Below are 56,849 nucleotides of genomic sequence, written 5' to 3'. Positions count from 1 at the left end.
TGTTATCGCATATGAAGTCAATGACTTCCTTTTCTCTGATTTTTTCAAAGGCCTGCGCTTCAACCCATTTGGAAAAATAATCAGTCATAAACAGAATAAAATGGCCTTTACCTGGCGCCCATGGTAATGGACCAACAATGTCCATTCCCCACTTCATAAAAGGCCAGGGTGACACCACCGAATGCAACAACTCCCCGGGCTGATGGATTATCGGAGCATGTCTCTAACACCCGTCACACTTTTGGACGAAATTCTTTGAGTCTTCCTCCATCCGGTTCCAATAATAACCGGCCCTGATAATCTTTCGGACCAGAGCATCAGCACCGGAGTGATTGCCGCAGGTTCCTTCGTGCACCTCCGTCATCACATACTTTGCTTCTCCGGGACCCAAACATTTGGCCAGGGGCCCGAAGAAAGACCGTCGGTACAATTGGCCGTCTACCAAGCAAAAACGCGCAGCTTTGGTTCTTAATGACTATGATTCCTTTGGGTCATTCGGGAGCTTCCCATCGCACAAGTAGTCGATATACTTATTGCGCCAATCCCAAGTAAACCCATTGTGTTTATTTCGGCATGCCCGTTTTCTATCGCCGTGTTCAACAAGTGCACCGTAGTCCCGGGGTTGATTTCTTCCCCTTCGACCGAGGAGCCCAAATTTGCCAATGCATCTGCTTCGCTGTTCTGCTCCCTCGGTATGTGCTACATAGTCCATTCTTTAAATCGATGTAGTATCACTTGGATTTTTTCAAGATACCTCTGCATCCGTTCGTCCTTGACCTCGAAGACGCCATTCACCTGGTTTACGACCAAGAGCGAATCGCACTTTGCCTCGATTATTTCGGCCTCCATACTTCGGGCCAATTCCAATCCTGTAATCATAGCCACATAATCGGCCTCATTTTTAGTCAATTTAGCAGTTCAATTGTCGAATGACGTTCCCGGTCGGGGTTCTAAGGACGATTCCTAGCCCGGAACCCTTAAGGTTTGAGGCCCCGTCCGTATGTAACAACCAAATGCCTGAGGCTTTCCCCGAGGTTAGCAGAAGTTCCTTCTCAACCTCGGGGACCATAGCCGGGGTAAAGTCTGCCACAAAATCGGCCAAGATCTGTGACTTGATGGCCGTTCGAGGTTTGTACTCGATATCATACCCGCTAATTTCTACAGCCCATTTAGTTAGTCTACCCGATAATTCTGGTTTATGCATGATGTTTTTTAGGGGTAAGTAGTTACTACACATATTGGATGGCATCGAAAATAGGGCTTGAGATTTCTAGAAGCACTTACCAGTGCCAATGCCAATTTTTCCAAGTGGGGATAACGGGTCTCCGCATCCCCCAAAGTTCTACTTACATAATAGATAGGGAATTGCGTACCTGATTCTTCTCGGACCAAAACGCCACTTACCGCTACCTCGGAGACAGCGAGGTAGAGAAGAAGCTGCTCGTCCGCTTTTGGTGTGTGTAACAACGGTTGGATGGACAAGTATCTTTTCAACTCTTGCAAAGCTCTTTGGCACTCCGGCGTCCAAACGAAGTCGTTCTTCTTCCTTAGTAAGGAGAAGAAACGATGACTTTTGTCTGAGGACCTCGATATGAAGCGACTCAACGCCGCTATCCTTCCGGTGAGCCTTTGTACTCCTTTGACGTTATTCACCACCTCGATATCCTCGATGGCCTTGATCTTGTCCGGGTTGATTTCTATCCCCCGGTTTGACACCATGAAACCCAAAAATTTGCCGGACCTTACCCCGAAGGCGCATTTTTCCAGGTTGAGCTTCAGGTTATACTTGCGGAGCACGTCAAAGGTTTCCTGCAAATGTTTTAAATGGTCCTCTGTTTCCAGGGACTTGACTACCATGTCATAAATATAAACTTCTATTGTTTTTCGTATTTGTTCTTCGAACATCTCATTAACTAGGCGTTGATAAGTTGCACCGGCATTTTTTAATCCAAAAGGCATGACATTGTAACAGTAAGTCCCATACCGGGTAATGAAGGATGTTTTCTCTTGATCCTCCGGGTGTATCCGAATTTGGTTATACCCGGATTAAGCATCGAGAAAACTTAACATCTCATGCCCGGCCATTGCATCGATCATTCTGTCGATGTGAGGCAACGGAAATGAATCCTTCGGGCATGCTTTATTTAAATCCTTGTAATCAACACACATTCAAAATTTATTACCTTTCTTGGGCACCACTACCACGTTAGCTAGCCAATCCGGGTACTTTACCTCCCGGATAGAACCTATTTTTAAAAGCTTTGTTACCTCGTCTTTTACGAAGGTGTGTTTTGCTTCCGCCATAGGCCTTCTCTTCTGCTTCACCGGGGGAAACTTCCCGTCCAAGCTAAGTTTGTGAGCTGCTACTTCTGGTGATATACCTGTCATATCTGTTACACCTCGAAAATTTTTCGTGAGCCAACAATGAATAGACCAACGAAGGGCATGAGTGTGCGATGTTTTACTAAGTAGGGGATGACTATTTATGAACTTTGGAAATAAGAAAGTTGCAGAATTTCATTTCAGCCCAGTGGTCGTAAAATGGAATACGGCCCGTAAAGTGATTTACGGACCGTAAAGTGCCATCGTCCTTCAACATTCCAAAATTTCAACTTTCTGTCAAATGCATCAAATGGTTAAACACGCCTTGGAATACGAACCGTAAATTGAAATACGGCCCGTAAATTGAGTCGTAAACTACCATGATCTTCAGCCTACCTTTCTGGTTTTGATACGCTTAAATACGGTCGTGGAGGACGGACCATAAACCAGTATACGGCCCGTAAAGTGGGGTTTACGACCACTGTTCACCCCGACTGTTGTTCATTAAAAATCAGATTTTGAGTTATTAAAAAGGGACCCTAAGCTCATTTTATTTTATTTCTCACCTACACTGTTCAAGAACTCTCTAGAGTAATCCAAAACACTTCATCCACAAGAATTTAAGAGAATCAAAGGGAGAACAAGATCAACCACATTAAATCCATGAAACAAAGTGTGTGAAACTCAAGTGAGGTTCATCCAAACCAAGAAATTCCAAAAGAGGTGAAGTAGGGTTTTAGTGATAAAGGAAGAACTCCACTCTAGGCTTGTTCCACCACCATCTAAGGTAAGTTTCATGACTTTATCATGTTGTTTAAGTTATTGAAAAGCTAAGATGCTTGAATTGTAGAAAGACATGGAAAATGGGTCTTAAATGGGAGAATAATGTCATAATTGAATGGTAGTCAAATGGAACCATAAACGTTGATGTGCCATGATTATGAATATGTTGTAAATGATGTTTCGACCAGGAAATAAGCATTATATATGAGAAAACGCGATAACGAACTATAACCATAAATGTGGAGAAAATGGAGAAAAATGGTGGATTTTGCTCAACGTATATGAATGACGATTGTTGATACGATATTGTGAAGTGTTGTTGTAAATGTTTAGGAGTTGAAATAGAACGTGGGAAAAGTAGTAAAAACAAAGGAAATGCTGCCCAATTTTTCCTAGAAATAACGATACGTTCTCATAATCGATTAACTAACGTTAATGCGAACTCTCTCGTGAAGGTAGTGACGTGATATTGGAGGAGAACACGTGAACGATAGCTTAGCTAAACGACAAAGGTATGTGAGGCTAGACCTTTTCTTTCTATGGCATGAACGAGTGGTGCTCGGTGGCTAGCCCCGGGTACCCTTCACGGCCCCTAGCTGGGTCGTGACAATATCTATATGGGACCATGCGAAGCAATCTGCGTTAGCTCGAAGAAATTCGATTAACTTGTTCCTGAGCTCCGGTGTTAACCCCGTGCCCAGGTATACCTTTTTGTCTGGTAGGTACTCGAACAAGATGATCTACTTTAGCTCCTCGACAGTCGACTTGGTTTCATCCGAATCATCCGGCATGAAAAATGATCTGGGTGCATCGAAATCACCCTCTTCATACCCCGGATCCGACTCGGTGTACTTTGATTGCTATTTGGTGTCCGTTTTTCTGGTTAGATCTTCTTCCTTGTGAACCGATTCTTTGGGCTGAGGCGTCGCTTCCTCGACCGCGAACATCTCTCTTGCAGCGGGTTGTTCACCTCGGATGGTTTCTATCCCTTCCGGGGTTGGGAATTTCAGCAGCTGATGCAATGTTGAGGGCACGACCCTCATGCTATGTATCCAAGGTCTACCCAGCAATGCATTATACTTCATGTCCCCTTCAATTACATAGAACACCGTTTGCTGGATAGTGCCATCGATGTTCACAGGCAATGAGATCTCTCCCTTTGTGGTTTCGCTCGCCATGTTGAACCCGCTGAGTACCCGGGCTACCGGTACGATCTGATCGAGCAGCCCTAGCTGTTCGACCACTCTCCACCGGATGATGTTGGGCGAGCTACCTGGGTCAATCAAAATACGTTTAACCTTAGTTTTAAAGATAAGGACAGAAATTACCAATGCATCATTGTGCGGTTGAATGATGCCCTCTGCATCCTCGTTGCTGAAAGAGATAGAACCCTCGGGTGAATGATCCCAGCTGCGCTTTTCGCGAACAACAGAAACCTTGGCCCGTTTCATCACCGGCCCCCGAGGGGCATCGATACCCCCAACTATCATGTTGATTATATGCTGGGGTTCTACTGGCTCGGCCCTTCGATGAGCTTCCCTTTCCTTGTAGTGACGTTTGGCTCGTTCACTCAGCAGTTCTCGGAGATGACCATTCTTCAGTAACTGGGCTACCTCCTCTCTCAACTGGCGACAATCCTCGGTTCTTTGACCATGGGTTCCATGGTATTCACACACCATGCTCGGGTCCCGTTGGCCCGGATCCGACCTTAGAGGTCTCGGCCATCTTACATCCGGGACACGACCGATGGCCGAGATGAGACCCGAGGTACTGACGTTGAAGTTGTACTCCGATATCTTTGGTGAGTCCTTGTTGCCGGCAGAGCTTCCGGCATCGGTCCTGAATGAGAGACCCCGGCTGTTCGATGGGCGCTCGACCCGTTTACTACCCCGACCGGAGAAACGGCTCGGGCTCACCCTTGATTTTTCTGACCTAAAACTTTGCTTCTCCGAATGGGAGTATGGCCGATACCTTTTCTTCGACAATTCGGCCTTTGTTTCGTAACCCTTCCTTGGTCTCTCAAAACCTGTATTCACATTTATTGGCCCCGGGGGGAGTTCGATTGATCATCCTCCACCCGAATCTTTGACTCGTATCAGTTATGGACATCAGCCCATGTCACAGCCTCGTATTCCAGCAAGCTTTCTTTTAATTTGAACGAAGCTGTTGAACTCTGAACATTGAGCCTCTTTGTGAAAGCTTGTGGAGCCCATTCTTCTGGAACTGGGGGAGTTACATCCGTTCCCTTTGGAATCGGTTGACGAATTCACGCAGTAACTCGTCGTCTCTTTGGGTTATACGAAAAATGTTGGTCTAACGGGCCTGCACCTTTTTGGCACCGGCGTGAACTTTGATGAAGGCATCGGCGAGCATTTCGAAAGAGGTGATCGAATGTTCGGGTAGATGGTCGTACCATGTCAATGCTCCTTTTGACAAAGTTTCCTCGAACCTTTTCAGCAATACCAATTCAATTTCGTCCTCCTTCATATCGTTGCCTTTTATGGCGCATGTGTATGAGGTCACGTGTTCGTGTGGGTCCGTTGTGCCGTCATATTTCTGGATATCCGGCATTTTAAACCTCTTCGAGATTAATTTCGGGGCTGCGCTCGGAGGAAAAGGCCTTTGGATTTACCTCTTCGAATCCGGCCCCTTCAGTAAAGGTGGAACCCCCGGGATTTGATCCACCCAAGAGTTGTATGTTTCGACCCTCTTTTCGGTCGAGTCTACATGCTTTGCCAAAGTTTCGAGCATTTTTAGAACCTCGGTGGAGGAGCCAGCTCCGGATCCATTGCTCTCAATAACCCGTGTTTCATCCCTTCTGGGTTCAGCAACACCGCTCGTCTTCTCCGGGGTCGTTGTATCCCCTCGGGTTTGCAACTGGGCAATTGCGATCCCTTGTTCGGCAATCGCTACTCTCTGTTCCTGCAACATTTCAAAGATTAAACGTAAGTCAATATTGTCATTAGGTGCACCCGATTCTTTCCGGCCCTGTGCCGGGACAAAGTAACAGAATTGTGGGTATTTAGAGGATCAGTGGCCGGTAAGGTGGCATTCTCCTGGTCCACGGTGTTTTGATGGTTGAGGCCCTCCCTCGAATTAACGGGGTTAGAGTCAGCAGGGTTTGGCAATCCTCGTGGCCCGCTGCCTTCGTTTTCGGCCACGATCTCGTTGTTGTTGACGTGACCAGATTGCCCACTGTCAGCCATTTAGTCTGTTTTTTCAGAGACGAACAGAAGGTGTTTTTTGATTTAGATGGGTAAGGTAGAGATCAAGATAAAAGACCACTATTATCCTAGCCCCACGGTGGGCGCCAAACTGTTTACCCCGGATTTAGATAATCAATTAAAATTGTAGGTGAGGTATAGGATATGTGGTTATATCTTGACCTTTTTCAATAGAGAAAATAAATATATGAATATGCTATAAAGGAGCAACTGATGATCAATGGTTTGCTATAGACTCGTGTATCTACTAATACATAAGCGTTATTTGATTCAGGAAACGTAAGAAATAAGCACAACAAATATGGATCGAATCTGATGTTTGAGAGGGAGATTTATATATATTTTGCTATTACAAGAGCTCTTCAAAATGTAGAAGCCAACCCCTTAAGAGGAGGACAATGCCCCTTATTTATAGTAGCGCCCCATGGGTTTCATACAACATGAACAATAAAATAATAATGAAAAAGCTCTGAGTTGGATTAGGTTGCACTACAAAAAATTTGATTATCAGTGACGAATTATTTTATCACTTAAAATTTATATTTCGTCACAAAAAATTTTTCGTGACGAAAAAAAAATCGTCAATCGTTCGTCCCTAAAAGCGGGTCACTAAATGTATACAAAGACAATTTAGTGTTTCGTCGCTAAATAAAGTTGCATTAACTACGAAATTCATTTTTGTCCCAAAATGCATAATATTTATGACGAACTCATTCGTCAAGAAAAGTATAAAAAATTTGTAGTTGATAGTATGTTTTCGTCACTAAAAAGGTTATTAATACCGACAAAACTTCCTCATCACTAATTTTTCAATTTAATTAGTGACAACGCCAATTGTCACTAAAGTTATATATATTTCGCAGTTAAAAAATAATAATTTCGTCAGCAAAGACAACCTTTTATATACGAAAAGGTATTCCGTCTCCAAATGTATAAATTAGTGACAACTTTGCTTTACAGAAAAGGCTTATAATTTTGTAGTTGAAACCAATCATGTCGTCACTAAAGATACTTTTTTTTACTGACACAACAAAATTGTCACTATAAATTATCGTGATTAGTGACAATAACAATTATGATAAAACACAAATTTAATTTGTAGTTAAAGAATGAATCATATTATTAATCATAAGGCAATTCTAGGACAAATACTATGTTTTATCACAAATATAATCAATTAATGACAAAATAATAAGTCTTGTGATAAAAATGTGATTATCTTGAAAAATACAATGTAATTTAATCATAACGTCTCTCCTATCTTGTGAGCTCCTTCCACTTGTTTCGAGCGAAAGAAAATTTTGAGCTGCCATTTTCAACCTATTGATGACACACTCAAGAGTATTGCTACACAACTCCTGCATAAAGAAAATGAAAGAGAAGTTACACAACTTCATTATTAAACTTCCAGGAAACTCATGTCTAGTTTACAGTACGTGGAACATTTAAACTTACTTGGGGACCGTGCAGTTTGGATAAAACAGGTTTAGAAATGAAAAAAATTCTAACCATTTATTGCTTGGATTTTCATCATATGAAACTCGCAATGTCGAAGTAAATGACAGAAAATCTTGGAGCAATCTAGCAAATACATTGTCTCAGCATGGTGCTCGTCATTATGAATGGAGTAGCCGACTTGAGACAGTGGTAACTAATTGAAGTAGATTTTCCAAAGGGATAAGCATTATATAGAAATAAAATATAAGAGCAAATTATTGATTATGTTTAGCTCCATGATATGAAGCCTCAGGATGCTTATCAATTAAAATGCTTACTTTGTCAAAATAAAAAAAAAGAGAAGAAGAGAGAAAAGAACTAACCTGAGTTATTGCATTAACCACATCAGCAAGGAAAAAAGATTTTTGTCCAAATTCGGAAGGGCTGCCACTTCCCAATTGAGGGGAGCAATCAAATCTTAGGATACCTGGGCTATAATTACCACCAAATGAATAAGGACCAATCAACTATCACAAGCCTAATCATTTTTTTGTAGGCAAAAGCCTTATGAAAAAGAACTTGAGATCATGGAAAAAGAAGAAACATTAACATGTTGAAATGTAAGAGAACACAACCAGAGAATGGGGCTTTTCTATTTGCCTTTTTAAACATGGTTGCATTTGCTTTTCATCAAAATGAAAAAATCTCATTAGTAACTAAGTAAGCAAAAGTTTATCACTGAATTAATTTTATTATTAATGACAGAGAATGGAACTTTTCTATTTGCCTTTCTATAACTGTAGCTACCAGTACCTTTTTTCTAGTTTCACCAAGAATGTGGTAGCTCTTAGAGCTATGATTATCTTTCCTCTAAGTATGGAGATGAAATAATGGTATTTAGTCAACTTCATAGATGAAGTGAGGAGATTTTTCCCAATTAAATGTCATGTCTTGCTCTATCTGAAGGTGATCAGCAGTAGTGGACGTTTCATCTGTTTCTGAATATGCTACTTATGCTCCAACAATGAAGCCACAAAAATAGATATTGATCAATAAGGACTTCGATTCATAGCAATGGTGATGGGATTAGTGAATGAAAGAAAATAAATAAGAAGGTGATGATGAAGGAGAAGAAATAAACAAAGAGAAATCAAATAGAAGCTCTGCTCCTTTGATTCATGAAGAAAAGAACCCATAAAAAGTCTATAACCACAAACTTGCAACTATCAACACCATCCTGAAATCCTCAATCTAGAACCTTGGTAAAAATATAGAAAATCCCAACCAATACAATCACAGAGTCCATCTATGGTAACAAAATAGAGGAATAAAACAAATTTTGGTGTCTATGTGAATACCTTAATGGATCCGTGATCCAGGTTAGAAGTTTGGTTATTGATGATTTGGCTCCTAAATTAGCCAAAGCTGAAGCATGCGAGTTCCAAGAATTTACAATAGTAATATCAATAGTTAAGGATATCGTCACCTATTAATCAAGCAAAATTTAGCATCAGCACATAAATAAAAGATATCAACTTTAAGCTTTTGAATAGCCCATTCTCACCACCTAATAGGTTCCAAAAGCTGAAAGAGTCCCATAAGCTATAACATTTTTGAATTCAAAGCAGCAAGAGCAGTCAATATAGCCCAATGGGCATGTAATATATATTTCATTAAATGCTAAAATCACCAGTATAACTGGAGAGTTGCAAAATCAGAGGAGATGAGGGTGAAAAACTGCGAAAGAATGAGCAAGAAGCATTAAAAGTATCCAGCTGATACGTGTCTATTTAGTTTCAGCGAAAAAAGCCAAGTTGCATTTAGGTATGTTAAAAGACTAAAATGCCCTCAAATTGAAATTAAACGACATTAACCTAAAATATCGATCCCAAATCATAACCCACTCTTCTAATATAGTAGAAACATACTGGAGAAAGAGAGAGATGACAGTGACACAAGTAAAATAAGCACCATAGAAACATAAGATATAAGATCCAAATCACCTTCACCATCTTGCTATGACTTTACCAGTACGACTTCCCTCAACTTTCAACCCTTGGATTAGTGATCATGTTGAGAATTCCATCAAGAATTTAATCTTGTTGAACATAATGCAACTTAGAAACTTAAAATATAACTAAGGAAATAACTATTTTATAACATTCAAAAAACTAATAAACTAAATACTAACTATTGAGCTTGTCTTCAAATAAGTTGTTGGAAAGTACCAGGTTACAAGGTAGCACAAGTTTATTTTAGCCGAATATTATTAAGCAAGATATATCAAGCAATAAAAAATCCAAAGTCTGGACTTGTTTGAAATTGAGATTCTAACACAAGAGGCTTACACTTGTTTTGAGCCTGACTTTGTACTGAATGAAAGGCTCATCGTAATATGGCAGAGACGACAGTCACAAGTGAAAGAGTAGCCATTGATCTCCAAAGGACCTAATGAGTGATGCAATTTGAATAAGAGTACACACTCCACGTAATCGATATGAAAATCTCCTCAACTTAAATATGCAAATTGTACCTGAGCAATTGATAATATACTCAATTTCTTCTATTGCGAAATATACACTACCAAAAGTGAAGCAAGCACACAACTAAATAAAGATCACTTACTCTTTGACAATTAAGACAACATCATCAATCATCTGACCATACCTCAACCACGTGATTAAATACCAAAACTCAGATTTAATTACGTAGTACAAGTGGGTAATACACTAGTTAGATGCACATAATACCATTTAAGGATTAATACTGACCAGCACTATTGTGCAAATCATCGTACAATACAAATTATTAGAATAATAAGCTTAACATAACCACCTTACATTTAGCCATGCATACACGTTCAGGTGATGAAATATCATCTTCTTTAGTGAGAGTCTTTGTTTTTGTTTTTTTTAATAAGCAAAAGAAATAAATGACATGCTATTTTCTCTTTTTTGTTTTTACACTACTGCAGCTACATGTTGCCAAAGGAGAAAGCTTTGAATGTTACATTTGATAAGACTGTAATATATCAATCCTTCCTAAATATTTAGTCATATGATTCAACTAAATATCATTTACTCTTAGATATCAAGAACAATGAAGGGATCCAAAGCACAATCACATAACATAACACACAACTAATTAAAGATCAAGTCACAATACCTTGGACAACTCATTTAACCTTGATTTAAAACAATTGCAGCTGACTGACCCTCACTAGGACTTAAAAAAGCTATCCATTTTTTTATAAAGCACTTAAAGAAACTACGTTTGCAGATCTACTAGAATAAAGAAAAAAAGAATAACATATTAGAACTACTAGAATAAAGAAAAAAGAATACCATTAAATACAGTTAAATATTGGTTTCATTTTTGATACCCCAAATTCCTAGTATAAGAAGTAAACATAATAGTATCTTTTTCTATTTTTTATGAGTTCCTAAGTAGTAATTTAAAATGTTTTTTCAGAGTTGCGTTAAGCCAAGACCTCTAACTGGGACTTTGACAATTCCAAATTGGACCTGCAATAAGCTAACATAATTGTCTCAGATTAGCATGATTCCATTATCCCTTATCTGTATATTGAACATACACTTCTTTAAGCAACAACAATAAATTTGGGGGATTGATTTGGGGGATTGATAATTATGCAGTCCACTTCAGCTAGATATATACTGGCAAGAAATGTATTTTTTTGTTGAAAAGGAGAAACCCCATCATAGAAAAATAACGAGCAGCATGAAGTTGCAGTGATCACTCATTCAAGCATTCAATCGAAAAGCTGGAGGGCAAGCTGCATTGGTGCCCAATATTAACATGGAGGGATTCTCTAAAAAGACAAGCATTTGGCAGTCCCATATGTGTTTATGCCAGATTAACAACTAGCAATCAAAGAAAATTCCTCCGATTCAAGCCAAAATCTCAACCAAAAGTTGTAAATTTAGAATTTCTTTCGGATAAGTCTAAATTCAGAAATTAACTAATCAGCTTCAGATGGGAAGAAAAAGGAAATAGGAAAAGGGGAATAGATTCAAAACATCAGAAGAATTGGCCTAAAACCCTTCTTTGACACGTAAAGAAGTAGTAAAAGACCCCTGTGGGTAATAGCTGGTTGATATAGTCCAACTTATACTGCTTGTAGATGTCGCCAAGATAATTCAGTTCCAATTTATCAAGCTCTAGTTTTAATATCAATTTTCAGTTAAAAAAAAAAAACGGGAAAAACAGAAGAACTAAGAAGAAATAAAAAGGTAAGGAAGAGAAAGAACCTAGTAATTGATTTGTATATCAATCTGTAACCGAAGCAGAAATAATTAGAGATAGGGAATCAAAATCATAAACTATAAACAATTAAAACTAGAGGGGAAGGAGCTTACAATTTGAAACCCTAATTCTGGTTTGGGATAAGGCCAATGCTCGTTCATACCTAATTCGAAGCTCCAACCACTGGACTGAAACGTTGATGGGATTGGGAAGGTGATTCTAAAAGATAAAACCTAAAGGTCGTGTGAAGATAAGAGGGAAGGATTTGGGGAAAACCCGTAAAAGGAGAAAATGAGGGAAAATTTTGCCGCGATAGCTTTTCCCTCAAATTTGAAAAAGATTAATGATTTTTAGAACACAAATTCCAGTTAAAAAAAATATATATTACTCCCGTCCGTCGCAATTTTAACGTCTTAATTTTCTTTTTGGTCTGTCCCAAAAAGAGTATCATTTTCTATATTTAGTAAATTGATAATTCAAACATCCGTCATGACAAGTTTAAAATCACAAGATTCAAAGGACATTTTCGTACATTATGCACATATTTAATTTCGGACCACAACATTTAAAAGTCTCCTTTTATTCCTTAAACTTTATGTTTAGTTAAACTAAGACACTTAAAATGGGACGGAGGGAGTACATATTTTAGCAACAACAGTGATACTTTTGGCGACAATAAAAGTCTATTAATGTTAATGTATTTATATTTAAATTTATTATATTAACCATTAATATATGGCAACAAGATTACAAGATCTGGTAACAAGAAAAAACTCATTATTTAAAAAAAAATTGAGTTGTTGCCATTTATCGAAATTAACCTACATTTTGTGGTTGTTCCTAAAAAGTCGTTACCAATTCTATGTTTTATTATAGCGACAATGTACAATGCCGCTATAACTTCTCTTTCATCTCTTGAATATTCATTTTAAAAGTTCAATATATTGTTAGTCATGTAAGAAAGCATATAATATATTATAGAAATTATGCAGTCTAATATTAAAAAATTTGCGATCGTGTATTTTGCAATTTGAAGTATCCAAGACATTCCAAGTTTATCAGAATATATAATTACCGTATGTTTCTTCAAAACTAGCCTGCATACGAAATAAAATTATTTTTATGTTGGTCAGTTGAATTAACACTTATATACAAAATATCAATCTAACAATCACACTTGAGACTAATTGTAATATCACAAAGATACTAGTCCCTATTTTCTGTAGTGTCATATGTCAAAAATTTTTTTTTTTTGCTTCAACCATACTTTCGACCTAATACAGTTAAAGACTTTACAATAAAAATATGGAATAGTAGCTTCTTCTATAGAAGTGTTCCATTCCTACTTCTAAATGTATTCATCTTTAAAATTCTAATTTCAAAAAGTATATCAACACAACAAAAAAAATGATTTTACCATTTAAGTTTATATCTTTTTAACTTCTACTAAATTTTCCCGATGACCTGGGTCTAAATTACATTAAATTCTAATTACATTCAATCAGGATTAGTCTAAATTACATTAAATTCTAATTACATTCAATCAGGATTAGTTTTTCTTCTTATCGTCTTTTTTCTTTTATTCAAATAATAAAATTATTTTAAAACTAATTAGACTCGAAGTAAAAGTCTACAAATCTTATCTCACCACGAAAGAGAATGGTGCAGAGATTTCAAACTCAAAGCCCGAGAAATAATTGTTGCTATTACTCAACAATAAATAGAATTAATCTTTGACAGACAATTCATGTGATGAAAGTAAGTTACATTACCCGTAGATACATATATTTTGTGTGTAATGCGGTGTACGGATTCGAATGACACTAGAACTTCAATTGAAAGATTGATTGATATCGGGTGAGTATATAATTATGTTAAATTAGTATGTATATCTTCAAATTTTATATTTTAACGAGCAAAATCTATAAACAATCGATAATGCTAAGATAATAAAAAAGGATATTGACCAACACAATCAAGAACGGAGAGAGATGATATAACTGGAAAAAGTTTTTAGAAACTTTTTTTATTTTAATGCTTGAATCACCCACCACAGATTCAAAAAGGAAAAATAAATTATTGATTTTACTTACCTCTAAAGTAAAACAAACATAATCAGAATTGGAAAAAAAAGGCAATAATTTATTTAACATAAAATAAATACCAAGCAAAATTTTACTTACCTCTAAAGTAAAACAAACATAATCAGAATTGGAAAAAACATGGAAATAATTTATTTAACATAAATAAATACCAAGCAAAATCAATTTATAGTGGCAAAAGTCAAGAAACAGTACGTGAGAAAAGAAGAAGACCTCTCTAGACGTTCTAACATGTGAGCTATTTTTATTGTGCTATAAAATTAAAATAAGGAAAGAATTTGTACAAAGTATAATTCTATTGATTGAAATCCTAAATTTTAGGATTTCTTATGTGGTTCAAATAAGGAAAACTTTAATAACTAAAATTTAAGTTGATTTCGATGTCCTAAATATTAGACAGTAACAATAAGTTACAATTTTGCTTAATATAAAACGGAAAATGGCTAAAATAAATCCTAAACTATGACCGAATTTGCTGCAACACACCTATATTTTACGGGGATCCCACTACCCCCTGGCTATTTTTTAAATGATATTATTACCCCCTGAAACGCTACCACCTAATTTGTGTTTAAGTGGTGAAATCCACGTGCCTGGCGTGTTTTTTCACTTAAATCTTTTGTTTTACTTTTTTTTTTTTTTACTTCTTTATTATTCTCTACGATTTCTTCAAAATTTTTGTTGAAGGTTCAAAGTTGTTGTTTATGGAAAAACTAGAAAATGATCGCCGACGAAAATGATGTACAGGGTAGTTGTTGTTGATTCTCCTTTTTTTCCTTTTTCGGCTCCTTTCTTGATCTGAAATTTGCCATGGCTGGAGTTTGGAGCTTTTCCGACTTCCCTTCATTTCACTACCAAAAAACACCATAGATAAACCATTAAACACCCACCATTCATGACTAAACACTGACAAAATTCTAACACTTCATTTCACTGCCAAAAAACCCCATAGATCAACCACTAAACACCCACCATTAACGATAGACCCACCTTCTTCTTCGTATTAAAAAAGAACAAATTGTTGTGATTCCTCTATATCTTTCATGTTCTTAAAAATGGAACCACATTTTAGTCGACATACCCACTGTCCCTCGCCGCCATCTCTGCCATACCACAACAGAGATAGCAATTAATAGGATATTAGTCCCTTCTGTAAAAGAATTGATTTTTTTTTTTGTTCTATCGACTACATCTGCAAATGGATTTTGTTCTTTAACCAAAAATCTTATTTGTTTTGATTTCATCAGTTGAACTTCTACTCATGGTGTAAACATAACTAGGTTTAAGCTTGGAAAATCTCAAGCAATCGGAGTTAATTATCTTAGTATTTCATTACATTTATGGAGGATGATCTTTCGTTATTAAGGTTTTACTATATTAATCAACCATCCATATCATTTGCCAATTCCTAAGTTCCATAGGAGTATTTAATTTAGGGAAAGCAGAAATATGCTTCTTTAATTCTGAATATGGAATAGTTTGACCCGATTTCCATTTGAATCTATGAAGGCGAAAATGGAAAGGAAAAGAAAAGAATTAGAAAAGAAAAAACAATTAATATTCAAAAATAAACTTTTAACATTATTTTGTACTATCTCACTCTCTCAAAGAGGGTGAAATGCACTCTCTTTGCCACCTCAACACGTAGGTAATAATTACAATTTAAAATTGTCAGGGGGTAATGGGACCCCCGCAAAGTATACGTGTGTTACTGATAATTGGAAACAAGTCTAGGGGTGTTTTTATGCATTTTCCCTAATATAAAATATGTTTTTCACGGGTAAAAAGGATGAACGACATTTCACTAAGGGCTTTCGTACTTTTAATACACACACACACACACACACATACATACATACATACATACAGATCATTTACGGGTGTATTATTATATTTAGTCTATTTTTTACGAATATGTGTTATTTTTTTCAAGTTCAAGAAGCTTAATGAATTAATTTAATAATTAATTTTTCTCTACTTTACTCAATTTGATTAAATTATAAATTGTATTTGAAATTGATTCTAGAATTGAATTTGATTTGCAGATTTGACTATAATTGCAATAAAGTAGCCACAATTTAAATATGATTATAACCATATTTTAAACATCTGAATTGGCTGATTTCCAAACTTGAAACATCATCTCATTCCTTATTTTTTCGCCCCGCTTTGCTTTTTTCATAAATATCATGGTTTTTCGAAAAATGTTGGCTACCAGGAGACACTCGAACATCGATAACTTGTCACCATAAACAATTGTAAACAAAGATCATTGATTTTAGCAACGAATATTTTTCGTCGCCAATAGTTAAATCATTCAACTAGAACTTTTTAATCGTCGCTATTTAAAACATTGCATATTTTGTGACAAAAATTTGTTGTCACTAAGTCGCATGTTGATTAGAGACAATAAATTGTTTGTCACTAATTGTTTATGTTATTAGTGACAAAAACTAAGGTCACAATTAAACATAAAATTTTGTAGCTAAAACTTACAGTGCTTAACTACAAATTTTAATTTGTCGCTAATGTATCAACACAGTTTTTGCAACAAAAGTTTTTCGTCTCCAAAATTTAACTAATTTTAGGACGAAAATCAGTTTGTCGCAAATTGGGTACATCATTAATGACAAAATAATGTGTCACTGATAATTTTAAATTCGTGGTTAATAGTACCCAATAAATGGCGCCAACTCATTTTTTGGAGGGAAACTTTAGGGGACAAAACTTTGCTACGAAATTTTGTGTTTCGTCACTAAAAATATGTGCCTCATGTATTTAAGAACGAAATGTAACTTTTGTCACGAAAAGTGAATAATTAGTGACAAATTTTGCACCGTAGCTAACATTTTTGTAGCTAAATATCATATTTGTTGTAGTGTTGGGTTAGGTTGGCCGTACGGTCTGACACCCGTACGATTGGCAGTTGAGCGTGGCAGGACGTTATCGACGCGTGACAATCGCCCAACGGATCACCTGGACCAACGACCACGAACAAACGGACTAACGGCAACGACCAACTCGGCCATGAAGGAAACCGGACCAAATGATGCCCCGACCTTGGCCTCGGTCCCGGCGTTCCTCCGGTTCAGAACGAAAATCATTATGCACATTCTTGTCCCCTTCTTCCCTCAGCTCCGGGTCTCACCAATTCAACGCATACCCAATTTTTACCGTATACAAAACGTAGTAACATAATTAAGGCGATCGCGATACACAAATGACGAATTTAAATAGAACTTGAATATTCTTTTGATTCGTAGGTGAAAGAAGGGCATACTTGGTGTTCTCATGCCATATTGGGGCACTGTAATAGGCAGCTCTTGAAACATAATCATTGCTGTAGCATAGGGTAGGGCGTAGGCAAGAGCAAAAACATGCAGAGAAAAGTGTAATTGTTTTTGAGAAAGGCCATTTTTTTTGCCTTTAGAAAAATGAGAAGAGTTGTGAATTAATGTATATCGTAGTGAGGAAAGCCTCCAAATTTATAGGTGAGCTCAACAGGGTTGGGGATAGACATATTCTTCCACATTTCTCTTATGGAAAGTAGAAATTAACCACATGTAAAAAAAATAAAAAATAAAAAATGAAAGGGCAGTCCGGTGCACAAAACATCTTGCATTAGCAGGTTTTAGGAAGGGTTGTTCTCAAAGGGTGTCATATAGACAGACTACCCCTAATGCAAGCAATTTGTGACCGCTTTCACGTCTCAAACCCGTGACCTATAGATCACACGGATATAGACCAAAGAAAATTAGTCCTAATATTAACTTGATGACACACAAATACATTATTTGCTAATCATTCATCTAACACCTTAATTAAACCTCGAAAGAACCATATGCTCTTTCCTTCCGGAAGTTTTATCAAGAGACAGAACTAAGCATTTAATTTTGACATAGCTATGTTGAATAAACTTTTCATTTTTCAAATCAGTACACGGGTGAATTTGATTGTAAAAATCTTTTTAGGTGAATTTGACATTAAAAAATGATCATTTTGGATAGTTATAGGCTTGTAGCAGGATAAGTAAATATAATTTATGATCTACAATTAGTGGGTTCAGAACAAGTGTGTTCTTATTATACTTGTATTTTAAATTTTGCAAGTATATGTACTGATAATTCAAACAAAAAATAGTGGATGCAGTTGAATTTGTCGAATTTGCCATATATCACAGATCACCTCGATCTATATTGTACATGTTGGTAATGCAAAGTTAAAGATTTTTTATGGGTCCTTTTTCTTCTCTTAGTTCACTGCAACAAAGAAGACATTTGACAACAATTTTTTATTGCCCTATTGACTATTGTTGCAAAAAATACTTTTGGCAACAACATTTTTTGTTGTTGCATAAAATTTTCCTATCGGCTGTTATTGTAACGACGTGCAACAACTTTTTTGTTATTGTCAAAAATATTTTTTGCAACAATAGTCAATATATGACAACAAAAAAAAGTTTATTTTTAAAAGTTTCATCATATATGACAACAATAAAACTAAGTTGTTACCAAATATTGAATTTTGCCAACAATATTATTTTTATTGCCAAAAAATTGTTGCAATTTCTATACTTTTTTGTAGTGATTCTTATTGTCTTAAGTGAAAGACAAAAGTCTCTAGCTCGTTGATTAGGAAGAACTTTCTCTTTTCCCTTATATTGAATTGCCCTTTATTGACCTTAAAAAGAGCTAGTAAAAGGAAGTGATCTCGCGCACATGAGAAAAGGACTCGAAGGCAAAATTGGTCGATGTGCCTGCCCCTACACACGGGATATACCTCAGGTCTAATCCAAATTTGGTTTTGAAAAAAAAAAATACACATTTTTTAGCCTACCAGAAAAGTGTTCAGGTACATGCTTACAAGAATATGTGCAGAAACATTTCAAAAGAAATTCTGTGTAAAAGCTAGCTCCAACAAAATTGATCCTTGTAACAACTGACTTTAATCTTCTGTAACAACCATTTTGATTGTTGTAACAACTCTTTAATTTCTATAACCCCCATTAGTTCTCCTTCTTGTAATATCTCCAACAACTAGTCTATAAAAGACGCCTTTGTGAAGTTATATATCCTACGCCGAAAAATATTAGTATCTCTTCTTCTTCAAAGTATTCTTTTTCTTCTTTTTTTGAGCAATTCTTTTATTGCAAACTCCAAACTTCGAGCCAAAAGCGCGTGTTTGAAAGACCGATCACAACAATTTGTATTATAATCGAACCGAAATCGCTTTTAAACAGTGACTCGTTACGATAAAGTATTAGTTTTGATAAGATGTTATACTATTTTATTTCTGCTAAGTTTCAAATTGTAGTAATTTTTTTAACAGTACCACTATTGGGTCATGCTTTGAGCTAGGGCTGTTCACGGTTTTGGTTAAAACCAAAATCAAATCGAAAATTTAACCAAACCGAATAAAAAAATCGACATTTAGTTTGGTTTGGTTTGATGTAGTTTTAAATTTTAAAAACCGATAATATTTGGTTTGATTATGGTTATATTAAAAAATAACTGAATAAATAACCGAACCAAACCGATAAATTATATACATAAATTTTATAATGATTTATATGTATAATATTAGTTTTTCATAAATAATTATAAATATTTTATATCTTTTAATCATTAATTTGATTTCTGATCTACTTATTTCACATGATTGTTTAAGACCCGTGTTTTTAAAAATATGTTCAAGCCCATGTCTTTAAGTCTTTTAACTCTTTAAGTGTTAAGTGTAAATCTACTAATAGAAGCTCACGTTAGAGTCTAATGTCTTTAACTTAAATTTTTAGTCTTTCTTTGTCAGCCATTTGATTTTAGGTTGTTTCTTCTTCTTTTTTCGAATTTATACCTTTCTTTTTTTCTTGTCTGAATGGGTCCTAAACTTCTAATATTTTTCATATGAAAAGGACAGAGGTTGTAGATTTGGAGGTTCCTATAGAAGATACTTCGGTAACATCAGCATTTGCTGCAACTCAAGCACATGGTAATGTCCTAATACTTCTTCCGTGGATAATCCTCCTAAAAAGCAGAAAAGAACAACTCCTTGTAGTCGAGACCCTAGCCTTGGAGAAAATAATAGAAAAACATCTGAAGTTTGGGATCATTACAGAAAGTTTTTTTAATAAAATGGGAGAATTGAGGGCAAAATGCAAGTGCTGCCCCAAAGTTTGGGATCATTACACAAAGTTTTTTTTATTTCATTTATTTTCATTTTAATTTTAGGTAGTCTTTATGTTTAATTAATATGTATGTTTGTAACAACAACTAAAAGCTCTTATGCTCTACTTTATTTCCAGGTATGTATATTAAGATGACAAAAATGGTGCAGCCACTACTTAGTTAGTTTTTAGCTTTATATGTAATAGTTTAGCAACTTTGGGTAGCTTGAGTACGACACTATCACTAATAGTGAAAATGTTTCTATGATGTATATTCCACCTTAAACTATAAATAAAATATATCGTTTGAACAAAAAAAAAAGACATGTTTTTTTCAACTTTTTAATGTTTACTGATAAGTCTCATGGCTGCTAGTCATAAACCGAAAAATTCAACCAAACCGAACCAAACCGACAATAACCAAACTGGTGGTTATTATTTTATTTGGTTTGGTTATGGTTTTAGACATTTAAAAACCGACTAAATTGGTTTGGTTATGGTTTTAATCAATAACCGACCCAAACCAAACCATGAACACCCCTACTTTGAGCTTGGCCAACTTGTATATATATTTAAAAAGGGAAATTAAGGGTCAGATTCGTTCCTCTACTTTTAAAAATAGATTACCTATACTTTTGTTATACTTTGCGAACAAAAATATCCCTACTATAAAAAATGATTAAAAATACCCCTCATTAAAAAATAATGCATATATACCGCTGCTGTTACACAAATGGTACAAATATACCCTTACCATTATAGAAATGGTGCAAATATACTCTTTTCGCTCCAGATATTTTTTGAAAAATCGTTTAACTTATCTTTTAATGAAGAAAATGTCACGTGGCTATAAAAAAATAAGTTTACCCATTCTTTTTTAGTAGATTTATTTTTTTAAAGTCACGAGATAATTTTTTTTCTAGTGGGTTGTCTCGTTCGTTTTAAAAAAATATCTCCTTGGCTTAAAAAAAATAAGTCTACTCATTTTTTAAAATGAATCAGACTCGACCACCAGGAAAAAAAATTACCACGTGGCAACAAAAAATAAGTCTACTCATTTATTAAAATGAATCAGACTCGACCACCAGGAAAAAAAATTACCACGTGGCATCAAAAAATAAGTCTACCAAGAAAATAGGCTCACTTATATTTTTAAAGCCACGTGACATTTTTTAAATTAAAAAAATAAGCTAAATGATTTTTTTTTCAAAAAATTCTATCAGCGAAAATGATATATTTGCACCATTTATGTAACAACAGGGATATATGTACACCACTTTTTTTAACAATGAGTATATCTATTCTAAATCACAAAGTTGAGGGATATATTTACACCTTTGCCCTTAATAATAATCTACTTCCCCTTTTCACCCGTTCTTCTTCTCAAAGTTTAAATCCCTCCTAGACACTTTCCCTTTATATCCCATTTTATTTTAGCCTATAGAATATGTAGTTAGTTTCTTAATAACTGTGATTCTTATTAATTAAATGGAAAAAGGAAACAGGACTTTTGCTTGTGGGGAACGCTAAAAGAGAAAGATGTTTTTGCCTTTTCTTTTCTACTGGTTGTCATTAGCCGTGTTAAGTCCGAGCCCAACTCAACATACAAAGCTAATAGTTCTAATTAAAAAATATTTGCATCACATTCTTAAATTTTCACCATATTTCTTATTTCTCCTTATTAAAAACAATCAAATTAACTCGAATTACAATCAAGGATATATATTTTCCAGAGCCTGTTTTTTCTTGTGAGTCAAATTCCAAATCCTCCGACGCATTTTCAAATCTTGTATTCCTCTTTTGTGAAACCCGAATTGATATAGGATGTCGCATAGGAGTATTTAAGTCTTCATCGTTTGGTTGGGGTTATCTCTGGACTATTTATGTCGGGATTAGTTATCCCATGACAGATATTCACCCTCCCAAAGGATTAAAAAAACACTATAATTCTGAAATTAATTATTCCTTATCCCTCGTACCAAACGAAGACCTACTTAAAACTCATACATCAACGTAACAAACAAGCAACTTTCTATTTCAAGAGAACATTTAATCAAGATTATGACTACACCAGATCGTTTTCTTTGACAACAGTGGCCCTTCTTATGTAAGCAGACAATAGGTTAATACACGTATAGAGTTCAAACTGGGTAGATATATCAAAATCAATTATACAAGCTTGGAATTAGATGCTTGGTGTGAACGTTTTTTTTTTTCCTTCCACCACGTCATTTTGGTGTTTTCAACCTTGTTATCCATTTTCGTAAAATATGTTTTCTTGTCCAAATCTTTTGCTTTAAAAAATATTGAAATGTTCAAAGTTTTCACTAAAAGTGCATATGACTCCACACTCAAAAGAGACGTGGAACAAGAGAATAATAGATTTCCGATCTTTCTCCTCTTTTCACTCTGTTTGAAAAAATTTCATAACGCCAATAATGTAACAAAGGAGATAAACTTACCAAGAAAGGAGCTGCAAGTCTCAAAACAGAGCATTAGAGACACATGAGGGACATTTTAGAGCTTTTAGAAAAGTAGACCATCACTAACCTTTTTAGTACTATTTGGTATGCGGATTAAATTATTTTGAGATTATATTCTCAGAAACTAATTTATCTCATTTGGGAGATGAGATAAAATAATCTCAAGGTTAGTGAGATAAGGTGGAATATTCATCTTTAGAATTGTGTTTTATTTTATACTCTGTTTGGTAGAAGGTGTAAATTTATTTCAGAATAAATTTATATTTTCTATCAAATATAATATAAAAAATTAATGTTGTGATATACCTTCTTATACCATGCACCAAATTACCCTTGAGAGAACTAAAATCATACGCAACCTAATTAAGGGCAAGATGTTTTTCAAAGATAAGATCAATATTCTATTTGTTGAATGACATTTTGTATATATCTTCTTTTGACATGGATAAGTAAAAGCTGAGAACAATAAATGTAACTGGCAGAATAAAATATTACACTGACATGTGGCTGTAAAAAGTCCTCAAAATCCTATCTAGTACCGCGGAGACAGGCAACAACCAGCTAGCATTTCTCTCGAGGTTAATGAGATGGGATAAAATAATCTCAAGGTTAGATAAGGTGGAATATTCATCTTTAAAATTATGCTTTATTTTATACTCTATTTGATAGAAGATATAAATTTATTTCAAAATAAATTTATATTTTTTATCAAATATAATATAAAAAATTAGTGTTGAGATATCCCTTCTTATATCACCAAATTACCCCTGAGAGAACTAAAATCATACGCAACCTAATTAAGGACAAGGTGTTTTTCAAAGATAAGATCAATATTCTATTTGTTGAATGACATTTTGTATATATCTTCTTTTGACATGGATAAGTAAAAGCTGATAACAATAAATGTAACTGGCAGAGTAAAATATCACACTGACATGTGGCTGTAAAAAGTCCTCAAAATCCTATCTAGTACCGTGGAGACAGGCAACAACCAGCTAGCATTTCTCTCAATTTGTACTATTCGGGTTCTTATAGTAAGTTAAAATGAAAAGAAAATCAATTTGATTGATATCTAAGGACACGTGGGGTTTTAAAGATGGTCCTTAAAATTTTTGAAAGGTTCAAATTGCCCTTAGTGGGGACGATAAAAATTCTTGAACTGCGGCTTATATACTCCCTCGGTTTTAATTTATATAAACTCATTTGACTGGGTACGATATTTAAAAAAAAAAAAAAAAAAAAAACTTGTGGTTCAAAATAAACTTTGAAAATTTGTGTAGCTATAAATCATTCATAATGTGAATTTATTTCTAAATTAGAAAAAAGATCATTCATTTTGATACAGACTAAAAAAGAAATAAGTTTAAATAAATTGAAACAGAGCGAGTATATAATAGTAATATAAGTTGACAAATATAAATAATATTTAAGGCAGAAAATAGTAAATGCTTTCTGACAATCTTTAAAATGGTTAACCATCCTTTTTGATTATGGTTTACCTCAAACCAGGCTTCATGCCACGCATTGATAATATAAAAATTTAAAAAAAATGTTGGAAGGAATTTTTCGGAATAAGTTGGCAATGCCCAGCACATGGTAAAAACGTTTTGGTCAGAACTTTCACGGAACAACAGAACCAATCTGAATGGGTTGCATTAAAAAAAATGGAGTTCCAATGGGTAGGGTTATTTATTTATCACTTTATTAAAAAATGGGTCATTGGGTTGGGTTATTTATTCTAATTCTAACAAATTTGAAAAATAAATCAACATGTCATTTTTAAAAGCTGGGGTCCAGACAGGTGGACTTCCGTTAAAATTGGTGTATTTTTGTTCGTAAAGTACAATAGAAGTTAAGTGTAAAGTATTTTTTTAAGTAGAAGGGTGAATCTGCCCTTGTTCCTTTGTAAAGCATAAACCTATTTGGAGAATATTTGTTGGGGTGGACGTTCGGATCATCGGATTAGATATGAAATTTTTGATTTAAATATTTGATTTTCGGGTTAAAGAAATTATAATTCAAATCCAATAAAAATAAGTTCGGATTGGATTGGATCGATATTTTATGTTCGATTTCAGATTATTCGATTTGGATATTTCGAATTTTCGGATTTGACTCTTGAGACTTAAGATAAACTTATTAGGAACAAAATTCATGCGTTAGTTCCATAGAGGTAAATCTAAATCTTAATTGCTCAGTAAAAAAAGCCTTCAAGTTCAAATTAGGATTAACAAATCCAAATCATGTTTAACAAATCCAAATCATGTTTAACATAGTTAATCCATACCAAATAAAAGTGAAAAAGTGAAAATGAATAAAATAAAATTTAAGTAGTCATCTGAAAAAAATAACAAAGAACTCTGCCGTGGTTGATACTAACATGAGACTTTTGAGACTTGAGAAATAAGAAAACCCTATATTATATTTGATTTAGTAGAGAATTGTATATTGAACTTAATATTTTAATTGATAGAACCTTAGGTACTAATCTATTGAACCTTTAGAAACTAGACTTATTAGTACTGAACACATATGATATAGGTAGGGCTAGATATAAGGTATAAAAATTTCGAATTTTCGGATATTCAAAAATTCGTAGTACTCAATCCATATTCAATTCGAAAATCATAAATTTTAAAAATAAAATTTGAATCCAATCCATAATCCGAATATTTCAAAAAATTCGAATTTCGATTTAAATTTTGGATTGTGCTAGCCTAAATATACTATTCAAGGACTTCCCACTATGGAAAGTGGAAACCAATTGTAAATTTTAAAAAATAGCCGGAAAGATCTTTAATGTTGATGTATTCTTTCTAGCCTCTACTCGACGGTGCACAGGATTTTCACAATTTTATGTAGTATATATTTGGTCACCTCTTAGAAACCATAAAAAGAAATAACTTACTTCCGCATGCATTTTTTTTAACTCCCACTTCTTGCCTAGCTTTTAGTGCACTAGTTTTTGTCTAGCTAATTTGTTGGGTGATCAAATAGATGGTGTTGGCGTGTCCACAGATAAAGCTGCTCAAGCACATATCACAGAGGCACTTCATGAAAGTGGGGACTACGAGAAGGCAGAGTGCAGAGAAAAGAAGTCCAGAAACTCTACAAATACTCGAACATCTCCAGCAAAAAGAAAATGAAGTTGTTCGGTTGGGACTGTAGAAAAGACATGAAACATGAAATTGGGGACTACGAGAAGGCAGAGTGCAGAGAAAAGAAGTCCAGAAACTCTACAAATACTCGAACATCTCCAGCAAAAAGAAAATGAAGTTGTTCGGTTGGGACTGTAGAAAAGACATGAAACATGAAATTTAAAAGGACCGGACATGGATCGGGAGGACTGTAGAAAAGACATGAAACATGAAATTGGGGACTACGAGAAGGCAGAGTGCAGAGAAAAGAAGTCCAGAAACTCTACAAATACTCGAACATCTCCAGCAAAAAGAAAATGAAGTTGTTCGGTTGGGACTGTAGAAAAGACATGAAACATGAAATTGGGGACTACGAGAAGGCAGAGTGCAGAGAAAAGAAGTCCAGAAACTCTACAAATACTCGAACATCTCCAGCAAAAAGAAAATGAAGTTGTTCGGTTGGGACTGTAGAAAAGACATGAAACATGAAATTTAAAAGGACCGGACATGGATCGGGAGGACTGTAGAAAAGACATGAAACATGAAATTGGGGACTACGAGAAGGCAGAGTGCAGAGAAAAGAAGTCCAGAAACTCTACAAATACTCGAACATCTCCAGCAAAAAGAAAATGAAGTTGTTCGGTTGGGACTGTAGAAAAGACATGAAACATGAAATTTAAAAGGACCGGACATGGATCGGGAGGATTGAACCCGACGTGAATCGAACACGCAACCTTCTGATCTGGAGTCAGACGCGCTACCATTGCGCCACGGATCCGGTTGTGTTGATCTATGTACAAACTCTATATCTCAACAAACTACATGAATAAAAGTCATAGTAATATCCTGATCTTTTTTTTTTTTGGACCAAAAACGTCACTTAGCATGTCCAAATAATGCTTACTTTCCGTTTCAATTTTTTTGGTGTTACTTTCTTCTTTTGTCCGTCTAAAAAAGAATATCTTTTTCCTCAGTATTTGACAATTCTTTAATTTCATTTTTTCATATGATATGTTTAAGACCACGAGATTAAAGAACATTTTGTACATTCTACATATTTTTAATTTAAAATCATAAGATTTTTTTTTTTTTTACTTTTTACACTCCGTGCCAAATTAAAATCAAACAAATAAATTGAATTAAAAAAATAGCATTTTTAATAATAGAAAAATTGGATAATGCCAGCGTAGCGGAATTAGCACTATTGAAAGTAATGTAGCAAGCAAGAGACATTCTCTTATTTTTATACACAATTTGACTTACATAGTATTCTATTTTCAATGTAGCAACATGCTAATATATATTCTAATTTAATTATGTCATTTTTTAGCTAAGATTAACAGCAATTGAGAGGGAAAAAAAGAGTAAGCTCTTAATTAAGCTGGCAGTGAAAGAGCAGAACCAACAGAAATCGACACATCCATGACCTAAAGAATATCTTACTACACGTCTAAAATATTATTTTACCTTCATTATCATAATTTATTTTTTGCTTCTAATAAAAATCAGAGATTTAGAGGGGTTGATAGACACACACTAGAGGACGAGTTCAGGGTTCAATAGAAACAATGCTTAGTTAAAGTGCGAAAATAAAAAAAAGAGATAAATTTAAAGGGCTGCATATGCATTAGGCCTTTATTTTTTGGTGCACATGTAAAAGGATAATCATGTAGACTAAACTTCACTGGCGGTAATCTAGTTTTGTGTTCATTACACAAAAGCCATTTTTCTCAGTGTTTTAAAAGGCGGGAGCGTAAGATGGGGCGTTTTACATATGTCTCGATGAGGCGTAAGTCTCGAGGCACGGGACGTAAGCCCCATGGGTATTTAATTTTTAGTATTTCTTAAAATAATATAATTACAATAAATATTTTTAAATAGGTAAAATTACATAAAAAAATAAAAGAAAATTGTAAATAAATGATATATATATATATATATATATATATATATATATATGTGTGTGTGTGTGTGTGTGTGTGTGTGTGTGTGTGTGTGTGTGTGTGTGTGTGTGTGTGTGTGTGTGGGCGCGCGCGCTTGATCCTCACAAAAAAAATGATCAAAGCAATTCATTATACACCGCTTATAACTTGTAATTATATATAACATAATTTTACAAGTATAAACAATATAATGAAATAAAAGCTATTATGAAATGCAAATCAATTCTAACATTTTAACTTTCAAACACGGAAAAAAATATAGTTTCTTAAAACACTATTACTATCATACTATTCATTTTATCTCCCTCTAAGCAAATAATCAATAAAATTTATCAATATTACAATTAAAACATAACTTCTTCATGAACAAAAAATAAAATTATATGATAATTCTGATACATAGGACTTATGACCAATGACAAGTGAAAAATGTACAATTCCGCTATGTGTTTTTTGTTTTTTAAATTAAGTGATATTCACCCTCACGACGTTCTCAAATAGTAAATATCAAATACTACGACTTGTTATATGAGTTACACCCAATCTTCTATTTCTATAGATGAAAAACTATTAAGTATCATTATTTTGTTAAACAATTATGAGGGTGAATGATTTTAATTAAGGAATTTAAAATATAATTTGTGTAAGAACTGTTAGGCGAGCCCTGGGCGTTGGGCGTTAGGCGTGTTTAGGGCGTACGGTTGGGCGCTTAGGGCGTAAGCCTCATAGGAACTAAGCGCCGCACGTTAGCCCTAGGGCGTTTTGCCACTGCCTTGCCCCGAGGCGAACCTCGGGGCCAGTCCTGACACTGCCTTTTAAAACATTGATTTTTCTTTCTTTTATTACACTAAAATCATTTTACTTTGCTCCGGTAGTTGGTTATCATTCTATATCCCTATATAAATAAAACATGCATTATAAGTTATAAGTTAATTTATATACCATTTTCAATGAAATATGAAATAATTAGTACATTAATAACTAAACTTTGCATAACTAATTTCTGAATTACTAATACTTACATGACTCAAATTACCAAACCAAACGATACCTAAGAGTGTTCCCAGTACCAACAATTCTTCCATTGTTAGACAAAGAGGAATATAGCGTGGGTGGGGTTCTTATTAATTCAGACTTCACAATACCATTATTCATTAGTTGATGGAGTTACTATATAGGAGCTATCTAGGTATGTAGCTATCCTTAATTGGTATTGTACAATATATGACATTTCGCCATTCGCACAATGGAAATGAAGTCAACAACTTGTACGCCTTTCCTTTATGTAATTTTTTTTTATATTATTAATGTTCTCTTATGTTATTTCTATCGGACTCAGGATTTAAAGATGATGGGGCACCACCAAAGGCGGATTCATGATAGTCGAAGCGGTGTCACGCAACACCTACATTGCTTTGTCAGGAAATGTTTTTAAGCACACATAAAACCCAATGTACTTGTATAAATATAAATTGAACGAGAAAAATAATTTTCGGTTGGAAACTCGCTATTTATGTGTTTTATATGCATTTTTTTTTTTGGGAATAATAATGTAGAATGCAACAACGAAGATTCGAACACAGGTCATCACACTTGCCCAGACTCGTATTGAACCAGTGCACCAAATCAGCTTTTGTGTTTTAGGGTGGCTAACGAAATATATGATCATACTTCAGATATATATACATAATTTTTTCCTAAGTTAACGAGTGCAGATGCTCTCACTCTCTACGAGAGGTACTACGTGGTTGGTTAACCAAATTAATAAGGCAGTCACAGATTTACAATGAATTGACAGTGCTTCTCTTCCCTACTACCATTGAAACGTGCATGGGAGATAAGCTCCTTACTATGCGTTACAAGCTTAAGGTCGACTTTGTGTATAATGTGTTTGTGCGGACTATTGCCGAGTGCACCTGGAAAGTGGGAAGAAGCCATAAAACTGAACCTAGAGAATAAAGGTGCATCGAATAAGAATATATCATTAACAGGATAATCAAGCTGTCAAAAAAATTAAAAGAGAGGACTGGATATGGATCGGGGGGATTGAACCCGAAGTGAATCGAACACGCAACCTTCCGATCTGGAGTCAGACGCGCTACCATTGCGCCACGGATCCGGTTGTTCGAGAAACAGTTTCTAGCATTTGTACACAATAATATACGTGTAAAAGATAGTATATGATGTCAAACATATCCAATAAGGACATGCCATATTACCTCAATCAAACAAAAGAAACCATCTAGTCATCCCATGTGATGCGTCTTCATTCAGGTTGCAACACCAATCTGTAGGTGGAAAAAAATCGTTTTTTGGTAATGGCGCGTTTCGATTTCGAACCAACTTATAATCATAAAATCGACTCGACCATCAAATTATAATTTCATAACCTTAACTCATTTTTATTTTGGAGAGCATATTTACTAATTCTTTCATTTCAATCAATAAGAGGATTCTTGAACTAATAAATAGACCCTAAAAGCTACTTTAAAAAAAGGCAATCGAGGAAATATTGTGATAATCGAGTTCATTGATATTATTTGTATAATAGATACAATTATACACTTGCAATCATACTCAATTGATGAAATTGTTTGATCTTAACGGAGATCTTCTATAATTCGTACACGAAGGGTTATTTCTTGATTTGCCATTATTAACTTGATTGTTTTCAGGTAATAATAGATTAAACAATGCTTATAACACTACTAGATATAGAGGGTTTTTCCACCGGCATTTAGTGAGAAATTTGTGTTATAAAATATGATTTTCCTACCTCATTCCCGCTGAACCAGCTCATTGGGAAAATGCATGGTGGGAAACAAGTCCCCATTGAAACGCTGGAAAACATCATACTTTTTCCGTGTGAAAACACTACTATTTAGGTTTTTCTCACCGACATTCAGCGGGAAATAGCCATTGAACATTTTTCAGTGGAAAATCAGTGGGAAAATATAAATCTGCCTTCCATCCACAAATATCTTCAGAAAAAACAATTTAATCTCTAAATGTAAAATATTTAGGACCCGTTTGGCCATGAGAATTATTCATTTTTTCCTGATTTTTTTTTTCACTTTATGGTATTTGGCCATAAAAGTTTCAAATATTTGGAATTTGGAAAATAACCAAAACCTTGTTTTCACTTTTTTCATTTTCTGTTTTGGACCTTTACTTTTGTTTTTCCGTTCTTAATTTTTCTCCCAAAAGTTTTTATGTTGCTCATTTTTTATCCTAAAAGTTCATATAATTTTTTTCACTGGTCAGAGGCAACTTATGTTGCTCGGTTGCTCTCCACTTCAACAAACATTGAACATCATGTCCTAAAAAACCTTTAAAAGAAAAGAAGCAGGTGGGAATTTTGTAACAAAGTCATTTTTAGAGATGCCATATTTTCTGTGTACACTGATAAGCTTCCCAGTTGCAACCTTTTGATAGAAAGAAACCATTAGTCTAGAGCGCTCCACAAGCCGATCTCGAGTATAGTTGCTATATTTCTCGTACTGGTTATGTTTATTAATTGCTTTGGACGGTTTTGCTAGTTTTTAAAAATTCGAGGGTACAAAGCAGATTTCATTTTTTTTTTAGAAAAAGTACATTTCAAAAACCAAATATTATTTGCAAAAATTATGGCCAAACACAACTCCAACTCCAATTTAAAAAATTCCGAAAAGTGATTTTTTTTTGTTGGTTTCTATGGCCAAACGCCTACTTAGTCTTTCTAAATATTGCTGATGCAATATGCCCAATTAATGCTGCAACTTTTTTCAGTCTAGTTAACAATGACAACCTCAGATATGATCGACGAAATCACCACTGATGTCAATTTCAGATTCCAGGTCACCTTCCATGTCATCGGGGTCTGCTGTTGCCCCTGCAGGCGCTTGCCCGGGTTTTGATCCTTCTCCAGGGATCGTTGCTTCTTGTATGATCCGCATTATGTCTTCGAATCTTTGTTGTTGCTGATCAGAAGATTCTCCACAATACGCGTTCTCGCCATCCATCAAGTTTTTCGGCAAATTCTTTAGAAACCAGGGGTGTTTCTTTATCTCTGGAATAGTGATCCTCTGCAGCCAATTGAAATATTTCAAATAAGGAATTTTTGACCGAAGTAAGCTATTATTTGAGCCAATTCTCCAAAATAATACGTTTTTTTGAAAGTTAACAGAACTAGCATAAACGTATTCCTGAGTAACGAATTAGGTATTATTTTATTCAAAAATTCCAACGGACAAAAAAGTCACCGGTTAACAGCGTTAAAATATAATTCGTTACTGCCTACGTTACTGACAGTAACGAATTTAGAAATTCCAGGTACAAACAATCTTTCTATGAAATCTGACATTGATTGATCCTAAAGTCGTAACCCACAATTACGACTTCAGCATAAAACGTAACTGACAGTAACGTTTCTTCTGAAACTTGGCATGCGCAATTGAATCTTGCAGAGAATCCTGCAAATTGGGAATCCTTATGACTGATTTGACTATAAAACGTTATCTGTAGTTACGTTTTATTTGTAAAACATGACACACAATAAGATTGTAAGTGTCTTCGCGAGTATTGAACAAAGACATAAACTTACAATCTTATTGTGTGTCACGTTTTACAAATAAAAACGTAACTATAGATAACGTTTTATAATCAAATCAGTCAGAAGGATTCCTAATTTGCAGGATTCTCTGCAAGATTCGATTGCGCGTGCCTAGTTTCAGAAGAAACGTTACTGTCAGTTACGTTTTATGATGAAGTCGTAATTACGGGTTACGACTTTAGGATCAATCAATGTCAGATTTCATAGAAAGATTGTTTGTACCTGGAATTTCTAAATTCGTTACTGTCAGTAACGTATTAGCCATAATACAATGGAAACAAACATGGTTTCATAGAAAACCATACATTGATGAACCACGGGCAACCACCATCCAAACAGGGGGTTAGAGTAATGATTTTCTCTTCCAATGGACCACCGCTGCTCGACACTGCTCCGACTACCGGCGGTTAGGTACGAAACCCCACCCATCTCTTCCGTCTTTTTTTCTTATTCTATCTCTACACCCACCAATCACCGATGATCATATGATCTATTCATCTTCTCCGAACATTTTATGCCAACGATGACCAGTCTATTTAGGGTTCCGACCATGTACGCCACTGCACTAGTTCTTTTTCGAGCAGGCTATTTCTCGCCTCTCTAATTCGTCCCTTATTGGGTAAGCTTTCCTTTGAAATTTCTTGAGGTGTGTTTGCTATATTTGATTATTTTAGTCAAGACTATTTGTTTTTGCCTTATATTGTGTTATTGTCGTGAGTCGGTGTAGGGTTTTTGTCACCGTGCTTCAGTATAATTCTTGATTTTCTTTTTGTTTTTTTTCTCTTAACTGATTGCACATTCCCGTCTACTGTTATTTGGTGTTTCTTTGGTAGTATTCCGATTTTCTTGAATCTGATGAGGAGCTTATTTGCTTGGTAATCCACTATGGTTTGAATTTCTTTTAAGCTACTGCCCTTTGAAAATATGTTTGTCTCAGGATTCTTGTTATTACAAGTGAAAATTGGGATTGGGTTTGAAGTAGTTGATTTTGGAGATATGGCAAGAATTGCACCCCTACTACTATAGTTACTCTTCATGGAAGAAAAATCTTCATTGTTCTTATTCACGGTTGCAACCATTCCAAGACCAAAAACAACTCTATTTGGGTCCTCAAACTTCTTAGGAGATTTATTACTGTTATGATCAGTGAGGGCAAAAAGGGAAAGATTTATAGACAATCTCTTCTGCTTTCCCTTCACTTCACCCATTTCCACACACACCCAAAAAGAGAAAAAGATTGGATTTTTATTATGGGGTTCTCCTAAATCACTTCAAACACAAAAAAGATTGAATTTTTAATATGGGATTTTCCTAGATCTCTTTCCCTCTCTTCAAACAAAGAAAAATATTGATTTTTTAGTATGAGGTTTTCCTAAATCTTCTTCAATTTTATCCTTCACTAAATACCCACAAACACAAACATTGTGTTTTGATTGGTTCTAGAATGAATATGAACAGGGAGTCTTGGGGTTTAGGGGATATACATAAATATGGAGTTATTGTCTTCTATATGTATGTATAGATAGAGAAAGGAGAGAGAGGATAAGGGGGGGGGGGGGGGGAGGGGTGGGACAGAGCCACAAGTTTTCTCTCTTCAATTTTTTGGTTCTCCCTTACTGAGAAGAGGAGCACACCTCTAGTTTTTCTGCTATGAATAACAAGAAAATTTCTTATCTTTAGCTTCAATTCCTTTTCTCTTAATTTTAGAGTCCACGCTTGTTGTAGTGTAACCCAAGACTTCACTAGATGAGCTCGTTGAACAAGCAGGAGCATTACTAATTGAAAATGAAGTTGCAATTGAGTATGCAACTCAGCGTCAACAAGAGCAACAATTTGAAGACATGAACGAGGGCCAAAGAAGCCTCTCAATCCTCTTAGGTAGAAGAAGAAAGAGAAGTAGAAATAAGATCTGAAGATGGCGAATATGGAGATGATGATGATAATGATACACATTCTAAAAATCTTAGTACCCAAGAAAGAACTGAAGACGGAGATGGCGAAGATGAAGCTGATGATAATACTACATCAATCGAAAAGTCAACGACCGGCAGTGAATAAAAAAGAAAACAATTACATGATCAAACTGTTGAATCTTCTACTGCCAAGTCATCCTATACTATTTTTTTTTTCAATTTGTTTGATTTATGTTATTGTTAAACAGTATTATGAATTGGATGTATTTTACGTTCACTATGTTCAGTAGACATTTTCTATGTTCAGTATATATTTCTATGTTCAATGTATATTTCCAGCAAATATTAGATTTAAATAGTTGTTGCAATAATTTAAATAAATGCTGCAACAAGTCACAAATCTGTTGCAACAGATTCCTAATCTGTTGTTAAAATCAACAGATGTCGTTGGTGTTGTAATAGATGAGTAAAGTTGTTGCAAGAGATTCATTATCTGTTGCAACAGCTTCTGCAACTGTTGGATAAAAATCAAACAGTTTTTAGTATGTTATTAGATTTTCACATTATGTTAAGTAGTTTCAAAAAAATTACAAATATGTTGCAACCGATTCCAAATCTGTTGGTAATAATCAAACAGCTACTGCAGATGTCGCAACATATTTTCCATCTATTGAAACAAATTAAACAACTGTTGGGAATAATCAAAGAGTTTGTTTTAAGTAAATGGTTACAACACCTGAGTAATCTGTTGCAACGGATTCCTGACCTTGTTGGTAAAAATCAAACAACTGAGTAAATTACTGCAACAATTGAGTAATCTGTTGCAACAGATGGCTTAGTTGTTGCAACAAATCAAACAGTTGCTGAAGTTTTTGCAACAAGTTACTAATATGTTGCAACAAATGACTCAAATGTTGCAATAATTTACTCATCTGTTACAACAGATGGCTCATCTGTTGCAACAATGTACTTATTGTTGTAAAATATTCACTCTATTGATCACTAAATATCATTAATTTCCTTTGTTTATCACTAAAATGGGTGAATCAAATAGTTCACATCAAATCACTTTAATGATCACTCGATTAAGTGCATAGTGACTTAGTAATCATCTGTCCTGACTCAAAATACCATCTAATTGATTAAGAATATATACTGATTACTAAATATCATTGATTTCCTTTGTTCATCACTAATATAGGTGAATCAAGTAGTTTACATCAAATCACTTTATTGATCACTCGATTTAGTGCATATTAACTTAGTTGATCTGTAACATCCCGTAAATCCGTATAGAATGCGAAAGCATTGTACGAGTCTTTTGGAACCTTATATGTTGGGTTAAGTGCATGACTTTAGGCAAAAGACCCAAGAGGAGATGGTCAAAATTAAAAGTCTCTACAGTTTCACGAAAAGGAGGTTTGACGGTTGTCCTTTGTACCGTCGTTATGATCGACGCTCCGTCCTTTGCACCGTCGATTTTGAGGAAAATAAAGTTGCTCACTGGAAATTTCATGACTTTGACGGAGCAGATCGACGCTCCGTCGATCTGTTCGACACTCCGTCGATCTGTTCGACACTCCGTCGTTTGTACCGTCTAACTGACCTACCATAAAGACCATTCGACGGAGCAGATCGACACTCCGTCACTCTGATCGACGCTCCGTCCTTTGTATCGTCCTTTGTGTCTACCGGGCTGAAATTATATAAGTTACCAAATTTTAGTTTTTCTTCCATTTTTTTCACTCTCAAAAACCGTAAGGATGAAAATATCTCTCTAGGGCTCCAACACTAAGGTAAGAACATCTTAATCATTGATTATCAATCCTAACAATAAACCCATGATTCTTCTGACTAAAACCTAGGGTTTGCAACATAATTCTTCCTAAAGTGATTCAAGCTAGGGTTTGGGTGTTCTTTACTAGGAAAGTAAATTGTTAAACTTTGTTTAACACACTAAGGTATGTCTCCTTTTTAAAAACCTTATTATGGATATATGTTTTCTTCTCAAAGGTTCTTCATTGAATAAAAAGGTGAACTTTTCATGCAAAACCCTAATTCATGTCTTTGCTTGTGGTTGGTGTGCGCGAGGTGACAAGCCCACATTAAACCTTGATTGTATTATCCTCTATATACGTACATGGAATCATAATCGTTTTTTTCTACAAGAGATGATAAGTGATGATGGTTAATTGTTGGTATGGATGACTTTACAAAGAAACTAAGACAAATGAATCTTGTTTAAAGAAGTGGAAACATTTTCATGATAATCTATGAAATTATGAATTTTTGTAATGGCATAATGAGCTTTAATGATATTTGATGGTGTGACTACTTGAGACAAATTATGAATCGGCTTCTATGCTATGAACTTTGTTGTTATGTTTGGCCTAGCTACTCGGGAGGAAGGGTAGCCACTATGGATCCTAATGTGTCATTGCCTAGCCATTTGGGAGGAAGAGTGTCCACCGCTGGGTTTGCTACTCGGGGTGTGATTTATGCCTAGCTATTCGGGAGGAAGGATAGCCACCGCGTACTACATAGTCCGGTGTGATTTATGCCTAGCTATTCGGGAGGAAGGATAGCCACCGAGAATTATATGTTCCGGTGTGGTGCGCTATGTGCGATATGCTTGATTCTTGGGCCTGTATTGACATGTGTGATATTCTTATTCTCTTATGAAATTGTTGATGACTATCATAATTGATTAAAAAGGCATATTTGAAGTTGTAACCTGACAAGAGGCTTGATAAATGGGTTTTGATACTTATTATTGAGATACATAAACTGAATAACTGTTCTTACATCGCTCTCACCTAACTGGCAAGACTAATTTCTTAATGTATTATGTACTGTATTTTCTTATTACTTATTGTCCCCGAGGCACTCACTGAGTACGAAGTACTCAGGCATACCATTGTTGTTTTTGATGATATGTTAGGTAAAGGAGAATAGCAGGTTCTTGATACTCCAGGCGTTTAGGAAGGACTTGCTGTTGCTGCTGATTTGGTGAGCCGACACATTCATTCGTGGGACACTCTATTTATTTAATTCCATTTATTTATTTTAGTTTCCGGGCTGCGTCCTTATGGGTTAGACATTTACTCCTTATTCTTAAAAACTCCTTAGTATACATTCGAATGTGGGTAGAAGAAGAGTTGTCGTTTAACTCTTTCGGGCACACTCATGTTTTTGGTGAATTATTTAAATTATTAAGACTTCCACTGATTTAATTCATATATTCATGATTTGTTACATTTAATTTATAAATTGTTGGAGGCGAATGTTGAACCTGGCGGATTCAAGTATTATTATTGTGTTGTTTAGGTTCTTCCGATGTTGTTCATGACGTCGGATGCCGGTCACGTCTAGGGTGGGTTTTGGGGCGTGACAAGCTTGGTATCAGAGCTTAGGTTTAAATATGTCCTAGGATTGTCATCTGTGTCTGTGGAGCTGTGTCTAGTGGAGTTTTCCTTATGCAGCCTGATCACCTGCTTGACTGAGAAACTCCCAGGACATTTATAGGTGTTTCCTATTCTTCTTGATTCTAGATTGTGTTGTAGAGCTTAAAGCCTTTTTTTAGGATCGTTCTAATTCGCTCGTTGATTCGTGCCTTGCAGAAATGACTCTATCACGATCCAAAAATGGTAAACGAGGACGTCCCGCGAAAGTTAACCAAAATCTTGGGGGCGCGAATGCTGGTAATGGAAATGATGCTGGAAATCAAGCACCACCTCCAGCATCGCCTGCTCCTGCTGTTCTTGTTGCGGGTGTACCTGAGATTGGTACTATGCAAACGACTTTTCAAATGTTGACTACATTGGTTGCTGCTCAGCAGCATCGTGGAGGTGTGGGACCTCATGGTGGAGGCAGACTTAAGCAATTCCTCGACTTGAAGTCACCAGAGTTCTTTGGGTCACGAGAGATGGATGACCCCCAACACTTTTTAGATGAGACCTTCAAGGCATTGAGGGCAATGGATGCCTGGGATTCCGAAGCTGTAAGGCTTGCTTCTTATCAGTTGAAGAATGTTGCTCACGTGTGGTTTGAGATGTGGGAATCTGAGAGGGATGGCGCTGCTTTAGCTCCGGCATAGGCTGAATTTGAAGAGGCGTTCATGGAAAGGTTCTTGTCTGATGAGGAAAGAATTTATATGGTTACAAAGTTTGAAAAGCTAGAGCAGGGTAACAAGTAAGTTCGTGAGTATAGTTTGGAATTCACCGGTCTGTCAAAGTATGCTTTATATATGATTCCGACTGAAAAGCATAAGTTGACTCGCTTTGTGAAATGCTTGGCACCACGTATCAAGTCTGCATGTGCTGCTGTTGCTATGTCTCCTACTTGTACTTTCTCATCTTTGGTTGGGTTTGCTAAGCAACAAGAGATTTGGAAAAATGAGGAGAGGGTGGATCGAGATCAGACCAAGAAGGCCCGTTCGGCGGGTGGTTTCAGTGGTAATAATTATAAGGGAGGGCAGAGTAAAGGGTATTCTGCACCTGCTCATTCTGGCGCTTATTCCTATGCTAGTGTGCCTTCTGGTAGGCAAGGCCAGAAAAATAACAATAATAGTAAGTTTTCGCAGGGAAGTAATCGTCTGCCAATGTGGGAAGAACGTATCTGCCATCATTGTGGGATTAGAGGCCACATCAAGAGGGAATGCAGAAAGTGGTTACGTGACATGACTGCTATGAATAACCAAAAGAATGATTCGCCTGCTTCTGCATCTGCTAAAAGTCAACCTGTTGGTAATGTTAACAATTATAATCAGAATGCTCGTAACAACGACAAGGGAAAGGAAGTTGCTAATACTTCTGGTGGAGGGACAACTCAACTTTATGGGCTGACTCATAGGGAGCCAGCTGAGGCTTCTGATGTTGTGGTTACAGGTATCCTTACAATCTGTTCTCATGATACTTACTCATTGATTGATCTGGTTTCAAATTTATCCTATGTGACTCCTTATTTTGCTCTTGATATGGGTATGAAACCCAAACCTTTGTTGGAACCTTTTGCTGTTGATACACCTTCTGGTGTTCCTGTTATTGCTTCTAGAGTGTATAGAACTTGTGTTGTTGTGATTAAGGGACGTGGGACCGTGGCTGATTTGTATGAACTTGAGATGGTGGATTTTGATTTAATTATGGGGATGGACTGGTTGTCTGCGTGTTATGTTAATGTGGATTGTCGCCATAAGTTAGTTCGTTTCGCCTTTCCTGATTAGCCTGTTATTGTGTGGGAGGGTGAAATTTCTAAGCCAAAGGGTAGATTTATTTCCTACCTTAAGGCTCATATGATGATTACTAAGGGGTGCATTTACCATTTGGTTGTTGTTAATGATACAAAAGTCGTAGTACCTGAATTTGCATCTGTCCCCATAGTTAGTGATTATCCCAAAGTGTTTCCCGAAGATCTCCCTGGTATTTCTCCTGATAGGGTTATTGATTTTGAGATTGATGTTATTCCTGACACCCAACCTATTTCTATTCCACCTTACCGTATGGCTCCAGCGGAGCTAAGGGAGTTAAAGGATCAGTTGAAGGACTTGTTGGATAAAGGTTTCATCCGACCGAGTTCCTCACCTTGAGGCGCGCCAGTCTTGTTTGTTAGGAAGAAAGATGGTTCCCTTAGGATGTGCGTTGATTACCATTAACTTAATAAAGTGATCATTAAGAATAAATATCCTTTGCCTAGGATAGATGATCTATTTGACCAACTTCAGGGTGCTAAGTACTTTTCAAAGATTGACTTGAGGTCTGGGTATCACCAATTGAAGATTAAGGAAAAGGATATCTCGAAAACTGCTTTCCGTACTCGTTATGGGCACTTTGAGTTTCTAGTCATGTCTTTTGGGTTGACTAATTGATACGCTCAAATTACATCTATTAATGGTATAACGCGGACGTTGTCAAATATAGTAACCGAACAAGGTTGGGGTCGAATCCCACAGAGAACAATATGTAGGCGATTTAAGCAGATTAGGAATTATCACTAACAATAGCTATGCCCGAACACATCAATGGTGGTTTTTGATAAGGTTTTGATAAAGTATGGAAATATAAATTCTAATCTAGAAAGCAAGTAAATTGATCAATGGCAACAAGAATGGAATAAAGGAAACTACTTCTCAAGTAACGATCCAATCTATTTCACGAATTATAAATAATAGCAAGTTTATGTTATTTAGCCTCGGATAATGACTCTAAATTAACTTCTTCTGAAGATTAACTAGACTACCCAATTGAAGATCCCTCAAGCAATTAGGAGTATTAAGAACACCCGAATATGGCTACAAGTGGTATTGCCTATTCCTAGGTCAACTTCCATTAGATGAGGGTTAACGCCCCAAATTTATGTTAATTATTCTATCCCAACTCCGTTCTTCCTCTTCCGAGTTTCAAACAAAGTAAATGGGCGAGTTCAAAGGTTAGCTAATCCATTGAAAACATTCAAGAACAAGAATAATTAAAATAACAAGAACTTACTTGATTAAAAATAATGCAAATGAATAAATAAGCATAACAAGAGTGTCAATCTTAATTGTCACCAAGAGATTTCCATCAACAAGGATTAAATAGAAGAGAGAACATTTTTTGTAGGAACCCTAGCCTCCAACTTGTGAAAACTGCCAAAGATATGCTTAGAAAACCATAGTTGGATTTTTATAGGAACTGGAATAGCAAAAAAATCGTAAAAATCCGAGTTCTGTTCGGTCTGGCCCGAAATTCCTTCAACGCGATCGCGCCATGTGTCTGCGCGATCGCGTGGATGACGTCAGCTCCACTCGCCTTAATTCAGCGTGAACGCGTGAGAAGATAGCGCGAACACGTATAGTTCCAAGCGCGCGTGGGCTCGAACGCGTGTGTTCACTGCGCGATCGCGCAGAACAATTTTTCCCCAAAATTTCCAGAATCTCGATTTACTTCTAGTGATCAACTTTTTCTACTCTTTTTCGCTTGTTTTCCTCAATTAGGCTCTAGGGACCTCGTATTACCTGAAACATGACAAAAACTACGTAAAATCACATAGACTTGCTTAAAAACAAGTAAAACTTATAGCCGAAAAGCATCGATTGTGGCGTAAAATCACGCCACATCACTAATGCACCTGCTGCATTTATGGATTTGATGAATCGTGTGTTTAATCCTTATCTAGACCGCTTCATTATTGTGTTTGTTGATGATATTTTGGTGTATTATATAAGTCGTGAGGATCATGCAATCATTTGAGGATAACTTTGACAACACTTGAGGAGAACGAGCTTTATGCAAAATTCTCTAAGTGTGAATTCTGGCTTGAGTCTGTGGGTTTCTTAGGTCATGTGGTGACTGGTGACGGCATTAAAGTAGACCCTCAGAAAATTTCAGCGGTTAAGGATTGGCCTAGACCAACTAGTGCAATGGAAATTCATAGTTTCTTGGGTTTGGCCAATTATTACAGAAATTTTGTGGAAGGTTTTTCGTCCATAGCCTCGCCATTGACTAAATTGACACAGAAGACTGCTAAGTTTCAGTGTTCCGAAGCTTGTGAAAAGAGTTTCCAAGAGCTTAAGACAAGGTTGACTTCGGCTCCTATTTTGACTTTACCTTCTGGGTCTAGTGGATATGTGGTGTATTGTGATGCTTTTAGAATTGGTTTGGGTTGTGTATTGATGCAGAATGGTAAGGTGATTGCTTATGCTTCATGTCAGTTGAAGAAGCATGAGAAGAATTATCCGACTCATGACTTGGAGTTGGCTGCTATGGTATTTGCTTTGAAAATTTAGCGTCATTATCTGTATGGTGAGCATTGTGATGTTTTTAATGATCACAAGAGTCTGCAATATATCTTCAAGCAGCGAGAGTTGAATCTCAGGCAGAGGAGGTGGTTGGAGTTGTTGAAAGATTATGACTTGAATATCTTGTATCATCCTGGTAAGGCTAATGTGGTTGCTGATGCTCTGAGTAGAATGTCTATGGGCACGTTGGCTTATTTGTGTGCACATGACATGCCCATGGGGAAGGAAATTCGAAGACTTGCTAGTCTTGGGGTCAGCCTTGATGAAACTAAAGATGGAGAGTTAGTGGGAATCACCCCATCACAGTCTGACATGGTGGAAAGGATAAAATCCAAGCAATATGATGATGAACTTTTGGCAAAGCAGAGAGATGGAGTGGAAAGGGGTGAGTACACTTCATTTACTGTTGGTACTGGTGATAGTGTTCTGCGGTTGCAAGGGCGATTGTGTGTTCCTGATGTTGATGGTCTTCGACAAGAATTAATGATGGAAGCTCATAGTTCCAAGTATTCGGTTCATCCGGGATCCACCAAAATGTATAAGGATTTGAAACAACACTATTGGTGGAAGAGCATGAAGGTTGATATTTCTAACTTTGTGGCTAAGTGTTTAAACTGTCAACAGGTGAAGGCTGAACATCAAAGGCCTGGCTCATAATATCGATATTCCGCAGTGGAAGTGGGAGGAGATCAATATGGATTTCGTTGTAGGGTTACCCCGCACAAAGGCCAAGTTTGACTCGATTTGGGTTATCGTGGATAGACTCACAGAGTCTGCCCATTTTCTCCCTGTGAAGACATCATATACTGCAGCGGAGTATGCCAAGTTATGTCTAAAAGAGATAGTTAAATTGTATGGTGTTTCGACATCGATTATATCTGATAGAGGTACGCAATTTACGGCTCATTTTTTGACATCCTTTCAGGAAGGGTTGGGAAATAGAGTGAAATTGAGCACTGCCTTTCATCCTCAAACTGACGGGCAGGCAGATAGAACTATTCAGACTTTGGAAGATATGCTACGAGCTTGTGCAATTGATTTTGGAGGAAGTTGGGATGAACACCTACCTCTGGTGGAATTCGCTTACAACAATAGCTATCAAGCGAGTATTCAAATGGCTCTTTATGAGGCTCTTTATGGGAGGCATTGTCGATCTCCAATTGGTTGGTTTGAACTAACTAAAGTGGAATTTTTGGGTCCAGATTCAGTTCATGAAGCAATTGAGAAGGTTAATCTTATTGTGCAACGACTCAAGACAACTGAGAGTAGACAGAAGTCCTATACGGATATGAGGCGGCATGAGCTGGAGTTTTCTATTGGTGACAAAGTGTTCTTGAAAGTATCGCCGATGAAGGGAGTAATGTGGTTTGGTAAAAAGGGGAAACTTAGTCCTCGTTTTATTGGCCCTTATGAGATTGTTAGGAAAATTGGAACTGTAGCTTATGAGTTGAAGTTACCATCTGATATGGCCATGGTGCATCCTGTGTTTCACGTTTCGATGTTGAGGTTGTACAAACCATATCCTTTTCATGTCTTGAACCATAAAGAGTTTGAAATTAATGGAGGGTTAACCTATGAAGAAAAACCGGTTAAGATTCTAGATCGTCAAGTTAGAAGGTTGAGGACGAAGGATGTGGCATCGGTTAAAGTGTTGTAGAGAAACCATAATACTGAGGAAGCTACTTGGGAAGCGGAGGAAGACATGAAGAAGAGATGTCCCCACTTGTTTCCAAGGGCAGGTATGAGCTAGCGTTTTAAATTACTCATGGATGAATCATTCTGTTTGTTCGAAGCAACTTATGGTTTAGTGAATTCTTATTCGAGGACGAATGAATCTTAAGGGGGGGATAATGTAACATCCCGTAAATCCATATAGAATTCGAAAGCATTGTACGAGTCCTTTGGAACCTTATATGTTGGGTTAAGTGCATGACTTTAGGCTAAAGACCCAAGAGGAGATGGTCAAAATGAAAAGTCTCTACTGTTTCACGAAAAGGAGGTTTGACGGTCATCCTTTGTACTGTCGTTCTGATCGACGCTCCGTCTTTTGCACCGTCGATTATGAGGAAAAGAAAGTTGCTCACTGGAAATTTCATGACTTTAACGGAGCAGATCGATGCTCCGTCGATCTGTTCGACGCTCCGTCATTTGTACCGTCGAATTGACCTAGCACAAAGACCATTCGACGGAGCAGATTGACACTCCGTCGTTCTGATCGACGCTCCGTCCTTTGTACCTGCCAGGCTGAAATTATATAAGTTGCAAAATTTTAGTTTTTCTTCCATTCTTTTCACTCTCAAAAACCCTAAGGACGAAAATATCTCTCTAGGACTCCAACACTAAGATAAGAACATCTTAATCATTGATTATCAATCCTAACAATAAACCCATGATTCTTAACATGATTCTTGTGACTAAAACCTAGGGTTTGCAACATAATTCTTTCTAAAGTGATTCAAGCTAGGGTTTGGGTGTTCTTCACTAGGAAAGTGAATTGTTAAACTTTGTTTAACGCACTAAGGTATGTCTCCCTTTTAAAAACCTTATTATGGATATATGTTTTCTTCTCAAAGGTTCTTTATTGAATAAAAAGGTGACCTCTTCATGCAAAACCCTAATTCATGTCTTTGCTTGTTGTTGGTGTGCGTAAGGGGACAAGCCCACATTAAACCTTGATTGTATTATCCTTTATATACGTATATCGAATCATAATCGTTTTCTTCTATAAGAGATGATCAGTGATGATGGTTAATTGTTGGTATGGATGACTTTACAAAGAAACTAAGACAAAGGAATCTTGTTTAAAGAAGTGGAAACATTTTCATGATTATCTTTGAAATTATGAATTTTTGTAATGGCATAATGAGCTTTAATGCTATTTGATGGTGTGACTACTTGAGACAAATTATGAATCGACTTCTATGCTATGAACTTTGTTGTTATGTTTGGCCTAGCTACTCGGGAGGAAGGGTAGCCACTATGGATCCTAGTGTGTCATTGCGTAGCCATTCGGGAGGAAGAGTGGCCACCGCTGGGTTCGCTACCTGGGGTGTGATTTATGCCTAGCTATTTGGGAGGAAGGATAGCCACTGCGTACTACATAGTCCGGTATGATTTATGCCTAGCTATTCGGGAGGAAGGATAGCCACCGAGAATTATATGTTCCGGTGTGGTGCGGTATGCGCGATATGCTTGATTCTTGGGCCTGTATTGGCATGTGTGACATTCTTATTCTCTTATGGAATTGTTGATGACTATGATAATTGATTAAAAAGGCATATTTGAAGTTGTAACTTGACAAGAAGCTTTATAAATGGGTTTTGATACTTATTATTGAGATACATAAACTGAATAATTGTTCTTACATCGCTCTCACCTGACTGGCAAGACTAATTTCTTAATGTATTATGTACTCTATTTTCTTATTACTTATTGTCCCCGAGGCACTCACTGAGTACGAAGTACTCAGGCATACCATTGTTGTTTTTGATGATATGTTAGGTAACGGAGAATAGCAGGTTCTTGATACTCCAGGCGTTTAGGAATGACTTGTTGTTGCTGCTGATTTGGTGAGCCCACACATTCATTCGTGGGACACTCTATTTATTTAATTCCATTTATTTATTTTAGTTTCCGGGCTGCGTCCTTATGGGTTAAACATTTACTCCTTATTCTTAGAAGCTCCTTAGTATACATTCGAATGTGGGTAGAAGAAGAGTTGTCGTTTAACTCTTTCGGGCACACTATCATGTTTTTGGTGAATTATTTAAATTATTAAGACTTTCGCTGATTTAATTCATATATTCATGATTTAATTCATATATTCATGATTTGTTACATTTAATTTATAAACTGTTGGAGGCGAATGTTGAACCTGGCGGGTTCAAGTATTATTATTGTGTTGGTTAGGTTTTTTCAATGTTGTTCATGACGTCGGATGCCGGTCACGTCTAGGGTGGGTTTTGGGGAGTGACATGATCATCTGTCATGACTCAAAATACAATAAAATTGATTAAGTATATATATATTGATCATTAAATATGATTAATTTCCTTTGTTTATCACTAAATATCGTTGATTCCCTTTGTTGATCACTAAATATGGGTGAATCATATCATAGTTGTTGCAACAATTGCAGTATATGTTACAGCAGTTGCAGTATCTATTGCAGCAAGTAACATAGCTGTTGAACAAGACTTATCACTTGTTGGAACACAACAAGTTACCTAGTTTATGCAACAAGTCATTCCACTTGTTGGAAAAACTCAAATAACCAACCTAGTTGCTGTAACAAGTCATGTCACTTGTTGGACAAATCCCAACAAGTAACTTAGTTGTTGCAATAGATTTGTTAATAGCAACCAGTCCTGTCACTTGTTGGATAAAGTGCAACAGATAAATGGTTGTTGCAACAAGTCCTTCTATTTGTTGTGATATGTTCAACAACTAACTAGTTGCTGTAACAAGTCCTGTTACTTGTTGGAACCCCCCCCCCCCCCCCAAACATGTTATGGAGCTGTTGCATCAAATTTATTATTTGTTGGAATTTTTTTAGCAATTTATGAACAACAGAGCATACATTTGTGATTTGAGCAAGATCAACATATCACTTAGGTGAGTTGTTGCAGCTGATCATTTAGTTGTTGGAGACAGCTTTGGTTGTCTCTGTTTCATCCAACAGCTGTAAAATATGTCCAAAAACTAATATAGTTGTTGCAACAAGAAGCCTACTTAGTGCGACAAGTCAATGAGTTGTTGGAAATAGTAGAAGTTGTCCAACAGCTTTCACAGTTATTGCAACAAGTAGGCTAAATTAGTTTTACACATTTTAGCAGTTGTTGCAACAGATTAGTACAGAAGTTGCAACAACTGTATAAATTGTTGCAGAAACTACAACAGCTGTTGCAATAAATTCAGAAGCTCTTATACAGCATCATTAGCACTTGTTGCAACAATTGTAACTACTACTGTAAATTGTTGGAAAAACAGCAGCTATACCCAGATGAATAAATAAAACAACATTATTTTACTTACCAAATGAGCAGAAATAACCTATGAACTAATGCCCAGTGCTACACGAATGAAATCCGGTCCGAACATTACGTAAATCGAGTGAGTTTTTTTTCTTTTTTTCTTGAGCAACTTTTTTCTAAATGAAAGAAGAAAGCAATAGTAGTAAAAAGGAAGGATGATGAGCGAGGGGTTCGGCTGCATTATTGAAGAGTCCGAGCGATATAACCTTTGTTGACATACAATTTGTGTTGCTAAATGTGTCGTTCAAAAAGGCTTAGAATCCAATCCTTATCACTACAAAAAAAGGGTCTTAGCTATGGTTTATTTAGGGCAGTTTGATGAAACTGCTGCTATATATTTATTTCCTGGCGGTTGGCATGGCGGTTCAATAATAGCCATAAAATTATGTGATTTCCCGGTAGTCTATTTTCATTTCCCAGCGGTTTCATTAATTATAATTTTTCCCAGCAGTTTATTTTGACTTTGTGGCGGTTTGGCCTTTTAAAATAACCGATTGCTTTTATTAATTTCGCTACAACTTAAATTACACACTTAAATGTTAACTTACTACAAAGACTCAAACACAGTACACACTCTACATGGACCCCACAACTTAGATATTTCTACACACTTCTCCTGCACTTTCTCACTCTCTTCACCTACTCACTTTCTCATCACTCTCTTCACCTACTCACTTTCTCTATCAATTTTTCTGATATTTCTACTACTAACGATTCAAAAAGTTGTACAAATCTGAAATGTAAGTTTATTTCTGCAAAGTTCTAATCATTTTGAAATCAGTTTAGCTAAATAAATTGCAGTTTAGCTAAATTTCTGCAAAGTTCTCCAAATTTTGTGAAATCGGTATATTGTTTCTCCAAATTTAGATTGTTTTCCCTAATCTCTAGGGCTTTAAATAAGTTTAGCTTAATTAGGATCGATTCTTACTGCTAAATCAGTTTGCTAGGGTTTTAAATAGCTTAAATGATTATCTAGTGATTTTCCCAAATTCTGATGAAGTTTTGTGTACTGATTTCACCAATTCGTGTTCTGATCGGTAGAAAGTTAAAGACAGGATAGCTGCTAAATGTGATTTTTCCTGTTTTGAAAATGCATGAAGTAAGCTGTTGATTTTTGCAGTAATTGTTGCTTCGATAAGCTAGAATTTCTTCTAATGGGTTTGATATTTATAGGCTGTGATTTTCCCTAATTTGTGCTTTTAATTTTTGGTTGTATTCCTTTAAAACCTAAATTGTAAGTATATTGTTAATTTAGGCCCTAGCTTTGAGTTGGTTTGAGTTCATTTTACATGTCTATTAGCTTGAGAATCTAAGTGCTCTCTTGTTAGTGTGTTTATTTTCTCTTCATTTTCATATTCTATGTAAATTTAATGCAATCATGTTTGTGCTCTGTGTTCTTACTTGAATGAGTCAATTCCTTTCTCTTCTATCCGACAAAATTGTTGAATGATCACTTAAGGAAACTAAGAACCTGTTAGGACTAATTCTGGAGAAAGCAATGGCTGGAGCTGCTCCAAATAGTGTTTTTACTAACTTTTATAAGTGATATTCTCTTATGCAAATTATGTGCTGCAACCAGTTACTGCAGTTACTAACTGGTTTAAAAATGTGAAATTGAGTGCATTTGTTCTGATCTTCATGTTCACATTCTCTGTGTTGGTCAATCCTGAGCATGGTATTTTTTTATTTGGGTTTATGCCAGTATTCTAAGTCTGTGAGATTTATGGTCCAAAGGCCTATAGTTCTCTATATATGGATTGATTATTAATCTTTTTCTTCTACTAGTATACTCTCTGTCTCATGTTGTCTGATGGCTTTTTAAGAATGAAAGTTGCTCTTGCGTCTGTTGCCTGAGTTACTTTGCACTTGTTAGCTTAGTATATGGAAAACATGGTCATATATGCTTCTTTGTACCTTCACTCTGACTAGGTTAATCAATACTAGTATGCATCTAATTCTGATTAAAGCCCTGTCTAATCTCTGATGAAAATATGACTATTTGGTTTGATCATTTGTTTTAAAGGCCCCCAAATGGCATGAATCTCTTCTCTGTAAAGTAGGTATAACATGCTTTAGCTTTGTTGTCTTACTTACTTCTGTATTGTGTGGATATTCTGTGTTGCAACCAGTTATTAAACCCTAATTTCGCATTTTTAAACCAGTTATTAACCATATATTCAGTGTTGCAACCAGTTACTGCAGACCTTTTCCCTTCATTTTAATTGCTTTAATTTTCTGCTCCTTGTTCTAAGTATGCAAATTATCACAACCTCTGGATGTCCTTCCTTTCAATTCCAACGATTATTGTAAATTCATGTATGTTTTTTTGGTAAAAGTGATTTATGTAGTTTTGGTAAATTTTTGGCTAATTCTGAAAAAATACAGTTGAGTCATCTTCATTGATGTGAGGGGGCTATTTTTGATACTGTTTGAACTTGGTCGATTTAGGATGGATAAGAGTTGGATACTGAAGCCTCGTACTACACTAGAGTATAAGAAAGGGCTACAAATATTTTTAGACTTTGCATTTTCTAATGTGTCATCTGATAATAGGATTAAGTGTCCTTGTTCTAGTTGTGGGTTTAGACTATATCAGACAAGAGCAGAGGTGTTCGATCATTTGTTGTTCAGCCCTTTTCCGATAGTTTACACTGTTTGGTTATTACATGGTGAGAAGGATGTAGGAGAAACTTCAGCCACTAGACATGAAAGTTAACATATTGAAGCTCGTGATAATCCAATGCAAGACATGGTTAATGATGTTTTCAATTTCTATGGACACCCTGCTGACCAAGAACATGCCACATCGCATGGACCAGTAACCGAAGGCGAAGATAACATGTTGCCTTTACCTGATGGTCCAAATGATAAAGCTAAAGAGTTTTATGAGTTAATGAGGGATGGGGAACAAGAACTTTATCAAGGGCGTGTGAAGTACTCAAAGTTGTCTTTTCTAGCGAGACTTTATCACATTAAGTGCATGTGTGGGATGAGTGATGAGGCCATGACGATGATAATAGAGCTATTGCATAATGCCTTTCAGAATGCAAAGATCCCCTAGTCATTCTATGAGGCCAAGAAAACTATTAAAAAACTTGGTCTTAGTTATAAGAAAATACATGCATGTCCAAATGATTGCATACTATTTAGGGGAGCAGATAAAGAAAGACAAGAATGCAAGCGATGTAGCACATGTAGATGGAAGGTCAATGCTAAGTAAAAAAATTCCAGTGATCTTGAAGCAAATAAAAAGAAAATATCGCAACCTGCAAAAGTTTTTCGTTATTTTTCTCTAATTCCACGACTGCAAAGGTTGTTCATGTCTAGTAAGACATCCACTGATATGAGATGGCATAGGGTTTGTTGTCATAAGGATGGCTTATTGAGGCATGCAAGAGATGCTGAAGCATGGAAAAAGTTTGACTTCACATTTCCTGAATTTTCTCAAGATCCGCGTAATGTCCGTCTTGCCTTAGCGAGTGATGGGTTCAATCCTTTTGGACATATGAGCGCTAATCATAGCATTTGGACAGTGGTTCTAATTCCGTACAACACCCCTCCTTGGGTATGTATGAAGCAGTCTAACTTCATTATCTCAATGATAATTCCAGGTAAGAGAATGTTAGGGAATGATATTGATGTTTACGTGTAACCTTTGATTGATGAATTGAAAGAGTTATGGGATGGTGTTCAGACCTTTGATTCTTTTTCAATTGAAAATTTCAAAATGAGAGCAGCATTGATGTGGACAATTAGTGATTTTCCAGGATATGGTATTTTGTCTAGGTGGAGCACGTATGATAAGTTTTCTTGTCCCACGCGTAATATCGATACCATACCCTGTCGACTTCAACATAGTAGAAATGGTGCTTTATGGGCCATAATCGGTTTCTAAATGGTAGTCACAAGTTTAGATTGGCCAAGGTCCGATTTGATGGTACAGTTGACAAACGAAATCCAACTGTATAGTTATCAGGCTCAGACATTTTAAGAAAAGTTGAGAATCTGCATGTTTCCTTTGGAAAAAAGCCAATAACTGAAGTTAATGGGAAAAAAGAAGACGTGGGAAACAGAATATCCAAAGTGATTATCCACAGTGGAAAAAAAAAGTATATTCTTTGAACTTCCGTATTGGGAGTTTAACTTATTGCATCACAATCTTGATGTAATGCATATTGAGAAAAATGTGTGTGACAATGTGATAAATACTTTTCTCAATGAAACTGGAAATTCAAAAGATCACGTTAATGCTCGAAATGACCTACAATCAATGGGCATAAAATCTGATCTTTGGCCTGATGAGCATGGAGATTATCCCTCTGCTATTTTTACTATGACAAATGAACATAAAGACACTTATTAAGGACTTTTATGAATGTGGTTGTTCCAGATGGTTACTCAAGCAATATCTCGAGATGTGTTGATGTGAAGCAACAAAGATTATTTGGGTTGAAAAGTCATGATTGCCACATTATTATGCAGCAACTATTGCTGATAGCGTTGAGGAATGCATTACATGGCTTAGTGTCTGCAGTTTCAGTTGATCTTTCATCATTTTTTCAACAGTTATGTTCTAAAGTGTTGAATCCCATGGACCTTGATAACTTCCAAAATCAAATCATTCTCACTTTGTGTCATTTAGAAATGATATTTCCTCCATATTTCTTTACTGTCATGGTTCACTTAGTTGTTCATTTAGTTGATGAAGTGAGAAGTGGTGGCCCGGTACATTATCGATGGATGTATCCTATATAAAGGTAACCTTATTTTGCTAAGTTGTTTATCCACTTTGTTTAGCTAAATAAGTTGCATTTTCTAAATCAGTAATTGTTTAATCACACAGGTTCTTGGGGCATTTGAATTCTTTTGTACGTAATATGGCGCAACCTGAAGGCTCAATTGCTGAAGGTTATTTAGTAGATGAATTCTAACATTCTGCTTAAGATATTTTGAATATGTTGAGACAAGAATGAATAGGTTGAGGCGTGCGGATGTGTTACACCATGCACTTTCAGAGCATGAACACACCATGTATTTCACTGTATTAATGGAGTATCGGAGACGTCCCATGAAGTTTTGAAAGGTATAAGCCATGGGAAGTACGTAACAATGAAGTAAAGGAAGAATTACGATCTCGTAAGCCGTAACCGGGAAGTACAACCTTGGAACCAAAGGACATGACCATTATCAAGTATGATTAATGATAAATATCATGTATGGAGAGTTTCGAAAGATTTCGGGACCAAGAAAATCGAAGAAAATAAGTTTGTCAAAAATTTGAAAAATTTGGCAAAATTTTGGACAGAAATTTTGGGTCAACTTTAGACGGGTATATCTCCTAGTATATCAGAAGTTTTGAAGTGAAAAAAAACCCTAAATTGAAGTTCAGGAAGTCTAGTTTCCAATGCAATAAACCGTTCGTCAAAACAATATCGGAGTAGGGAGTTATAGGCATTTCAAGATAAGCCTCCAAGCTGCCAAATGGCTCGCTGCGGGCCCCACTTGGAAAGTCGGTGGAACCGACTCCCAAGGGGTATAAATACCCTATTATTCCACTTTTTCATCATTTACACTTCTTGGGAGTTCTAGAAACATCCATACACTTCTCTTAAACACTTATAACCTCTTAAATTAAGAATCCAACAAGATTACACCATACTAGTTCATGAAAAGTGATTGTTATACCCCATTTTAACCCGAGTTGAAGCAGAGTACAACATATTGGAGATTCCTAAATTGCTTTGTTTTAAGGAGTCGCCACCTAATTGATTTTTACGGTGAATTAGGACACCTAATTATTAACTAAGGTAAATCTAATTAAACCTCCGTTAATAGTCTGCTTAACCAGTGTGATTCTAGGTAAGGGTTCTATATTATCCTAAAGGGAAGGGGTTAGACATCCTTTAGAATCCGTTAACTACGGTTATCCGACCAAACTTAGGTTAATGAATTAATGCTAAATAAGGTGCTTTAAATTTTAAGAAAAAAGTGTTAGGAAATGTTGCTAAAGTTTTTTAAGAAAAATATAAGAATGTTGCTCAAAATAAGACTTATGAAATATGTTAAGACTTTAAATAAAAATGTTATTTAAAAAAAAAAAAAAGACTTGTAGACAATTTGCACAAAAAGAGACTTCAAATACTATTTAAAATAAACTATAAATATTGCTATGCTTTAAATAATAATGTTATTTAAAATAAGACTGCCAGAAAATACAATAATCTTGCATATGAGAAAAATGCGGGTTTATGCAACGTTTAATAAATATTTGAAATAACTCCGAAGGTGGGGTATTAATTTTAACAAAAAACTAAGAATATGTTGAATAGCTATATAAGATAGATAAACGGCTAATGCAAAAAATAACTTTGTGAACAAACCTTCCTTGATTGATTTAGGCACTTAACGAAAATGAAGGCTTCAAAAACATTGAGAACTAATCTTCTTTCAAAATATGCATTAAAAGGCTTCTGCGGTTGTAAGAAATAATGTCCATAAAAATATAGTAAGAACACTTCGTGAGAAAAAAGGATGACATTTTATTATCTCAAGCTACCATCCGTTTTCTTTTTATAGATATACTAAAACATTTCGTGAAATGAACTAAAAAGGAAAGATTTCCATTATTGTGTAAACTAACGTCCCAAATTAACCCCCACTAAATTAATTATTCTAAAGTAGCTAAATAATAGTCTAAAAAAACATAATTAAATAAACACATATGATATGCTAAAAACGCAGCAGCCTTTCTCAATCATTTTTAGCCGAATTTTGTGGACTAGGAACACGGAATGGAGCAATGAGATTGTTTGATCTCGCGGCGGAATCGAGTCTCATTTGAGACTCTCGCAATCCCGGATGTCATGCAAAAGAAAAGAAAAAGAAAAGAATTAGAACAATGATATGATTTTATAGTGTGCAAGAAAGAGAAACTTAAAGAAATAAGGAAGCAAACCCAAACCAGTAGGCCCAAAATAAGGTGGCGTTTTCAGGACAGGACAAATGACTTTGTATACCTTTTTAAATGGAAAAGTTTAATCCGTGGTTTTTATCAACCGTAAATCCATCTATTTAAAACCCCTGTGAATGCTAGAAACTTGCACCCCCACCTCGTGAAAAAATTGAATATTGTATCCAAGTTATAGGAACTTGTATCCCCACATTACTCTCATTCCAACCTCAAAATCAATATAATAACTATGAAACAGACTTCATGTTCTAATTTAAATTCTGAGAACACACATCAACTTAAAGGGGCTGCATTGAACTGAAAATCGAATACTTATGATACGGAAACTTCAAAGCTAGTATTTCAACATACAATGATTATCCTCGCACTTCTCTTACAGATTCGTAATCATCCTTTTTTAGATAAAACAGTAAGACCACAATCACGTGTATATCTATGACTTGTGTGTATTATGCTTATGATCCGAATACAACCTATTATTTCCTTTTAGATCACACTACAAACACATAATTCTCAAGACTGTTCATTCCTTTTGGTAGATTGACTTTTGTCACATTAAACCAACAGACATGACTCACAAATATCATCACTGATATCAGGCAATTCACACATCAGATTAAAAAGGAGAGTGTTTAATTAGCAGGCCTTATTTTTTAGAGGAAAACAATCATAACTCATGAGATTGTAGTATCATTTTAAACTCCTTAGATGACTTTAAATGAATGAATCAAAATGGACTTCCCGATTGCTAATTCTTCAACTTATATTGGCTAAGACTAATCTAGATCTATCTTAACTTAGTTTTAATCTAAACTAACTCATCATTTTTTTCAAACAGAGGGCTTAACAGGATTATGACAACCCACTAAATCATAATCTAATTAGCAATTACACAGAAGTAAATAAATGATACTCAGATACGTCCATGACAATAAAATGCAAATTCAGCCAGATTTTCGAAATCAGAACAAGAGGAAGAAAGGTGGCTGACTAGGACTAACGAACTCAATCCAAACAGTCTTGTAATTCCCATAAGAGGAAAGGGAATAAATAACTATATCGCATATTGTCTTCCATAATAAAACTAACAAACCAGACAAAGCTAGAAAAAGAACAGTCCCGAGAATTTAACTTTTCGTGCATGAGTTTAAATGAACATAAAACAAAACCATAGAATAAAATGAAATGTTGAGCAGCATCAATATTGAAAACCAAAGAGACAAATAATGAAGATTACTACTCTAATGGTCCTGTTGGTAAACATCCCCGCGAACATGAGATAATGATTTCGACTGTGACGGAAAAGTGAAAACTCAAACCGACAAACCGACTAGACTATTTAACACAATAACAAAATACAAAAAAAGATACTTAAATAGTCATTTTGTTTTAAAAAAAAAAAGGTTGCAGGCTGGAAAACAAGTTGGTTATTTAGAATGACTAACTATGATGACATAAATGGAGTCTAAATAAGAAAGGAAATGGAAATAAACATCTAAACTTGCACTCTTATACTTTCCTCACAACTAAAGCAGACAATGAAGCTAGCAGGGAAACAAGCACAACGTCATTTAAATTGGATCCTTATGAAACTAAAACAGGATCATAAATTTCCATACGAGCCCCATTTTCTAACATACGAAGAAGGAGTAAACTAATCCCTTAATTCAAACAATAATCGAACTAAACACATACACTAACGACAGAACTGACAAATGGTAAAATAAAACAAGATCAAGCAGAACCTAATTAAACTAAAGATTTAGCCCACTTATATTCCAAAACTAGCATAAACTCATAATAGGCAGCAATGAGATTAGGAGAAGATAAATGCTGAAATAACGAGAGAGCTACTGATACCATGTTCTTTGAATAGTAGGGGGTCGATTCATCAAACAAAACAATAGAGAAATGCAGCTAACAAAGGCTTTTAAACTAATCAACATATGGAACATGAGCTAAAATAGGCATAACGCTGATTAAACTAATCATTTAGCATTCTTAAATCAAAGACCTGAACTGATATTTAAATTGCCCTTTAACATGATTAAAATTAACAATTAGGACAGCACAACCAAACAAGGCTAGCACTTAACACATATCTACTTAATTTATACTAACGATTGTCATAGCTAATCTACTTAACACATATAAACAAAACACAAATAAAAGGCTGAAATATGCTAAAAGAGGGAAGTTTACTAACCTTCTTCGGGTGCAGCGAAGTGAGGCGCGGGGTTTCCAATCTACTCGAACACTACCAAATCCGGGCTTGCGATGCTCGGATTCACAACAATAAACAAGGCAATCGAATACAATTGGATCTAGTATTTTGACCCAATATTAGATAAGATTATGACTGCTAAAGGGACTGATTTTTAAGGAAATTTTCATGCGGCTGAAGAACTCTTTCTTTTATGGGATTTTCGCAAATAAAAAAAAAGGCCCTCAATTCATTCTAGGAACGATTATTTATAACTAGATTTTGGATTTGGGGCTAGGGTTTTCATTTTGAGGAAGAGAGAGAGGAGCGGGGGGGGGGGGGGGGGGGGGACAGGAGAACGTGGGGTGGCAGAAGCGTGGGGGGGACAAGGCGAGGTGGGGCGGCAGAGGAATGGGAAAGGTGACGATGGAAGAGGAGAGAAGGGAGAGGAATGAGCGAAGAGAGAGATGGAGGAAACGCGGCGGAGAAAAAATGAAGGAAACCTAGG

At 35.8% G+C, this 56,849-nt stretch overlaps 1 protein-coding gene and 2 non-coding genes across 8 annotated transcripts; all 3 read right to left on the bottom strand.

Moving 5' to 3' along the window:
- Positions 1-7,466: 7,466 nt before the first annotated feature.
- Positions 7,467-12,363, bottom strand: LOC132640818 (uncharacterized). 6 transcript variants are annotated; one of them, XR_009582420.1, is made up of 4 exons: positions 12,146-12,363; positions 10,115-10,299; positions 8,150-9,252; positions 7,467-7,687 (listed from the first exon to the last, which is right to left on the bottom strand). XR_009582420.1 is itself a non-coding variant. In XM_060357603.1 (4 exons), the coding sequence occupies exons 1-4, from the start codon at positions 9,776-9,778 to the stop codon at positions 7,481-7,483; spliced, it is 453 nt and encodes a 150-aa protein (XP_060213586.1). In that variant the 5' UTR covers positions 9,779-10,108; the 3' UTR covers positions 7,467-7,480. The 6 variants fall into 6 exon arrangements, 2 of the variants coding, with proteins under 2 accessions (XP_060213586.1, XP_060213591.1); XR_009582425.1 differs by having other exon boundaries at positions 8,150-8,253; positions 12,146-12,358; XR_009582415.1 differs by having other exon boundaries at positions 8,150-8,258; positions 12,146-12,344.
- A 14,257-nt stretch (positions 12,364-26,620) lies between these two features.
- On the bottom strand, positions 26,621-26,692 carry TRNAW-CCA (transfer RNA tryptophan (anticodon CCA)). The gene has a single exon. It is a non-coding gene; the product is annotated as a tRNA-Trp (tRNA).
- Positions 26,693-29,904: 3,212 nt separating this feature from the next.
- On the bottom strand, positions 29,905-29,976 carry TRNAW-CCA (transfer RNA tryptophan (anticodon CCA)). The gene has a single exon. It is a non-coding gene; the product is annotated as a tRNA-Trp (tRNA).
- Positions 29,977-56,849: the final 26,873 nt, after the last annotated feature.

Source organism: Lycium barbarum, chromosome 1, assembly GCF_019175385.1.
Source record: "Lycium barbarum isolate Lr01 chromosome 1, ASM1917538v2, whole genome shotgun sequence".
Taxonomy (NCBI): domain Eukaryota; kingdom Viridiplantae; phylum Streptophyta; class Magnoliopsida; order Solanales; family Solanaceae; genus Lycium; species Lycium barbarum.
Note: the sequence above shows the minus strand (reverse complement) of the source record. Positions and strands in the feature narration are given on the sequence as shown.

What these genes read in the sequence shown, in the direction of transcription:
- LOC132640818 (XM_060357603.1), bottom strand. An exon ending in TGGATCACGGATCCATTAAG is followed by an intron (nt 8,259 to 9,124) that starts GTATTCACATAG and finishes TGGTAATTATAG; the next exon opens with CCCAGGTATCCTAAGATTTG. An exon ending in TGGTTAATGCAATAACTCAG is followed by an intron (nt 7,688 to 8,149) that starts GTTAGTTCTTTT and finishes TTCTTTATGCAG; the next exon opens with GAGTTGTGTAGCAATACTCT.